Source organism: Panicum virgatum, chromosome 7K, assembly GCF_016808335.1.
Source record: "Panicum virgatum strain AP13 chromosome 7K, P.virgatum_v5, whole genome shotgun sequence".
Taxonomy (NCBI): domain Eukaryota; kingdom Viridiplantae; phylum Streptophyta; class Magnoliopsida; order Poales; family Poaceae; genus Panicum; species Panicum virgatum.
In genome coordinates this window covers 33,664,868-33,734,669 of record NC_053142.1, presented here as the reverse complement: position 1 = coordinate 33,734,669, position 69,802 = coordinate 33,664,868, and the positions used below count along the sequence as shown (strand labels likewise).

General features: G+C 46.6%; 6 protein-coding genes and 2 pseudogenes across 10 annotated transcripts; 6 read left to right on the top strand and 2 right to left on the bottom strand.

Moving 5' to 3' along the window:
* Positions 1-560: 560 nt before the first annotated feature.
* On the bottom strand, positions 561-1,871 carry LOC120641104 (zinc finger protein 6-like). The gene has a single exon (XM_039917079.1). The coding sequence runs from the start codon at positions 1,445-1,447 to the stop codon at positions 950-952; it is 498 nt and encodes a 165-aa protein (XP_039773013.1). The 5' UTR covers positions 1,448-1,871; the 3' UTR covers positions 561-949.
* Positions 1,872-14,867: 12,996 nt separating this feature from the next.
* On the bottom strand, positions 14,868-15,996 carry LOC120643043 (E3 ubiquitin-protein ligase EL5-like). Its single transcript, XM_039919578.1, has one exon. The coding sequence runs from the start codon at positions 15,948-15,950 to the stop codon at positions 15,048-15,050; it is 903 nt and encodes a 300-aa protein (XP_039775512.1). The 5' UTR covers positions 15,951-15,996; the 3' UTR covers positions 14,868-15,047.
* A 5,041-nt stretch (positions 15,997-21,037) lies between these two features.
* Positions 21,038-25,455, top strand: LOC120641102 (chaperonin 60 subunit beta 4, chloroplastic-like). Its single transcript, XM_039917076.1, has 13 exons — positions 21,038-22,062; positions 22,427-22,564; positions 22,710-22,805; positions 22,939-23,181; positions 23,255-23,489; positions 23,558-23,727; positions 23,836-23,913; positions 24,016-24,087; positions 24,173-24,280; positions 24,472-24,564; positions 24,734-24,826; positions 24,908-25,058; positions 25,143-25,455. Exons 1-13 carry the CDS (start codon positions 21,793-21,795, stop codon positions 25,160-25,162), a joined length of 1,767 nt encoding a protein of 588 aa, XP_039773010.1. The 5' UTR covers positions 21,038-21,792; the 3' UTR covers positions 25,163-25,455.
* Positions 25,456-28,840: 3,385 nt separating this feature from the next.
* LOC120641103 (protein BEARSKIN1-like) lies at positions 28,841-30,677 on the top strand. Its single transcript, XM_039917077.1, has 3 exons — positions 28,841-29,063; positions 29,488-29,765; positions 29,863-30,677. The coding sequence occupies exons 1-3, from the start codon at positions 28,895-28,897 to the stop codon at positions 30,418-30,420; spliced, it is 1,005 nt and encodes a 334-aa protein (XP_039773011.1). The 5' UTR covers positions 28,841-28,894; the 3' UTR covers positions 30,421-30,677.
* Positions 30,678-33,250: 2,573 nt separating this feature from the next.
* Positions 33,251-39,429, top strand: LOC120641100 (putative 12-oxophytodienoate reductase 13). 5 transcript variants are annotated; one of them, XM_039917073.1, is made up of 9 exons: positions 33,251-33,403; positions 33,839-33,907; positions 34,015-34,118; positions 34,250-35,223; positions 36,180-36,240; positions 36,343-36,551; positions 37,322-37,602; positions 37,960-38,109; positions 38,384-39,429. In XM_039917073.1, the coding sequence occupies exons 6-9, from the start codon at positions 36,493-36,495 to the stop codon at positions 39,025-39,027; spliced, it is 1,134 nt and encodes a 377-aa protein (XP_039773007.1). In that variant the 5' UTR covers positions 33,251-33,403; positions 33,839-33,907; positions 34,015-34,118; positions 34,250-35,223; positions 36,180-36,240; positions 36,343-36,492; the 3' UTR covers positions 39,028-39,429. The 5 variants fall into 5 exon arrangements, with proteins under 5 accessions (XP_039773007.1, XP_039773005.1, XP_039773006.1 ...); XM_039917071.1 differs by having other exon boundaries at positions 35,455-36,551; XM_039917072.1 differs by having other exon boundaries at positions 34,250-36,240.
* Positions 39,430-39,575: 146 nt separating this feature from the next.
* On the top strand, positions 39,576-45,485 carry LOC120641101 (putative 12-oxophytodienoate reductase 11). Its single transcript, XM_039917075.1, has 6 exons — positions 39,576-39,982; positions 40,215-40,355; positions 40,465-40,595; positions 40,873-41,049; positions 41,341-41,652; positions 45,037-45,485. Exons 1-6 carry the CDS (start codon positions 39,957-39,959, stop codon positions 45,327-45,329), a joined length of 1,080 nt encoding a protein of 359 aa, XP_039773009.1. The 5' UTR covers positions 39,576-39,956; the 3' UTR covers positions 45,330-45,485.
* A 1,241-nt stretch (positions 45,486-46,726) lies between these two features.
* LOC120641098 lies at positions 46,727-48,105 on the top strand (annotated as a pseudogene).
* Positions 48,106-58,908: 10,803 nt separating this feature from the next.
* On the top strand, positions 58,909-59,627 carry LOC120640156 (annotated as a pseudogene).
* Positions 59,628-69,802: the final 10,175 nt, after the last annotated feature.

Below are 69,802 nucleotides of genomic sequence, written 5' to 3'. Positions count from 1 at the left end.
GTGTTCTTCCATAGTGGTTCTGTCGGCTTCGCTGCTCTCCGATCCCTAGCTAGCTGGCTGCGGTAATCTATGTGCATAGTCAATAAAGAGATGGAGTGCAAGTTTTTTCACCTGAAGGTGTTGCACTTCATTCAGATTTGGTCGTCAGGGCTCAGGAGTCGCAGACACATGCATAAATGTATTTGGGCGTCTGGCTGTGGCTACAACTGATATACCTGCTGCTACTGCGGTGTGTCCAATAATAAAAAATGAACTGGATTATTCACTAATAAAGAAAATATATATTGGACTCAAAGGGTACATCATGAAGCAAGAGCCCACACATTCCTAATAATTTTTTTATTGGGAATCAAAGTACATCTACTAAATAGTGTTTTCCCAGAATACCTTTCAGGTAATCATAATCCGAAATAAAAGCATGAAAGAATTGGGGGGGGGGGGGTTATCTCAACACGACGGCATCAGGCATAAGTTACTTGAGGTTTGTGACACAAATTGACTACTACAGAAGGACAAGCAGGGAGAGATAGCCATGCATGGAAGAATCGAGAATCCCTAAATAAAGCAGCAAGCTAAGGTAGCAGTTATCGATCTGAGACCTCTAGAAAGCTGAGCTCAAAGCAATTGTAGCAGGACAGAATATTATTTACAAAGAGATCAGCACTAGCACTCTAGCAGTACAAGGAATTCAAGAAGAAGGTTCTGATGAGTGCTCCTAACTATTACTCAAGTTAATCCCTGCGTGATCCCTGAACTGAACATCACAATCGCTCAATGAGAATGGGTAGTCCATATTCCATAAGCTGAGACGACAAAGGAATAGCACGTACGACAGATCAAACAAGAAATAATGACGTGACGAAGGAAAGAAGCTAAGCAAACTAATTGAGGAGAAGAGGAGGAGGAGCTGCGCTGGCGCTGCTGGTGCCTAGCTCACGCATGCATGAGTTCATAGCTTCAGGGACAGGTCAATAACCTCCTCGGCATCACCTCCGCCGCCCCGTGCGCCGGACGAGGCTTCCGCGCCGCCTGTCTGCAGGCCCTGGTGAAGATGATGCTGGCGACGATGCCTCCCCTCCCCCCACGCATCGGCGCCCGGTTCCGCCCTGGAGCGCGGCGCCGGCGCGCTCAAGCTGCCGGACGCCCTGCTGTTATTACCTTGGTCGGCTACCGCCGCCGGCGGCGGCGGCGCGGAGGCGGCCTCCCGGCCGCGCCTGGCCAGGTTGCGCTGCAGCTTGTGCGCGTTCTGGTGGCCGCCGAGCGCCTGCGAGCTGCGGAACTTCCTGGGGCAGTAGCAGCAGGCGAAGACCGCCTGGAACCTCGGCGGCGACGACGGCGGCGACCACGGCGACGGGTGCAGCGACAGGCTGAGCTCCAGCCCCTCCTCGTCCCTGTCCGCCGCCGCCGCCTCCATGCCCGGTATACAGGAGCCGAAGACCCTGTCCATTGGCGGGTTTCTACTACCTAATCAACCCCTGCCGCTACCGAGCTCAGGCCTCAGGCCAGGCGGCTTGCCGGCTTCACAGGAAGAGTGTTGTGGCAGCTCCGATCCCCACTGGAGGAGGGAGTCCCGGGCGCGCCATGATATGGTATCATGCGGGGAAGGGAGCGAGGGCAGATGGCCAATGGCCTTGCCTGCCTGCCGCATGGTGGGGCTCCGCCTCGGCCTGTCCCTGTCGGGGAACTGGACGCCGGATGGACACAACAGTTTACGATGCCCCAGAAAACGCTTGCAGTAAAATCATCATATCGGCGAGCCAGGCCGGCCGGCAGGGGAATCGAATCGGCCGATCGATCGAGCAGAGGCCGGCCTAGGATGGTTAGCTCGCGGCGCGCCTTTCTTTCCACCTCTGGTGGATCGCCGGACACCACCACCACCACCGGGGCGGCAGAGAGCAGCAGGCTGGGGTAGGCCAGGCCTGGGGCGCTGCTGGCGCTAGCTAGGTTACTCTCACCTCGATCGACTCGTGCCGTCTGTCTGCTGCGTGCTTTCATTCACCCTCTCGACTGTGGACGCGTATGTGCATGGCACTGTGGCGCCCTCGCTCATCAGCTCGCACGGGGCGACCGGCCGGGGAGGACCACGCCCACTGGGCTGGCGCGGGCTAGGGTTCGCGGCGTAGGCCGGCCACGCCGGAGGAGGACATGGGCGATGCTCCATCATTAAGGAAGGCGCTGGAACGAAGCCGAGATCCCGTAGTCATCCGCGCTCGACCCGACCGTACCGGCGCGTACACCGATTATTAAGTCCACTCCATGGTCTCCTTCTCTGACCCCCTGTCTCCGTCCTCCCCTTTGTAGTACTACTACATGTGCTATTGATATATATCCATCGACCAATCTCCTTATTATCCTCTACAACTACTAGCTATGAGCCACAACCTGACTAATGATCGATCGAGGGGGCTTCACTCTGCAGAACAGCGACAGTTGAACCGCCTGTGATCATCTCGCTCATGCATCACCCGTAGCGCGCTAGCTTCGCGGATCCCTCCACGCCTTCTTCGCCATCGAATTGATCGGTGCATTATGATATTTTTCATCCCGGTAACTCTAAATTGTTGCATATATAGCTATATAATAAGTACCGTAAACTAGCTATATAAGAAGTACCATAAAAAGTGAGTTTGCTACTGATCCTACGTAGGGGGTGGTAAAGGATCTTAAAATTTAAGAAAAAGTCCTTTTACAACCTTCGACTATTGCGTTCATCCATTTTTCAACCTTGATGTACAAAACCAGAAATCTTTCAACCTTCAAAGTATCAAAACCGTTTGTTTTTCGATCTTGTCCAGTTTCCAGGGCAGTTTACGCTGACGTGGCGCCTAGTCACCCGCCCAGCACCCACCATGTGCTTCTCTCACGGTCTCGCCTCTTCTCTCTTTCTTCTCCCTTTGGCTCGCCGCCGAGCTATGGAGGCCTTGCCACCGGCCGCCGTTTCGCCCATCCGCCTGTCCCCTGCGCTGTGCGGCCCCCGCGATCTCCCATTGTTGCTCCTGCTTGCCACGCTGCACGGGCCTCACTGCCGGAAATTTGGACAAATACACCTATTTAGGATGGCGGCTACTCTCTGTGGTCGTGCTCTTCCACGGCTCGCCCGATTTGCCGTCCCTAGATGCAGCCGGTCAAAGCCACGAGCACCATGAGCTGCGCGTTGCCGACCTGCACCCGTTCCACCCGTCCTCGTCGCCATTACATCGCCGTAGCGCCACCGCTGCGAGGAGCCGAGTACCGTCGCTTCCCTTTGCACCGATTCATCGTGCCCACTGCATGCCGGCGAGGACTGACGCCACCACGTGCACCTCCTCGCCAAGACGCATACAATCGTTGGGTCCTCGTCGCCCATTAACCATCATAGCGCTGTCACCGCTTGGACCTCTTGTGCGTCGCCCGCCTCCTCCGATTCCAACTGCCACGTCCATCCCCAGCCTTTAGTAAGCACTCAACAGAGCTCACCACATCCTCCTGTTTCCATTCCCCAGCTCGGCCGCGCGCCTAGATCACCAGAACACCAGGGGGCTCTGTGGCCAAGGCCGCCAGTCCCGCCATGGCTGAAAGCTTCAAGATTTTTGTGATTAGGCCCTCCGTGAATCCTATAACTAATAATGGTGTACTGGCTAAGTCTTGACTGTTTTACCCAAAACCCTCTACAAACATTAGATGCCACGGTTCTAGTCCAACCACATGGTGGGTGCTAACTGGGCTAGTTACTAGGCGCCATGTCGGCGTAAACTGCCCTGAAAACTGGAGAAGGTTGAAAAACAAACAGTTTTGATACTTGAAGGTTGAAAAATTTCTGATTTTGTACATCAAGATTGAAAAACAGACGATCACAATAGTTGAAGGTTGTAAAAAGGACTTTTTTCCTAAAATTTAACTTAGATAATCTAAAAGCTGGGATTTAAAAGGACATGACTCTAATCTTATACAATTTTAAGCTAAAAATATATAAGAATCAAGCTGGTTCGTAAAGAAACCATTTGAGCCATGATCTGTTACCTCTAAATTCCTATGCATTTCAGATATGCAATTGAAAGTAACAAATTAATCGAAGCATATATTACTCGCAGATGGATGCATGGATGTACTGCTAGCTCCAGTGAAGTAGGGGAGATTAAACCTCAGCTCTCTGGAGAGCTAGCTAGCGAGCTTCGAGCCCATCCGGGTAGAGGATCGGAGGCGACTGATCGATCATGCCGCAAGAGGGGCTGGGGCGGAATCCGGAGAGGACAGTTCAGAGGCCTGTCGGTACGTGCGTGGTGGGCGCGCAGTAGCTAGGGCAGGGGAGCGAGTGTACTATGAGGAAGTTAAGGTTACCAGGCCTCGGGGGCCGGGTGGTCCAGCGAGTTGCCTGAACGAATCAGAGTCGACGCACTGTTCCATGAACAGGACGCTTCACCACCACCCACCTGCTGGGGGAATCCATCGACGGCCTAATTATGGGGATGAACATGGGCTGGTCTCTCCCTCGAGCTCTCCCTTCGCACGCATGCATGCTGCTAGGCCTAGGCCGATGGATAGCTAGGCGCATCGGCCGGCGACGAGCTCAGCTTGTTGATGCATGAGAGGGTAGAGCCATCCAGCAGAGGAGGCTGCAGCCCAGCTGCAGTACATGGTGACCAGGCATGAGCTTTTCTAGGGCCTAGGTTAGTAATAGATAGCTAGGCTACACTGTAGTACATATACGTCTGACGTCTCTCTCACACACACCCACACACACATGGCTGCCTGTAGTATGTGGCTGTATCGGAGATTCAGAATCCTGAAAAGTGTACAAATTTGTCTGCTCCCAAGGACACACATGCATGCATACGGACAGCTAGCCCTGCAGGTAGCTATCTACACGAGATCGACGGATCGTCGATCGATCGACAGCGGCGTAGACGACAGCTAGAGCTAGGCGGCTGATCTGACGATCCACCACCATCTCCCAACGAAACAGCTTCTCTCAGTAACAACAGAGTTTACTCGAATCGCCATGTACCCACGCCCCGGCCTGTCGCTGCAGCATCTGTACGACGTACGCATGCGTCCGTCCATGGGTGGTTATCCTTTCACATGCCTGCGCGGCCAGCAGCAGCCGGCCGGCCGGCGCCACACGGCCGTACGGGCGCCGGCCGGCCGGCCGGGCACACACACCCAGCTGCTGATCATGAGCTGCGTGCCGGCCGGCTCGCTCGTTCAGTCCCGTCACCGCTCACAGTAGCCGCGCGCTGTGCAGCTACAATGCTAGCAGCTCCGATCCATGCCCGCTGCGCTGCGTGCTCGCTCTCGGATCGCCGTCGTCGCAGAGCTCTCTCGCTGCGCTGCTCCTGGCGGAGAGAGACGACGACGAGAGAGATCAGATCGAACGCGGCGGCAGCTAGCGTCACACGGCCATGTCGGAGGCCCGGCCGGCGGAGCTCGCGATGAATAGGCCCGGCCCGGCCTACGCTCTTGCCAATAAAGAGTAGGATCCAGGATTGGGCGTAGGGCGCCAGGCGAAAGTCGATCGGCGGCATGGTCACTTGCGGCCGGGGCGCCCTATATGACTGTTCACCGCCGCAGTGGCCGGTGTTCCGGCAGGCCCGCCACAAGAGTTAACTGCTGCTGCTAGCTGCGTGCGCCCCCAAGCGCTGCAGATATGGGGGCCTCATCAGCTCCAGCGAGCTCACATCACTAGCTACTTGAAAGTTGAAAGAAAAAAGAGAAAAAGAAGCTCTGTGTACTTGGTTTGAACTCGCGCTTAGCGGATAGCGCGATATGGCTAGCTACTAGTTGGCAGCATGTACTGGGAGCACCTCGTCCGTCCGTTCCAGGATTTTTCACGTGGCAGTGTGCCGTGAAAACTTTTTTGCTTCGTAGTACGTTCCAGCCTGTCAGTTGTCACTAGTGTACTGTGTATGTGCTACTCATCAGTTTCCTTTGAAGATAGATAGATAGATAGATATAGCTTTATTTTGTGCTCTGTCACGTGCACCCTCCACAAGACACTGTTGAAGAACGATAGAGAGCATGCAGAGAGGGATTGGCCTAATGTGAGGGCACAGTTGAAAAGGTTGGAATGAGTAGAGGTAATGTGGAATTAAGCATGGGATCATAATACTAACAATTCCTATGGAACACTGTCATGCTATGTCGTTATTAGTCAGGCCGGCCCGGTATAGTACTCTAACATCCCTTCATCAGTGGTAGCGTCGTGGGCAGCAAGAAGAGCATCGGGGTAGTCGGACTAGATTATATTCATATATAGGGAGCCGAATGTAAGCAGGAAACTATTGGACTGACATCGTTCACGGCACTGCTATTCTGCACGTTAGGTATATATAGAATATTATTCTACACCAAGCTTTTATTACTAGCAAAAATAATTGTCAAAATACCAAACTAAATTCACCAAGTTACTAAACAATGTTCAGTAATAACTCGCCGGCTACTGAATTATACTGAAAGTTTGGTCAGTAATTTGCTATTATAGCTATTAGTGTAGAATAAATTATTATTATACCTAATGTGTAGAATAGCACATAACTTTGGCCGCGCTAGTGGGAGGGTTGGAGACAACTCTGGCGTCACGAATGCAATGATTATTGCAGATGAAAATTATTACTGACGGGTAACGTTATTACTCATGGCAAAGTGATACACACCTTATGTTGCTGATGTAGCTGAAGAGAGGAAGCTAGGAGCCGTGGATGTGGTCGTGGAAACAAGGTGCATATGCTTGCCGACCGAAAGATCGAACTAACACGAGTACACTCGCGCGTGCCTGAAATCGACATGATCTGCCCAAGTAGGCAATGCAAATACCCCTCAACGGCGGTGGCTTTGGAGCGAGGCTGCGGAAAAAGTCGCTGATTGGAAGTGATAGCTACATACCTTGACGGAGACAATGTAATAGGAGCTGCTTTAATCCTTGACGGAGAGTATTGAGTTATACGGCTTATATTATCAAAAGCCTCCTACATATGCCTGTTTGGAAGAGGAGATGTTGGCTCAAGAAATTTTAGGATTTTAATTCGAGTTACTTTACACTAAATTCTAAGAATTTAGATGCAAAAGCTTCTTGCTTCCTAGGAATGTTTTCATCTCCAATTTTTTTATTTGGTCCAACTTCTATCATCGACAAGTGGGCTCCTTGTCCATCCCGTCTGTTTCCCTTGCTTTGGTCTGTCATCATGTATTAGGGTTGGACCTAATACGTACACGGCAAAAAGAGGCTAAGACACTCCAAATATAATAATTATACTTATATATGTGTTGCAACCCACGAGCATATTTATCTCGTAATGGCGGAGGCAACGGTTGGTCGGGGGGGGGGGGGGGGGGGGGGGCTTGAGCCTCCCCTACTCCCACTAGAGCCATGGAGCCCCCCTGAGCCCCTCTATGGATGTTTTGTGCCAGATAGAAGAGGTAGGGGAGGCTGGAGGTGGAAGACGACCCTGTTCAGAGTTGCTTACGAGTTGGGCTGATAATAGATTATGGCAGCCCACTTAAAGAAACTCCCAGTCACTCAAGTCTGTAACAGCCCAAAAATTCACTAAATTAAATCACGCGCTAAAAATAATTTCCAAAACTTTTTCGTCGTTGAGCTCGAATCGAACTCCAAATTTTTCGTAAACCTTCCCGGCGATTTTTCGCCGTCCCGACACCAACCAGGCGCGCGTGCAGCCGCGGTCGCCGCCGCGATCCCCGCCATCTCTCTCTCTCTCTTCCCCTTTTTTTCTTTTTTTCTCCATTTTCTTTTCTTTTTCTTTTTTCCATTTTCCCTTTTTCCCTCCCTCTCTCTCTATATATCTCTCTTCTTCCTTCCTTCTCCTCTGCTCCCTCCCGCACGCTGCAGAGCAGCTCGCCGCCGCGCCGTCCCGTCCACACACGCGCGCGCCTGCTCCCGACCGACCCACGCGCTCCACGCGGCCGCGACGCCCGCTGCGCCGCTCGCCGCTGCCGTCCCGTCGTGCTGAGCTCGCCGCGCCGCCCGGCACAACACCGCTACCTCGCCGTCCGAGCCGCACTGCTCGCGAGCAGTACTCGGCGCCAAGCACAGCGGCCGGTCCCTCCTCCACGTGCACGCCGACGCCCTCGACGCTCGTACACTCGCCCCGCCGCTCCACGACACCCCGAAAGCTCCAAAACGGCATTAATGGCCACCGAGATGCCCGCCGGCAGGCCGGCCACCGTGCTCACTCCCTCCACCGCCTTACTCCGCCCTTAAATAGGCTCCCCGCGCAGCTCATCCTCCCCACGACCTCCACCACCGCCCCAGCCCTCCACCTCAGACCTCTAGCGCCGCCGCCCGAGCAAGCTCTGCCTACCGCCGCCGGCCCCCATGGCTAGCACGCTCCGCTGCACCCCAGTCCATGGTGAGTGAGGGAAAAGAATCCCATCGCCGCCCTCTTTCTTTTCCCCCTAGCCTCGGCCGCCGCCAGGCCCTGCAGCGCCGCCGCCGCACCGACCAGGGCCGACCGCCGCCTGCCGCCGTGGCTCCCCTCCCTGCGGGGCCCCTCCTCCGAAATTGAGGAGGGGAATCCATTCCCCGTGCGCCCCTCCTTCTCGGCCGCCGCCGTGCCTCGGACGGCCGGCAAGGGCCGCCGCCGCCCCCTCACGCGCCCTCCCCTGTTTCCCGGTCGGGAGGAGGAAGAAGAAAGGCAAAATTGCCTTGAGCCTCCTCCCTTTTTCCTAATTCCATTAAGGGCCCCACCCCTTATAACCCTTTTTCCAAAAGAGACCCCTCCCATTTTCCTTTTTGCAAACTAACCCTTCCATTAAATGAAAATAATTCTAAATAGATCCCTGCTTTTTCCAAGAGTGGCCCTGACATTTCTAAATATTATAAACAAGCCCCTGTCATCCCAAAACTATTTACAAATAGGCCCCTGAACCCCGGTTTAACCCTAAACCCCTCTCTGACCTATCATTTCATGCGCCAAACAATCTCTGATCGACCTGAAACTTTACCACGCCAATCCTAACATAGTTTTGGCCATGCCATTAGGAAACCGCCCAAAAATATTACTCCTATCTCCATATCTTAATTGTTTCTGATTTGAGCTCATCGATAAAGCTTTTATTTCTTTTTCTTAATTGTGTGCCTGTTTGTGTGCGTCGTAGATCACGGTGTGAATGAGGGAGAGCCCGTCGACGAGCAGCAAGTGAACGAGGACCAGTTCCGCGACCTCGATCCCGAAGGACAGTACATCGATCAGGACTTCCCGGAAGGATTTGAGAACGGCAAGTTCAATCCCGCCCTTTGATGCATATTTTGTCCTAGTTTTTATAAACACAACCTATTGGCCTGTTTATAAAATTGCATATATTTTGCCTGCTGAAAACATGGTTGGATAGCCACCCCTTGATTTGTTATAACCATTCCTTGACCACCTAGATTAATGTCTGAATGTGATTTGTTTGGACGTTAATCGCTGCTAGAACGCTTAGGACCTTATACACTGTACAACTTGTTTTATAAAGAAAATGCGTGAGTGTGTGTGGGAAGGGAAAATGTGGAATTTTTCGAAAGATAAGTTTAGACAGGATGGATGGCACTTCTGTGTGAATTGCCAAATTGTGTGCTCGTGCCTGTGTGGTTGAGCAAGGAAGGGAGATATCCATCTTGTCACAATTAAGGACTGAGTTGGTGTGTCATCTCATCTAACTCCACTATCGTGCAAACCACTTGACCGTTGTATGGGCAACGGCTTAGCATAAACCCCACTAGTTAGTCTGATAGCCATCAGGAGAGCTGAGAGCAACAGGTGACCAAGAAGAAGGGATAAGCTCTGTGTGACTTAGGCCCCGGTTAAACCTAGCAGATAGGTCGATGACCCCTTGGTGGATCCCGTGGTGGCTAGTCAGGTCTAGCTAAGGTGGGTAATGGCTTTGTTGGGATCTGCACCGACACTACGGTGATCGTGCTGCGGTACCCCGCTTGTGGGTAAAGTTGCACACATTTGCAGAGTTAAAATCTATTCGAATAGCTGTGCCCACGGTACTGGGCGAGTTACTGTTTGGTCACACAGCTAGTGTTTCTTCTGGGAATGGATGTGTTGGCGTGAGTTGTTTTGGAAAAGTGTCTGGCAGCTGTGCCGTGTGCTACGGCGGATGAGGAGTCTGGTAGCAACTTAAAACTGGGATCCTGTGTGGATCAACCCTACGTGTTACTCAGTGCAAGATAATTGCTTTTGAAAACCCCTTTCTTTCAAATAAACCCCTGCATAAGAATTAGCTTTCCGCAAACTAAACCCTAGCCTTATTCTTGATTTACCCTGTGCATTATATTCTGTTTATACCCCCTCCGTGGATGTGGTTGGGCTTGCTGAGTACGTTTGTACTCACCCCCATTCTTAATTTTTAACGAGGAAGATCCGGACTTCATTCCCGAAGATGTTGAGTAGAGGTTCCGTCCTGCACCCAACCTTGCCTATGGATAGGGTCACCCGTAGGAAGTTCCGTATGGCGCAAGACTCTGATGATCCCCTCTTCGTAGTTAATATCGTTGTGTGGGTGTTAGTTGTTATCCTCGCGATAGTGGCGCTACACTGCCCACTTCCGCGTAGAGTTGTATGGTGATGTACCATCTGATGTAATAAAAGTTTTATCAGCCTCCTGGGACTGATATTGTATCATTTTTAAGTCTTCTCTTATGAGGGGACGCTTCAAAGTCCAACCAAAGCCCAACCAAGGCCCAACCTGCAAACCGCACCAGAGCAGATGGAAAGATCAAGACATAGTTGAAGCAATGCATTTGATAATGGATGTGAAAGATGGCTTGCAGGATATGAGGGGAAATGGATGGGAGCCATTAGAAAACTTTTTGTGAGAGGAATGAGATTGAAGTGCCAAATATGGATGAGGAAATAAATGTTAGAGGGACATTTAGACGTAGAAAGCAAAAGGTAACAAACATGCATTACGATCATGTCGAGATTTTTCTCATCGCCATTGATGCCATCTTGACTGAGCTGAATCATTGGTTTGGTGAAACTAGTTCAGAGCTATTAGTATGTATGGCTTGTTTTAACCCAAGGAAGTCCTCTAATTTCGATGTGGATAAACTTGTGAGACTTGCTGAAATTTATGCTGAGGATTTTGATATTGGTACTGTTTTGCCAACTGAACTTAAATCCTTCGTCAATTGTGCTAGAAGAACTCCAGATTTCCTTGGATGTACTGAACTTGGAAAAGTTGCTGAAATTATGGTCAAGACTAATATGAACACATCTTATCGATTGGTCTATCGTCTCATTATGCTAACTTTGATACTACCGGTGACAACAACTTCAGTTGAGAGGATATTTTCAGCCATGTCCATTCTAAGGACAGATTTGCGTAGTAAAATAGGTGATGAATGACTCAATGACTTGATGATATGCTATAACGAGAAGGAGATATTTAGAAAGATTGATAATGAAAAGATCAAAAAGAGGTTTGAAGAGATGAAGAAACATCGTATGTTATTGCCTAAAAAATTAATGGTAAGCTTTGTTCTATTCTAAATTCATAATTTGGAGGTCCATATATGTTTGACTAATCAATTATGTCTATTTTTGTAAATTGCTTCTTCGGATTACTAATGGGTGTCACTGTCGCGACCTCTATTAGTTTCGTAATTTGGCTTTTCGGTATGTATAAACTGCATCCTTTAATTTTCATGATGTATTTTGTGATTTTTATTGTCCATCGATGTTTTAGTATAAGACTACTTCAAACTGTTATATTTGTCTTTTGTGAGGTGTCGAAGTGGTGCCACGTCGTTGTAGCATTTTTTTTAGCCCCTCCTAAATTTTTTCCTAGCTTCGCCTCTGATCTCGTAGTATTAAAGAACATGTATCACAATCCTACCGTTCCTATCAAATTTCCAATAATTAATATTAAAAAAACTATCAAATTACAATAGTAATCCACAGTATATTCTAGTATCATTCCCTTCAAGCGCAGAGGGCAACGACACTAGCAACGGCAGACGGCGGAGCTCGGGCTTGTGTTGTCTCAGCAGGCCGTGACGACGGCGGGTGCCGCCGCGTCAGATAGCCGTAGGCCCTCGTGTACTAACTGCGTTGCAACTTCGTCTTACAGGCTAGCGGAAGGAAAAACTGAGGCACTGTTTTTTCCCATCCTATAAACCCTATAAACACAAAAAAAAATATCACATCAAATATTTCGATACATGCATAGAGTACTAAATGAAGTTTATTAAAAAACTTTTTACATGGATGGGTTGTAAATCGCGAGACGAATCTAATAAGTCTACTTAATCCATGATTTGTTACAGTAACAATCCACTAATTATTGATTAATCATGGATTAATTAGCATTATTAGATTCGTCTCGCGATTTACAACCCATCTGTGCAAAAAAATTTACTATAAATAGACTTCATTTAGTACTTCAAATTAGTAAGATTTCATAAAAAAATTTTGCGTTCGAATTAACCACGGCCTGAAGGTGATGGAATTCCTTGAAAGTGGAAACTAGTAACTGTGCCAACTGCCAACGAATTGTGAAAAAAAAAGAAAGCTAGAACCCGTCCAGTGGCTTAAGTGGGCCAAAGGTTGAAAAAAACGCACCGCCGGGCCGAGACTCTATTGTCCAAACGTCCAATGCATCGAGGACCTGACTGACACACAGGCTTGTCCCGAGCAGAATAGCGGCCGAAAAGACGAGTGAGCATCTTTTCAAAAAAAAAAAACGAGTGAGCCTCACACAAAGAATCAACTTTTTTAAAAATAATAATAATAATCAGGCTTTTCATACTTCACCCTAATGCCATATAAGACTGTCTCCAACAGAGACAACCCAAATCCAAAACCTATTCGTTGTTATAGGTCGCGTACAGTAAATGTGTACTTACCCAAAACTCGCCCTTCTCCAACAGAGCCCAAGCTACCAAGCCCCAAATTCCACCGCACGCACACATGAAGCCTAGCGCCGCCGCCCTGCTCCTCCCCAGTCCCCACCCCCGACACGTCCTGTAGAGGCGCGCGGCGAGCGCCGATGCCGCGCACCATCTCCCCACCGCGGGTCCGGACGCGTCCTCCTCCACCGCCTCCGCCTAGTGTGCGCGCGTTCGACGGCGAGAGCCGGCTGGAGGCCACGAGATTCGAGCGGCGGCGGCCAAGCTGCGGGCGTGAACGCCGCCGTGCTGTCCCTGCAGGCCGCAGACCTCCAGTGCTTCGCCGCGATGGACCTGCCTCGCCCCGCTCCCCGCTGCGCCGGCGGCTCCCCGCCTCGCCGTCGTCGTCGTCGGCTGCGCCCCGTCTTGCCGCTGCTCCCCACCTCGGCGTCGTCGGCCGCGCCCCCGCCTCGGCTCGCCTCGCCGCCGCTCCTGCCTGCGCTGGTGGCTCCCCGATGCGCCCCGCCTTGCCGTCGTCGGCTGAGCCCCGCCGCGGGCCCACTTGGCCGCGGCAGCGGCTCCGTGCCGCGGGCCCGCCTCCCGCGCGGCTTCAATTTGGGTCGAGGAGAGAGACGCATAATTGCCTCTCCTCCCACCCGCGACGCAAAATGGGTAGTTTGTTTGGGTGCCCTGTTGGAGAGCGATTTTGATACCCCAAACTACTATTCAGGACCCAAATTTGGGTTTGGGTCACGTTGTTGGAGATAGTCTAATACTAGTGCACTATAGTGACAAAATCACAACCACGAGTTTATGTCATCGCAAAGCTAAGAAACTCGTTTTTTCGATCATTCGTGTCAACAACCTCGATTCTCTTGTTCAGTTCATCCAGATTGAGCTTCAAGCTCCCATAATGGAGGCCGGGTCCACCTCTAACAATGGAGCCTCTGGCAAAATCGAGCTTGCTGCGTGCTGTGCTGCTGATCAGCTTGTCAACGAGCAGCCATTGATATTAGCTCACTTCTCAATCACATCAATCTAGCTACAACTACTCCCTCCGCACCAAATTGTAGGTCGTTTGTTTTTTTACTTTAAGTTTGACCACTTGTCTTATTCAAAAAATTTCTGAAAATCACTTTTTTTTTGCGGCTTGCTTTATCAATATAAGTTCTTGAAGAATAACTTAAATTTAACTATATTTGTACAAATTTTTTAAATAAAACAAGTGGTTAAAGTTTGGATAAAAAAGTTAAACATAACCTATAATTTGAAACGACTTGGATCACTCATCGCCATGTACTAGCGGTGCCATTATTCCTTATACTTGGATCACTCATCACCATGTTAATTTTATCCTGAGCGAGAGCAGAGAAGCACAAATAAAAGATGACTTACAGACTAGTAATGGTGATGAGTGAACAAACTAAAAAGAGCTTGTTTGGCTCAAAGGATCGTAGGAATTCTGAAGGTTTCCATTTCTTTGTAAAGGAATTGTGTAACTGCATTTGGAACATAGGATTGCAGATTTCCATTCTAGAGCTTGTTTGGCTCAAAGGATCGTAGGAATTCTGAAGGTTTCCATTTCTTTGTAAAGGAATTGTGTAACTGCATTTGGAACATAGGATTGCAGATTTCCATTCTAGAGGAAAGAGACACACATTTCATAGGGAAAAAAAAAGTTTTCCACTTACTGAAGACATGCCCTGTGGTTCATTTCTGCTTTCTCTCAAGGCCGTAAACATTTTTTTTTCCTTTTGGAAGATAGCAGATTGAGTGTCCCTCTGCACTAGATTTTAGCATCGAAACTCATGTCCAAGACAAGATTGAGAAGAAAAATGAAGAATGAAGGATCCGGGGTTGTTCTGATTGGATCTACGCATTAAGATTTTTGTTATTACAAAAGGCTGCCAGAATTGATTTTTTTTTATCCGAATGCCATGTTGGAAAGGTTTCTATTGTAGCGATGCTAGCATAACTGTTATTACAACTCGCTGAAGGGGATATTGTGGTTCTTTTGTTTGACAGGATATCTAAAAGATTTAAATTTTTCCTGCGATCCAAACACCCAAATTTTTCTATTCATATGTTTTGGAATCCTGATTTCTATTCTTCGCTCCACCCAATTCCCTTTTTTTTCATTCCTCTAGTTTGCAATCCTGTGTCAAAAACAGCCAAACACGTTTCATCATGTAACACACTCGACTAGTCGACGGTGATCCAAGTGCTCATCCATCTCCTACGTAAGATTCCAAATATCCAACGGCGGTGCCGGAGCTTGCGCGGTGCCATCACCTGCAGTGGCTTGGCGGCACGAACTGGAGCTCGCCGCCGCCGCATCATGCCTCCCTCTGTTCCACAGCCTCCTGAGCGAGCTCAGCCTCGCCAGGCCCTGCGCCTTACTCGCCGCCTCACCTTCTCGCGGCGTCGCCGCCACAGCCGGTGCTGCCTCCCGGTCCCGGACCTCGATGACCACCGCCGCCGGTGGTCTGCGGGAAGAGTTCGGGCCGCCGCCGCTGGCGGTCGTCACCGTGTCCTGGGACCCCCAGAACAGGACGTTCGTCGGAAGATTTGTGGGGTAGTTCGCGGGCTCCGGCAGCGCCGGCGGGAGGGCCAGGGACGATGGCGCCGGCGGCAGCTTGTCGACGTCGACGCGGCAGAGCGGGCAGGTGGAGTGGCCGCGCAGCCACAGGTCGACGCACTCGGCGTGGAAGCCGTGCCCGCACCTGGGCAGGAACCTGGCCGCCTCGCCGTCGGCGAGCTCGGCGAGGCACACGGCGCACTCCAGCGCCTCGCCGCCCCGGTCCTTCACCCTGTACACCGTCAACGGCAACGCCCGGAGCAGGGCCGTGTCGACGCCGCCTCGGCTTCGTCCAGCGGCGTCGCCTCCTATGAACGTGCCGCGCCGCTGGGCGCCCGAAGACACCCCGATCGTGACGCCGCCGCCGTCCCGCGCGCCGCCGCGGCGACTGACCGTGAAGTAGTGGTATACGACGAACGCGAAGGCGACGGCGAGGAAGAGGAGGACGGCGGCGGAGAGCACGACGTCGCCGCCCACCGGAGAGGCCGCGCTCCACCACGCGACGGGCGGGTCGCCGCCGCCGCTCGCGTCGACGTCGTCCTCGGGAAACGCCGAAGACATGATGGCCCCTCGCGCCCTGCTGCCGGATCGCCTTCGGTGTGAGCCGCTTCTTGTGGTGTCACGTGGCTGGCTGGCCGCGACCTATTTATGGCGAGTTCGTTGGCGTTCTTGGGGAGGTTTTGGTGAGCTTCGGAGTTGGAGCGGCCGGTTGGAGTTGGTGTGATGGCGTGGGTGGGGGGATCGGTGTGAATTTGAGTTGAGCAGCTTGAGCTCATGGTTTAGCATTTCCGCGACCCCGATCAACGTCGATGACGCATGGAACGGGCTAGAGAGATACGGGAAGAGCATCGACTCAGCAACGCCTAGAAGGTTGGGCACTGGGCTTCTAGTAGTTTCCAAACCAGAGGCAAATGATGAGGCCAAGGGCCTAGAACTAGAAGGTGCTTGGATGGGCCAGAATGGAGCTGAGTGGACAAAGTCATAATAGTATTTCTTTTCCAGCTCGTATTATTATTGTTGATTCGTTCATGAAAATAGCAATGAAACATGGCCCAAATGACAAATTGTTGAACTTGACCATTTGGATTGCGAGTTCAGATCCAATGACAATGGCCCGGCTGCTTCTGCTGGCTGTTTTTTCCAGCCAACCAATAGCATTTTTCTCTCACACCAAATCAGAACTAGCCGCCAGCCAGTCAGCAGTAATTTTCTCTTACAACAAACCAGTCCCAGCCACTAGCCGCAACCAGAAGAACAGAGGCATGAGCCTCGGATTGGTTCTACCAAACATGCCCGTAGAAAAAGTTCATTTTACCTCTCTGAAGTTTGGGCTGAGTCTACATTTCCTTCTAGATAATGAAACAGTCTATTTGGACTTCTCGATCTCACGTTACCAGACATGTGACCTTTTCAGTGTTTTTTTTCCTTTTCTCTTATGTTTATTTTGGTTAAATCTTTGAAAAAAAATCACAAAATAGAAAATTCAATTTTGTTGTACTCCACATAAGTAGATATATGCATTGAAGATATGATATTATATAATGTAGTAAAAAATTATTGTATTTTTAGATATATACTTTTCTATAATTAATTCGTAACTACAGTTTTTATGGTCTAATTGTGGCGAAATTTTTATCCTAAGCTAATCTTTATATGCTTGAGCTATAGTAAAAACTTCATGCTCATTGGATCATGTAGTAAAAATCGAAGGACTCTGGAAGGGTGAGCAGTGAAGGATTTTTTGCTCAAGTACGGGAATGCGGTTGGAATTGTTGTTCCTGGTGTGATTTAACTGAAAATGCAATGATTTAGCCTTCAAGAAGGTTGTAATCCTCTTGCTGTTTTTCTAAATAGCTGAGCTATAACGAATACATGGAATCAACCTTCGAGAACCTTATTGTCTTATAATAATAATTACCCATACCGAATACATGGAATCAACCTTCTTCTTCAAATAACAACCCAAACCGAATAGACGAAAGAGCCATTTTTGCGCGGCAACGCCTCGCACTGTTCTAGTTTTGTACTAGCAGCAACAAAAAGAACTGAGGCATTTAATTTGTTTCATGTACGTGAAAAGAATTAGATGTGCATACATTAATTTCAAAGTATGTATGCACATTTTCTAAGGGCAGAGGCGGAGAGCTCAGATTACACGGGGTGCTCTGCTCACTAAAGGCATGTACATGTGCATACGTTTGAAACAGTGGATTCTAGAATCGATTTTGGAGCTCAAAACTCTATTTCCAAGGCCATTTGTAATGCAGGCCGCGCTCTCAAAGGGGATGCAAATTCAACGTTAAAACTTGAATAGTTGCAATGTCAGCGCTCGAATTCCAGAAACAAGTGTGAGTGTGCTATATCTTTTTTAAGAAAAAAAAAAACAAGGACAAGCAGACAAATGTAAAATTAAACCAGGCGCAGCAGATTTGGGGCCAATTTCGGCGTGCGCCACCAAAATAGTTGGGCCATTTCGAGCCCACTTAGCATCCTCTTTTCCGCGAGCCCACTTAGCATCCTCTTTTCCGTTTCCGGTGGGCCCAAGAAAGCCCTCCGCCCCGCGCTACGGCCGGGCGCTGCGGCAAATATTAGGAGATGCTCGGGCTACTGGCAGTCAAACCATCGTATAAAACCCAATAACTACATTTTGTTCCAAAACAAAATATTTTTGTTTCCGAATAAATTTTTTATATTGCTAGAATAATTAAAAAATTGTTCCGAAACAAAATAAATTTGTTCTAGAACCAATTGGATTATGAGCCAGTTTGTTGGGTCAGTTTAGACCCAACAACATAAACACTCTATTCGCTGTGCTATGGCTGGTGGCTGGTATTGATTTGTTGTGTGAGAAAAATACTACTGACTGGCTGGTGGCTGCTGGCTGGTGCTGGTTTGATGTGAGAGAAAAACACTGCTAGTTGGATGCAGCGAACAGAGGGAAAATATGTAGTGGGTGACAAGTCTGTTGGGATCATCCGTGTGACCCCCAGTAGCCCCCGGCGTTGCCGGGGTTCACCTGTGGGACCCCCAACAGCAGTGGCGTACCTAGGAATTCAGAAAAAATATGCCACGCCAATTTTTCCACTTGCAATTCGGTATAATTTATATATAATTCAGTAAAAAAGTAAATAAATATCACCAAGAAATTCAGTTATCAAGAATAAAAATTACATTTCAAATGTTAAATTCAATAGTTAAATACCGATGTTGCATAATTATAGTACAAATAGTTCAAATATACTAGTTCGAATGAATAACATAAGCTATTTCTTGTCTGGTCTACGGTTTTTAATGTCCACACACATTCATGAATACATAATTTCTACACGCTACAGAACTATAGTTTGGGTTTCACTTCCACAAATATCATACTAGAAATCCAGAATGTGCGTGGAGGCAGTGGAGCTGCCAAGTGGAGGGCCGAGGCACTGAGGTCTCGCTCCCGGGTCACGGCTGCAGAAGGGCGGAAGCGGGGCATGCAGCAGCACAACAGGCAGCAACAACGTCGATGTCGAGAGGCTTACGCGGACGATGCGGCGCAGGGGCGAATCTTTTTCTTTTTTTTTTGGGAACAGCGCAGGGGCGAATCGGCGTCCGTTGGCCGGCGGTGGCGCGTCGCCATCGCCGAGTCCCGCTCGGCTCGCAGCAGTGCGTGGAGCCACGAGACGTCGAGAGGCACGAGCACCGCCAGAGGTCCCGTGCGGGGCCGACCATGCGTCCTTCCTGTCTTCCATTCGTGACCGTGAGAGGCTGAGCGCCCTAAGCACTATTTTTTTTTTGAGAAAACCGGGTTATATATTCAAAGAAAAGTCTGACAGTTTACATCATTTAGCTTACAAAGACACCCTTCAAAGAAAAGGGAATTACAAACAAGTCCTTGTAAGGAGCACCCGGTTGCTCTCGTCGCCGGTGGCCGTCGCCGGCGGCCGGGGAAGATGCCTTGGAGCCGACCACCCTCCCGACGAAGAAGCTGCAGAGTTTATAAATGACACCAAGAGAAACATATCGGGAAAACCAACATGCCGTATAGACGATGAATGCACAGGCCAAGCAAGATGGCCATCGGCCATCACCTCGCCGGCGAAGAAGGGGCAGACGCCATCGACCGCATCCACCCCACCACGCCGGAGAAGAGAACACCCAGAAGGGGATGTAAACCACCAGATAAGGTGGGATCTAAACACCAACCCGGTCTCCCAAGTTGGTAAACATACCTCCAGCGGCCTTCGCCATAAACGCCATCGCCGGCGCCGACCAAGACGAAGAGGGAACAGAAGAAAAGGCCGATAGAAACTGGAACCCGAAGTCCAGATCCGCCGAGCTCTTCCATTATTCTCCATGGAGCTTCGCCGGAGGAGGAAGCAGCAGATTCGTCGACACCGCCGCCAAATCTACCACCCCAGGAACAGCCAACGGCACCCAGGAGCACAAAAGCAGTAGTAGCCATTGAAGGCGCCACCAAAACCTTAACCCTACTATATATGTAGCTCTATACTAGGGGACTCAATCCGCCGCCAATTCAGCCGGTCGCCCTCCGACGCCGACGAGGGCGCCAGAAGCGAGGACGACGGTGAATCGACGGAGGAATCGGGAAATCGCCCTCCGCTCGCCGCTCTCTACTGTTGAGGTCGAGAGAGGTCGAGAGAGAAGAAAGAGGCGTGTGTTGAGCGCCCTAAGCACTAAGCAGGCTGAGTTATGCTGCTGGGCCTTGGACTGGCTAACATTTCTTTTTACTGGGTGGACTGGAATTTTAGGTATGCCGTGGCATACGTGGCCCACCCACTAGGTCCGCCCCTGCCCAACAGACATGTCACACTGGCCCCTTCCATCTCTGATTTTATATTTTGAGAAACTAGTCCAACAAATCGGTCTACATGTGTAATCCAGTCAAATTTGTTCCGAAACAATTTTTTATTTCAGAACAATACAAAAATTTTGTTCGGGAACAAAAAAATATTTCAGAACAAAAAATAGGTATTGGGCCTTGTGTGATAGTTTGACTGCCAATCGCCCGAGCGACTTCTAATATTTGCGCTACGGCCTATCTCCGCTGCAAGCCTGCAACGCCTGCTACTTCGGCGTCCGATAGACGATCATCGTCACCGCGGGAAGGCGAAGGACCGAACAACGACCAAAGAAAAGGTGAATGAGAGTCTCAAATCCGATTTTGAAAAAAATAAAGAGAAAAAATTCCTAAAGCACCCACACACCTCAAATAATGAGTATAATGAGTATCAGGACCGCATAGTTCAGGACGACTATCGGCACTAGGAATACTCACGCGCAGAAGCCAGAACACACACGCGGAAGCAAAACGGTAGAACTCGAACAAAACTCAGACGCACAAACTTACAAGCAAAAAGGAAAGTAATACCGTCCGAAAACCAAACAACTCACAAGATGTTAGTGCACAGGTACAAACAAGAACTAGAAAAGTTGGAATTAAATCTAGCTAACACATGCACAACTTATTTTTATTTTATTTTTTCATGTTTTAATTAAGCAGAAAAATAAAGAAACTTAGAGTATGAAAATAAATCTGGTGTCAGAACTAGAGAGCAACACTAGAACAAGACAAGCTACTCAACTAGAGCCTCAAACAAATCTAGAAAAAATAACAGAAAAAGACAAGCCTAGTGAAGCATTCTGTCGAACACTTTGTGAGCGCAATTTTGTTGATGAAGAGCAAGCTCGATCGGGCCAGAATTTTGCACACACACACTCAATCAATCTTCCTGCACAAAAGAACAACAAACAAACACCAGGTTTGATGACTTGCTGCTGCCGGCCTGCTGGATCCCGCGCTGCGCCGTGGCTCGCGCGCGTGGAAGATCAGGGACGCCTGGCCTGCTCCAGCCCAAGTGACCTGGTGGCCTGGCTGGCGCTCAGCAGCTGCTGCTGCTAGCCGCCGCCGCTGCTGGCGGGTTCGCCTGCGGAGCTGCTCGCCGCCCGCTGCGCTGGGCCTGGTGCCCTGCACGCCCAGGCAAGCGTGCCGCTGGCCACGCACGACGACGGCTGCCGCTGAGGAAATGGAACTCGCGAGATATTTTCAGCAAAAATCCAAATTTCTCATTTTCAGGGCCGCAACGGCTTATCTACATTCCTTTCTTGCCTTCCTCCGCGCTGTCGGCTCCTCTCGCGCTCCCAGCGCTCCAGCAGCAGCTGGCCGCCTTATCCACTCCACTCTGCCCAGTCCAGGTTCCAACTCAAGCTGCTCGTCTCAAATCTCAAGCACCACAGCTACGACTCGAGCTCGAGCAGAGGCCGCGCCTCTGCTCGTCCTTTGCTGTGGCAAGGGTGGAACGGCGGAATCGATCTCTGCATCGCGGAAGAGCTCGCAGCCTTATCCATTCCACTCTGTCCAGTGACCGCCGCCGCCGCCTCCTAGCTGGGTGGAAGAAGCATGTCGAGAATGGCGCCTCCGTCCTCTCCCCTGTCCATGAAGCCCCCGACGCTGCCCTTCTCGCCTCCCAAGAAACCGGCGCCGATGCCGGTGTACAAGGACCTGCACTTCAACCGCGACCTCGCCGCTACCAAGAAGCTCCAGGCCGGGGTGGACCTGGTGGCGCGGTTGGTGGGGGTCACCATGGGCCCCAAGGGGAGGAACGTGGTGCTTGGCAACAAGTATGGCCCTCCCAAGATTGTCAATGATGGGGAGACCGTCCTCAAGGAGGTAAAACCATTCTTCCCGACATGGAGTTTTTCTGCAGTATGCTGCTATTCAGTGTCAACTTCAGGGAGACTGAACCTGGATTGAGTGCATTCGTATGAAGCCATAAAACGTTAAACGTGTTGCTCACTCCAGTGGTTGCTGTTCAGTTCTTGATCGTTCTTGTTATCTTATTTTACCACAGTAGTAGACCCTTTTTTTACTGTGTTCACTGTTCTGCAGTAAGCTAGTAACATAAGTGGAAAAATGCAATTTGCTACTGTTGTCGGTTTCTGGCACTAATGGATGAGCTTGCTTGTCGTTCTTCCCTGATCATGTCACACAACTTTCAATTGCTCAACATTTCAATCTAATTATGTTCTTGAAGATCGAATTGGAGGATCCATTAGAAAATCTTGGAGTGAAGCTGGTCAGACAGGCTGGTGCAAGGACCAATGATATTGCAGGAGATGGCTGCACCACTTCCATAATACTTGCTCGAGGCCTGATTGCTGAAGGAATGAAGGTATGCCCATCTCTTTCCTGGTTCTAGTTTTCTACAATGTGAAGTCTGGTAAAAGGGAATAACTTGGGTGCTATGATGAATTCGCTGATACTAAAATTCTGAATCATGAACCTACATTGCTTCTTATGATTGTTTCGTAAAGTAGGTTCTTGCAGCTGGAATCAACCCAGTTCAGGTTGCACGTGGTATTGAGAAGACTGCTTCCGCTTTGGTATCTGAACTCAGAGTAATGTCACGGGAGGTACGTTTTTTATGTTTATCTTTCTTCTGCATTTCCCTTGTAAAGATATCTTAGAATTGCGTGACATGTTTTTTGAAATTTAATTGTGTGACATGTTTTTTGAAACTTAATTGTGTGACATGTTGTCATGTAGATTGAAGACCATGAACTTGCACATGTGGCTGCAGTTAGCGCAGGAAATGATTATGATGTTGGAAATATGATTTCTGATGCTTTTCAAAGAGTAGGTAGGAAAGGAATGGTGAGAATTGAAAATGGAAGAGGCACCGAAAACAGTTTGGATGTTGTTGAAGGAATGCAATTTGAACGTGGTTACCTCTCGCCCTACTTTGTTACTGATCGTGCAAATATGACAGTGGAGTTCACAGACTGTAAGGTAAGGGCAAGTTACCAGTTATACACTATTGGTCTGCAGAATGACTGGAATAGTTTTTTCTTTTCTTTTGTAGATTCTATTGGTTGACAAGAAAATTACTGATGCTAGTGAGATTATAAGGATACTGGACAGTGCTGTCAAGGAAAATTATCCATTGTTAATAGTTGCTGAGGATGTGGAAGAAGCAGCAATGGCTGATTTGATAAAAAACAAGCTGAATGGGACAATTAAGGTTGCAGCAGTTAAGGCCTTCTCTTTTGGGGAGCAAAAGACTCAATGCTTGGATGATGTTGCAGTCATGACGGGAGGTATGGAACTCAGTCACCAGTCTAACCAATGCAATTCCAGTCATGAACTTGTTCTTGTTGGTTTTCAGGTACAGTAGTGAGGGACGACATGGGATATTCATTGGAAAAGGCAGGAAAAGAGGTTCTGGGTTCTGCTTCTAAGGTGGTTATCAGGAAAGATTCAACACTAATTGTTACTGATGGAAGCACTCGTCATGCAATTGAGAAAAGAGTAGCTATGATAAAAGGACAAATTGAGGTATAGTTATTAAAGTCGAAACATGCAAAAGTGCCCACGTGACTTTCTGTCCTCTGTATGCTTCGCTTTTTCTGGATAAAATTATACCTTTTAATTGTTAACTCTTAGAACTCAAAGGAAAGGTACAAGAAGAAAATATTGGGTGAGAGGATAGCAAGGTTATGTGGTGCAATTGCAATCATCCAGGTACCACATATTGTTTTAGTTCACTGCTCAAAACATTTCAGGGGTATCAATTTTGCCATGGGAATGCCAGAATTTGAAATTTCGGCACGAAGCTAATTGCAGGTTGGTGCTCAGACAGTCATTGAGATGAAAGATAAGAAGCTGAGAATTGAAGATGCTCTTAATGCAACTAAGGTACCTTGATTGATCCAATCTACATGTGTATCATGTGTGGTTCGGTAACTACAATTTTGAACAATTCTTTTTTTTCATAATTCAGGCAGCTATTGAGGAAGGTGTTGTAGTTGGTGGTGGATGTAGCCTACTAAGATTATCGAAGAAGATTGACGCAATCAAGGAATCATCATTGGATAATATAGAGCAAAAGGTCGTACTTTATTACTTGTATTTGAATAAAAGGGTATTTAATGAAATATTTGGTAAGTTGAGGTATTAGCAGTACGTCGACCTACTTGTGTAACTCTGTTTTGTAGCAGTGATTGTCAAGGTATATTGTTCCGTTGCTTGTTCCATTGCGATGGTTATGTCTTGACTCTGATTTGTATTATCCTTGTTTAGATTGGTGCTGACATCTTCAAGCAAGCCCTGAGTTACCCTACCTCACTGATAGCAAACAATGCGGGGATGAATGGAAATTTTGTCGTTGAAAAGGTTTGTTAGCTGCACCAGTAGCTCTATCAGATACAGTACATGTTATTCATAATTTTGTGTCCAAAAGTATGCAGATGACACCATGCAAGTGCACCATATAACCGCGCACGCAAATTTTTCTGAACTCATCATTTGGATCTAACTTGTGTTTGATTGTTGCTCTTAAAAGGTGTTATTGAATGACAACACAAATTATGGTTACAATGCTGCCAAGAACCGCTATGAGGACTTGATGGCTGCCGGAATACTGGATCCATCAAAGGTTGTAGAAAAATAGTCATAGACATCTTAAATCATCTCTGTCACATGGAGTATATCTTCTCACACTCCCAAATATCACCAGGTTGTGAGATGTTGCATTGAGCATGCTGCTGTGGTTGCAAAGTCTTTTCTCACTTCTGATGTGGTGGTTGTTGAGGCAAAAGAAAGCAAACCAGTTCGAGTAAGACCCCCAATGCCACCTAGGAGCTTGATCCCCCCAATACCTGCCTCAGGTAATTCTTGAATCTTCATATGGCGAAGGTACATTTTCATCTGAATGTCAAACTTATTGGCTTTGTTTACTGCTATGTTTTCAGTTTCAGGTATTCGAGTGTAGCAAGCTTCGTTTCCACAGATCGACCTCAATATGACAAAAAGTACATGGACGAAATTCTTTTGCAAAAAATGCAAATCTAACAAAGCGGAGAAAGGTTTCACATTAACAATTGCTTTACACTACAGGTTCGGGTGGGGGGTAGATTGTTCACAGTATCACATAAGTTGCTTGTACGACCAGAGTTGCTACTCATTTTGTAAATATTTCTAGCAATCCTCAAATACTTGTGTACATTTTTTATAAAATGAGTAGAAAATTCACATAATTAAGCTACACAGTTTGGTTGACAATCACATATGAATTACTTGAGTTGTAGTAAATTCTAGTTCTGTGTTAGATTTTTTTTTTGGGTATTTGTTAAGGGAATTAGTGCACTACACAGTCACGTAACATACACGCAGGTAAGCGCGTAAAACGGGCGGCGCATGCATGGCTGAAGATAGTAAACGCTTCTCTACCATCTACAGTTCGCATGATTGACTTTGTGGGGATTAACTATTAAACATCTTTGATCATCTTCAACGAATCCACTTTAGGACACTTTGAAAGAAAGCAAAACTTCTTGTGTAGTATCTAATGCTAATATCTTATTAGCCGAGTTGAGCTGTCTGTCTTACTCTTAGAATAGAGGAAATTTGATAGTAAACTAATGAAGCCTCTTAGAAAATTTCCCCCTATTTTCTGACTTGGTTTGGAATCAAAGCACAATGAGGTTTTCTTTATTGTCATATGCATACCAATGTTTTCTTAAACTAAGTATACCCAATGGTTTGATGCCTGTTTCTGATCATGCTAATTACAGGGAAATTCAGAATTAAGATTTACTACACTGGCATTCCTCTTAAGCATTGCCCTCACCCTTTGAGAGTTCGATGGTGATAGGGGACTGGTGTATTTTTTAGAACGGTGTAACACCAACTCACCTTATTATATAAGTAAAAACAGGTGCGCAGTTTATATTATTGGCATCTGAAATGGAAAAAAAAGAAGCAACTATACTGAGAAATATATGAGATTTGCTCAAATGTGAACATGGAAAAAACGATTTATTTTATTTTCCCTGTGGCGTGTTCCTGAAACATTTTTCTTGATCACTTATTTTCCACTTTTTTCTCTTCTTCCTTTCTTTTCCTTTTCCTAGTAAGGTTCAGTAATTCTCGAGTAAAAGTATTGAGCTGTGTTCTATGGACCTCGTGATACACCAAAATTTGCACTACTGCTGTCTTCTAATTCTGCCATAGGTACCTAATCTTCTACAGGGCCGGGGGAACAACTAGAAACAGTAGCTAACACGTCCTACTGCACTATGGTTTCTTACATCACCAGCACACAAAAAAAAAACACTCAGATCCTCTTGTCCTTTCACCCCTGTGGTTGGAAGCTTGCCGCCTCGACTAACAGAGCTCGCACCTGAAAGCATACATCCATTGACACGGCAGTTCGAATTGGCAAGTTTAAAACTGAGCCTGGTGGCACAAGTACGTTTCACCCCCGCCACAAACAAAGATTACCAGGGGCAGCAAGCAAATGGCACAGGAAGCAAAGCTGAGACCAGCATACATACAGGTTGTCAGGTTCCTATCCTAGGTGGTAACAATCTCAGAGTCAGAGCCGCCTCCCCTGATGAGGTTGGTTGCGGTAAACTCCCGGCTGCTATAGGGCTCCCCCTAATCATTTGCCGCAAGCTCGCGTTAATTAGCTTCTCTCAGCTCTCACTCAAAGCGCGCGCGAATGGCGGGCGGCCGGGGCCCTGACCACCGGGGCGAGGTTTCTTCTGCCGATCGATCGCGTGCTGCGCGTGCAAACCGAGCGAGCGCGCGGCCCGCGCACGCACGAGCTAGCTAGCCCCGGCGGCCTCGCGGCTGGTGGCATCGGGAGCCTCGCCGCGGGCGGGCGGGGCGGGGCGGAGGCGCGTCAGGGTGACGGCGGAGCAGTAGGCCTCACTCAAGGTGCACGGGGGCTAGCCGTGTCCGCACAGTGCGTGGACGACGACGACGACCCCCACGAGCCGTGGCTCGATCGATCGGGGGCCTGCCCCTCACATGGAGTGGCTCTTAACTACTCGTGCATGCTTTGAGAAATCATGCTAGTTCTGTTTCTTTTTTCTGGCTAATTAATTTCTGCGATATTTCAGTTGACAGGTACATTATGGATTCAAGCTAGTCCAATCTATCTATACGCATGAATAAATTCTAAGACGATGGTTGGTGAACGCGAAACATTGTGCTTATATATGAACAATTGGATCGGAACTCACAGAGCCAACTTTCAGATTAGATTCTGAATACTCTGTAAGGCTGAACTTCAGTGATTTATTTAAAATTTAGCTGTTTGATCGATCAATTGGGTGAAGCAGAATTCATCATCAGTAGTACTAAGTACTAATTTAGTGGGCGGAGGGTGGATGTCAACTGATCCTTCAGCTGCAGTTAAGCTCAGTCAGTTAAGGTTTAGTGGAAACTGTGCCTGCCTGCATGTGTGTGCATGGTGCTCGATCCCTAGGGAGACTGGTTGGTTTAGGTTGCAGTACCAAGCTAAGTGTTCGTTGGACTGCGTAATACATCGTCTAGTTTAGTTTGGCCATAACCACCCTTTGCCTCCTCCAATGTGCAAGTAATAAACCCCAACCAACCACAAGCTTTGCATCAAATCCATGCATAGCAAAAAGAGCAACTACAACAGAAATCTCACTGTTCTACAATGAACTCGACCCCCGCGTGCAATGAAGCAGACCTCGGTGGCGCTCTCAGCTGGCTTCGCCCCTGCCAACAAGGATGACTAATCACGATTACTTATTGATAACCAATTTATACTATGGAGTAGTTCCTAACTTCAGTTGATCATATTTCGTCTGAAATAATTGCTCATCCTGAATTGTATCTAAAATTGCGGCTACATGTATACCGCAGCGATGCCTGGATGCATGCCACGTAGACAGCTACAAGAATGGGTTAAATTAGCTAGGTCAGAATCCAAATCATTTATGATGCGTATTGGATCTTGCCCTATCTGCTTGTTTCCTAGCTAGTCCTCAAATCCTGTGCGTGAGCATGTTCATGATCAGAAGGACGCATCGCCAATCACTCATCACTCACATTAGCTAGTACTACTATTTATCTTAGATCTAGCAATCTCAACTTTTAATCCTTGATTCACACAAGTAAATATAATACAAACAGACCATGCATGCAACCATCATAGTTGAGTATCAAAGGAAGATATATATACATCCAATATTCTGATTAATCTTCATCAGTTGTGCCCATCATCAGATGTGAAATTACAGACGAAGTAGCAAATAAGGATTATACTAGTAGTGGATAGCTAGCAGCTCTCCCAAAGCCAGCATGCAATTGCTTTGAGAGCAATCAACCGATCCCTAAACAACGAGCCTCGGGATCGTTAACGGGCGTAGAATAATGCAGCTGACCGCTAGGCGATCTGGCTCCTGCCTAGCTTCCTTCCTACGCGACCAACTTTATCCCCGTCCAGCGCCGTGGCGGCCGGCGTCAACTCTCCGCACCACCCTACAGCAGGTTGCTAGCCAGCTGCCTGTGCGCGGCAGTGCTAGCTGACGATGCACCTGCCTGCTGCTGTGCCCATGGAGCTAGCGAGGTCGGCCACGCGTGTATATATACGCGCTACAGGCCTCTCCCGCGTCAAAAATGAAGGCTTGACCACCGTACCGGCCACCGGGGGATCGATCGAGCTGATCGATTGATTGGATCGCGCATGGCGGCCTTCTCCTCCAGCAACGGCGTGCCGCCGGGGTTCCGGTTCCACCCGACCGACGAGGAGCTGCTGCTCTACTACCTCAAGAAGAAGGTCGGCTTCGAGAAGTTCGACCTCGAGGTCATCAGGGAGGTCGACCTCAACAAGATCGAGCCATGGGAGCTGCAAGGTAAACTGTGTAGCTAGACATGCAATTCAATTTTGATCATGCATACATACCATCAGTCTAATTAATACTCCCTCCGTTCGGAAATGATCTACATATTTTGACTAGAGAAAGTCATTCGAAGTAAAGTTTGACTTATTAATCACTCTTAGAATATAATGTCAATTACGAATAACTCAATGTCATCTCAAAACCTCTTTGAATACATATGTATTGACATAAATTTTATAAACTAATTATACATATAATTTAACTAATTATTAGTCAAAGTTTATAAAGTTTGACTTTCTCTAGTCAAAATATGTAGATCATTTCCGAACGGAGGGAGTAATTCTCCAGAATGGTTTAATTTAGAATTTTAGACTGTTCTTGTTGATTCATATAATCAACTGATGTCGATCATCATGAATGATTTGCATGAATTTAGAGAGGTGCCGGATCGGGTCGGCGCCGCAGAACGAGTGGTACTTCTTCAGCCACAAGGACCGCAAGTACCCGACGGGGTCGAGGACGAACCGGGCCACCACGGCCGGCTTCTGGAAGGCCACGGGGCGGGACAAGTGCATCCGCACCAGCTACCGCAAGATCGGCATGCGCAAGACGCTCGTCTTCTACCGCGGCCGCGCCCCGCACGGCCAGAAGACCGACTGGATCATGCACGAGTACCGCCTCGAGGACGCCGACGACGCCCAGGGCGGCACCAGCGTAAGGGGATCTCAGCTCCCTGTCCCTGCTTAGGGCTTCGATCACTTAATTAGCTAGCTAGCTCTTTGTTGATGGCTGAATTGTTGCATGCATGCAGGAGGACGGATGGGTGGTGTGCCGCGTGTTCAAGAAGAAGTGCTTCTTCAAGATCGGCGGCGGCGAAGGGAGCACCAGCAGCCAGGGCGCGGACGCCGGCGGCCACCTGGCCGTGTCCCCGCCGCTGGGCGGCCACCACGACCAGGCCAGGGCCGCCGCCCTGGCGTCCCACTACATGCACCCGCACCAGTACTACCACCCCTCCTACTACTCGCAGATGCCGCCGCCGGCGCCGCACGCCGCCTACTCGCACCACGTGCAGGTCCAGGACCTCCTCACCAACCACCGCCCCGGCGACGACGCTGCCGGCGCCGGCTACGACTTCTCCGTCCTGCCGGTCGAGCATCATCACCCCGGTGGCGGCCTGGACGTCGGCAGCAGCGACGGCGGCGTCGCCGCGGACGCTGCCCAGCAGCTGGGCGAAGGGAGGGACCAGGCGAGCGGCGAGCAGTGGCAGGCGATGGACGGGTTCAGCAACGGCGGCGGGAGCGCCGCCGTGCAGCAGATGGCCGGCGCCCAACGAGGCGGGGAGATGGATTTATGGGGTTACGGCAGGTAATTAAAAGCTTAATTAGCCTGAGGATGACCATATCTGATCGATCGGAGACACATGAATCGAAGAACAAGTGCAGCTCATGCATGCGTACATGAGATGGTGCAAACATGACGCGGCTTTCTTGCATTGGGATCTTATACATATAGTATAACCTGATTTGTTTGGCTTAATTAGTTTTGGTGTTGAACAAGATGCATGTGTGTACATGTTGTATTATTTGTTGTTGGTATATGGTGTAATAAGAGCCAAGGATACATATATGGGAACATATTTACTGCAAACCACAACCTCCGTGAAAACTCGTGCAAACCACAGCAAAAAAACCGTCTAAATTCACCAAAAAAATCACACATGTAGATGATATGATGATACACAACCTTATAAAATATCTTATCCAAACTCGACTTCGTCTGTGAGATATAAAAATAACAAATTTCAAAAAATTTATTATTTTTATATCTCACAGACGAAGTCGAGTTTGGACAAGATATTTTACAAAATTGTGCATCATCATATCATCTACATGTGTGATTTTTTGGTGAATTTAGACAATTTTTTACCATAGTTTGCACGAATTTTCACAAAGTTGTGATTTCCACCAGATATGTTCCCTTACATATATACATATATGGCGTGTAATGTAATTGGTGATTAAATTGTGTGTGAGCATGCTGACCAAGCACAAGAATTCAACTTTATTTGGGGGTTGGTTTTCTTGTATGTCCAGCTGCATGCATGGGGTACAAACACAGATGTAGAGTGTGTGTATTTTATTTCGACCTGCAGCATGGAGTAGGCGGCAGTATTTGTTCTGCATGTATGCCACTCCTACTCGTTTTGTGATGAATGAACTATGATAACACAATAACAAGTTGATTGCTGTATTGTAACTTCTTTTATGTGCAATATTTCCTCCTCCAAATATACTATATATATGCATCGTCAAGGTCGTCAATATTTATGGACATTATAGACAATAAAGTTGTCATAGTGATAGACAAACCCAACCGGCTGTAGTAGACAAAATATAGCTGTTATAGTGATAGTTATTTTCTACGGTTATTTTTCTTGCTACTTTTATTTGTTTTACCTTGGCCATGGAGTTATACTGTACTATTGGTTTCGACTTTCATCTATGTTTTAATACAATGAGCAAATGTTCGTTACAAAAAAACAAAAATACAAAAGTGGATCATCATGAGAGGAGCTTGGAGCCAAGGAAAAGAAATTGTGTGACATGATGGGGTGAAACAAAATTGGATACATGGCACAGCGAAGGTTAGAACTCAGTATTGAGAATGATTACTAATATATAATCAAGCAATTTTCTAAGATGAGGAAGGAGAGGGTGATGGGCAGTGAAGTAGGGCAAAGATAGAAGGACAACAAACAAAGAGGTGTGGAGGTAGTTCTTGATGGAACAACGGAAGAATTTCCCGTTGATTCCTGTGAGAGAATGTGAAAAGAACGAGTCCCCCGCGTCGTCCCTCCTCGGGGTGGCTCGGGGGGAACCCCAGTCCCCCGGCGCCACTGGCCCTCCAGCGTTGCTTCCTCCCCTGGCCGTCACCTGAGCGGCCTTCGGAAGCTCGCGAGGCCGCAAGGAAGGTGGCGGCGTGGCTCCACTACCCTCCTCATCTTTTCTCCCCCCTCGGGCTCTCTTAGAGGTGACCTCTGACCATGGTGGCGGCGGAGAGCACGAAGGCGAACGTTCTTGAATTGAGTTGGCGTGGTACGGTGCAGGTTGATATCCCAATCCAATCGGCCGGTGTTGCTAGTTGTAGGTTTGTAGTGGTAGCTGTAGTTTGTACGATTTTCGGAATTCGGTTTACCTATAAACAGGGTCAATTTTCTTTTTCTTATTAATGTATGTCGAACCACAAGGTTCAGGATCTTAAAAAAAAAGAAATTCTTGTGAGAAGTAGGGAGGAATTAACATGAAAGGATGAGAGGGTTACAGGGAAAACGTCTTAATATATGTGATAGTTAAAGGATCGACATTTGAACATAGATACGAAGGTTACAATTTTCAACGATTTAGTCACCACAACCATAATTTCAATTGAGGTAGTCCAGTCCATCAAGTATAGCTGCAAGATTTGATATTGTCATCCAGTTAATTTTTTTGTTCTCTAGGTAATATATTTGTTATTTGCATATGTAGTTAAATGTTTTCTTTTTATTTTTTACAGATCACACGTATTTTTATGTATTTTTTTGACACGCCACATGTATTTTTATGAGTATCATACAGGGCACGGAGTGGCAAGCTGAAAATATCAGGCAGGACCTCAAGAAGTGATTGAGAGGGCCACGACTGGCAGATTGAGACGGACAGTACGAGTGATTTGGTGGAATGTTTTGATTGGAGTTTTAAAAATTTAAATATATTTTTTCTATCATTCAGACATCCTTTTTTGAATTGATTGAAGCAAGATGATGCTCATAATTAATTTAAACGTAAGACCCAATATGTTTTTTTATTTTTTAAATCAATGGTTTGAAACAACTAATTCTTGTAAAATGTTAAACCATGTGTTTTAGAATGTGGACCTAGCTAATAAATATTTATAAGTGTAAGGTTAATTAAATTTTAAATTGTATCATTTCAAAATTTGGATTTACAATGTCCGCATTTTGGCACTATAATTTAACATTTTGAACATAAAATGATGAACATGTTTTACAATTGTATAAGTGTTCTTCACAAAATTTTGAATTAATCACTTATTTTTTGATAGGTACATATTTTGAAATAATGAATTTTGGAAAGTACTAAGAAAGGGGCCCGGATGGAATGAAATGGAAGAAACTTGAGCTAAACTGGGCCTTCTGCTTCTGGGCTCCTGCTCTCTCTCGGCGTGGGCGGTGGGCCTGTTCGACGTGGAAAAAAACATCCAGCGGCTCTCTCTTCCGGCGACGACAGGGCGAGGGGAGGTGGAGCCGCCCTTTACCGGATCTTCGTCGGGTGCTTCGCCGGCCGACAAGGGTATGTCCGCCCATTCTCTTCCCTTGCTTTCCTGCTGTGCGAAATCGAACACCTGAACCCCTAACGTATACTATTGTATTGGGGATCTGACCAGGGTTTCATATTGTACCTACGAACTTCGATTTTTCGGCCACCAAGGGTTTTTGTATTGTACCTACTAACTGCGATTTTTTCTTTTGCAAAATTTATTGGCTCCGCCCCTGCCTGCTTGGATGCACATTCTGTGAATGGGCTGTGTGCCACATGATCTTTTGTTTCCTGCGAGCAATCAAATCCGGTCATCCTTGCCGGGATGGATAATCCAAATCGATCAAGTTTATTGCAAATTCGCTTGCTGTGTCATTGTGTGAAGGGCTAGTAATTACTTAATTTTCCAAATATTGAGAGTTCAACTAAGCTCCCATTCCTTCAGTAACATGGTTAGCCATCATGCAGGTTCACGCTTAGCTATCCCTGGAGATGCATCCTCCGCTAACCTTGCACAGGCATCCTATGTGTGCTGAGGTACCTCTCTGCTTATATCTGGCTCTGTTTAAAGCTCTGGGCCTCTGGCATGTGAACTGTACAATCTGTGCATTCTTTCATGAAGCTAATGTCCATTTGTCATCCAGATCATTGAAGCATTCCAGAAGTGCCATGTGGATCACCCTGTCAAGAAGTTCTTTGGCGAATGCACAGATCTTAAGATTAAGCTAGACCGGTGCTTCGGCAGGAGGTGCTTAATTCTTTTTCTCTTTTTCCTGCATTGGAATTCATACAAACATTTATTTATCTGTTCCCATGTGAGAATCTATGATGCTAGTTCTTTGCTTCCCTAAATGTCATTTTGTTCTTTGTGAAATTCAGAAAGCTTTGAAGAGGAAGGCAAATTTTGAGGACAGCAAGAAATTTAAAGAACAGCTGCAGGCATATAAAAGGGAAATGGCTGAGGAAAACAAGGAATCATAACTTGGAATATAGGGCGAGGATCTGCATTTGAATGTTCTTTTTATCACAATGCAACAGCCTCAGCTGTATACTTCACAAATTTTTAATGTTTTAAAAAGCTACTGCTAGTGGTGAACTTAGAGTTCTGAACTCTTTCAAGTGGTTGTGCTACTGATGTTTGGTCAAATCTCAAGGAAGGAAACAACCTTACGTTTAATCTGTAACACAAGATGCTCTTGTTAGCAGAGTAACAGAACATAGATAACTAAATTTGCACCATGTTGTACTAAAATAACTTAAGTTCGAATTAAAGGTGATCCTTGCCTTCTTATATGTCTACTCCGAGAAACATTCTATGTCAACATAATTATCAGCTGAATTGAAATTTTGCTTGAATGCCAGTGGAAACTGTTTTGTTCTCTGGAATCCTACCAGCTACTGACATACTGACATGGTGATGGCTCGTGGATCATTGCCTGGTCGGGGCTTTGGCATTTAATCATTAGAATTTTACATTTTCAATATTTGTTATAATATTTCTTTAAGATTCTTTTCTTTATGTTTGTTTCAAAGCCATCTAAGGCCTGTTAGCCTTTTTTTTTTTTTCTTTTGACTTTTGTTGATGTGCCATCATCCTTACCAGCACCGTTTATTAGGGATGGGGATGGCTGTGACACTTAAAGGGAGAAATCAGGACAACTATGTAACGATGAGCGATGCGCTAAACCTTTCATTTTGGGTAGCAAGGTGCTGGGCATTGTATTGCAAGACAATCAAGTTCCTTTCAGAGATGAACAGCAATAGACTAATAGCAAAGGGTCAAGAGAGGGAGAAAAGAAAAGATATGAATCCCATTCTTGAGTTAAAATGGGAATTTTCATGTTTTCTCACAGGTTAGTTGTAATGACTCATGAGCAACCTCTCTGCCTTTAGAATTTCAGTAAACATTGATGGTTTCATTTGCAAGCTTGTATATTTTTGTGCTGTTTTTTTTAACCTTTTTTGCGTCAATATTGTTTTGTTGACCTGCAAAGTTATCACATATGTTCATGTAATAATTTGAAGTTTTCATGTTCTGCTTACTAAATATAACTTTGGACCTCAACATGTATTCGGCTGCACAGCAATGCACTGGAAAAGAAAAAGCATGAAATGGTAATCATGCTTAATATTTGCATACCTTGTATGAACTGGTATCTGTATCATGATTAATTTTCTGCTCTGTTTCCTTTTACAGGTCAGTTCAATGCTGTTTGATTCTCATTATATATATTTCTTTTTTTTCCTGAAGTGCAGCCATTTTTAAACATTACAATCATTATTACTAAAGCATGGGTATTTAAAATAAAAGGATATCATGTAATCATAGCTTGATTCGACATTTACCTAATAATCTCAATGTTTGGTTTACACAAAATATATTCAGAACTTCTGGTGACTAAATGTTAGATACAAAAGAACATAAACTTTTAACAGGTCAACTTATTGTATTGCATTTTGCATTTCAACATGGTAACTTGCATATTGTAGAACAACCTGGTAGGCTAAGTTATTTACTTAGCACATGCTGATCAAGATAGAGATCATAATGCAATCTTGCACAGCTAGGAAATGGCTGACAGTGAGAGATGATTACATAAGCCACCGGTCTGTTGTCTGAATCTTAAGGCATAACTGCAGCTTGAAATAAGTAGAGGCCTGGAAGCTAGTGGAGGATGTTGTGCTTGTGAAGGGTGGGGATTGAGATATTCTTCCACCAGATTTGACATTGCTAAGATTCCTTTATATATTCCTAAGTTTATAAAGAAAGATTGATCAACTTATATTTGCTTCCTCTTGATTTGTTCAGAACAAAACAAGAACATATCAGTGCCTTTTTCCAAGTATAGTGGGGGCTCGAACCTATGATGGTATGACCTCCCTCAACCACCAGTCTTGTCCAGTTGTGCTTTGGAATTAATAAACCGGAGACTTGTTTATATTCGACCTGCCCACCTACCTTTCCCCACCAGCAACCTTTTAGATGACAAGGATGAGTTGGGTATTCCCATCAAATCACCCCCGAAGTGCCATCCTATCAGGAGATGTTGTGATAGACACTAAAAGCAAGCCACTCCTGTTTCCTCTTGGAGAGTGGTTGCTGAAGAACAAGGAGAGGACTCATGGAGTCTATACCTCTTCTTAGTCCTTGTGAAACTGGAAGGTTCAGGTTTTTGCACAGGTCAGTGGAAGACCTATTCTACTAGAGTTCAGTAGACTCGGATGACTTTGTATGTCAATTTCTTTTTCTTCTTCTCTTCAAAATTTCTCATGTATCAGTTGTGTTATTGACCTGCGAATTACTCAGTTCTGCTATGGAGATTGATTCTCTTCAGTTTATAAAATAGTTTCTTTCAACCTACTTGTCACTTTCATTGAAATTCACTGGGAGAAATACATAAATATGATGTATGCCTGTGCAGGTTTTTCTTGTATGAATAGAATCTATGTTCTGAATCATAATTTTTATTCTTCCTTTCTTCTGCTTGTTCTCTGACTTTGAGGTAACAATGTTTGGTCTAAATGTCTAATGGTATTGGTAAATTTTGTGGAACTATGATCGTATTAAACAAGCAGGATATTGCTTCAAAATGGTACGAAGATTGATGCAACTATGGGAATTTTAAAATGATTGAATTTACATACATAATGTTTTGGAATGGGTAATAAATGTACAACAACTTGTGTTAACTAAATGCTGGTGCGAAATCTTGTTTTCTTAGAGCAATAATTCAGTCTATGTCAAGTATAAACAACCATGTTCTCAACACACTGATCCTTTAGGATTACGAAAACTCTGACAAGGCCCTATTACAAGCCTTATACCTGAAATATTATGCGACATAACTCGAAAACTCTGACAAGGCCCTATTACAAGCCTTATACCTGAAATATTATGCGACATAACTCTGACATCTTCTTTATGTTTTACTTTCTTCAATATTGACACAGAATTGTGCTGGCACCTTTAACAAGAAACAGATCATATGGCAATCTTCCACAATCACATGCCATACTGTACTACTCACAGAGGGCTACAAGGGGAGGTCTTCTGATTGCTGAAGCCACAGGGGTGTCATCTGATGCTCAAGGGATGAGTTTATGTCCGCACACCCCAGGGATATGGACCAAGGAACAAGTTGAGGCCTGGAAGCCTGTTGTGAATGCGGTGCATGCTAAGGGTGGAATATTCTTCTGCCAGATTTGGCATGTAGGAAGAGCATCTGATATGGGTATATATATTTCTTACATGATTCCTTGCGTTTGTTTTCCTAACCACCATTATGAATGTAATGGTGTTTGGAGAATGCTGTGCTCTTGTCACACTTGACACTAGCCTGCACCTGCTGCATTTGCTTCAAACCAATTTGAGTGTATGTGGTTGCATCTTCTGCTGCCTGCAAGGAATGTTCTTTTTAGGTTTGGTGCAAGCACAGGAACTTGACCTACTCTCTTCCTGTTCCAAAGCTGAACTGAAAAAAATATTGTTTCATTAACGACTCCACTCTAGTTATTCGACTAAATAAGTTCTGAATATTTGGAATCAACAACTCTTGAGAGGTGGTTATTTTTCTATTTCCATTTGCCAGAGAAAGAGCCCATCTCAAGCACAGATAAGCCAGTGGAAAAGAATGAAGATGACCACATGGACTTCCCCATTCCAAGATGCTTAGCTGTAGAGGAGATCCCTGATGTTATCAATCACTTCAGAGTTGCTGCAAGAAATGCTATGGATGCTGGTAAGTTGATCATTGACAAAAGAGAAATTATGCAAATAATAATAAAAGAAGACGAACTATTACTATCTTCAGTTGTTCACAATACCTTCATGGCTAAAAACATAACTGGCTTCTGTAGAAAATAAGGTGATTCAAGTTGTAGTTGATCTCTCTAAGATAGATTCTTGATTTGCTCGCTCATAAACATAGATATTATATGACTATGCTGTACCCTCTGAAACATGTACAAGAACCTGAAATAATCAATATCATAACCTGTATGCATCAAATGCAGGTTTTGATGGGGTTGAAATCCATGGTGCCCATGGCTTCCTCCTTGAGCAATTTATGAAAGATAGTGTTAATGGTCGTACTGACAAGTATGGAGGAAGCCTGCAGAACCGCTGTCGATTTGCCCTTGAGGTAGTTGAGGCCGTGGTGGCTGAGGTCGGGTCTGACCGTGTAGGGATCCGCATCTCTCCTTATGCCAACTACCTTGGCTGCCATGACTCGAACCCAGATGCATTGGGTGTCTACATGGCTCAGGAACTGAACAAGCACAGCATCCTGTACTGCAGTGCAGTGGAACCTGAGATGGTCATGGTGGATGGCAAGATGCAAATTCCACATAGGCTGCACGAAATGAGGAAGGCCTTCAATGGAATGTTTATGGTTGGTGGAGGGTACGACAGGGAGGAGGGGAACAAAGTTGTGGCTGATGGATATGCTGACATGGTTGTATATGGTCGCTTGTTCTTGGCAAATCCTGACCTGCCGAGGCGATTCAATCTGGATGCTCCTCTGAATAAGTACGACCGATCAACATTCTATACCAATGATCCTGTTGTCGGCTACACAGATTACCCGTTTCTTGAGGACTGTGAGCCAGTGAGCTCCACATGTGGGGAGAATGACATTAAGCAGAAGAGAGGCAACTAACAAAAAGCTGAATTGCCTTTATGTAACTTTTGCCCCTGGAATCAGAGCAGGCTTGATACATCAATGGAAAGCAACAGTTGGATGATTCTCATTTCGTGAGGTTGTTTCACATTTGTGGCTTGAATGAAGAACTTTTACAGATTTGAACAAATTAAGGTATTTCAACATATGAATTGCTGATTTGGTCACATCTGTATTGAATGGTAATATATTGCAGAAGGTGCACACGGTTCTGTGTATTATTGCACTTTGTCGGGTCCTGAAACTTGAAAAATCTCATATTACATCAAACCAAAAGAACACATTGAGTTGGCGTACTTTTGGATTTTAAGTGATGCGAAATTAAACTCTGTACATCACACTTATGTCCAGCTTGTGATTGTAATAGTTTCTGCCATCATATATCTGTCACCTATATTCTCATGGCTTCGGTCTGAGCTTTGCTTTTTCTTAAAAAAAAAGATCCGGAACATTCCAGCTTATATTAATAAGAGAATAGAGTTTTTACATGCACAAACCTGCGCACAATCACTGAATCGAGCAGGCCGCTCAGATGGGAAAAAGAAAACTCTTCCTAGGCCAGCACAGGGAGTTTATGCGTGTACAGTGAGTTGGCACCCTTGTTCGGCTGTTGACCTGTCACTGGTTGGGGTCCAATCACTATTGTGCTGCGCTAAACACGGATCAAGTCATAAAGTACTGGAACTCCTTGTAGTGGAGCGGAGTCCACCTGTTTAAAATTTGAGGGAATCTGATCGGACTCAATGGCCTCTCAAATACACTTGGGGGCGCCCGGCCCCCCAGCTCGGCCTCATGTTCTTTTTTCCCCAGATACAACTCTCTCCATGAATCGAGCTAGAGAAAAGTAGCAAGAGAAGAAAATGAGCTAGACCTCTGATCGTACAATTCCTCTGCTCACCCCGTACAAGATGGGAAAATTTGATCTTTCACACAGGTATCCCTCTCCTCCCCTTCCTCTCCTTCTCTATCTTCTCAAACCCCAAATCCCAAATGCTCGGGAATGATCAGCTTTATCGAAAACAATTTTCGTCAAAAATTATTTTGCATTGATGCTAAACAATAGTAGATGAAAAAAAATCACTGATTAGCTTACTGTATGCAAAACAAAGCAACTAGTTTTGCATAATTGTCCATTTGCATCTGACAGCACTTGTTCTACTTTTTAGGGTGGTTCATGCACCATTGACAAGGCAGAAATCCTTCGGTGGTATCGCCCAGCCGCACGCCATACTGTATTATGAACAAAGAACAACCAAAGGAGGTCTTTTGATTGCTGAAGCTACTGCAATTTCAGATACAGCTCCAGGGTGTGTGCGTGGTATCCTTTTTGGCTTCCTGCAACCAAAATACACAATGTTCCATTTCATTATCATAGCTATCTCTAAACGAGACGATGTTTCCTGTATGCATTGCAAGGTACAACAATATTCCTTGTATTTGGACAAAGGAACAGGTGGAAGCATGGAAACCAATTGTAGATGCAGTTCATGCGAAAGGAGGCATATTTTTCTGCCAGATTTGGCATGCAGGAAGAGTCTCTAGTTGCAGTACGTTCTCTATCTCTAATGTAAATTTGTTCTGGAGACAAATGTGTATTGGAAACACAGTTGTGTCAGTATGAAAACCCCAAAATGGCATCAGAGTCATCTTTCATATGAACAGTGGAACACTCTTGACAGACAATTGGAATTTACTCACGATAATAATGCCATATTTGTTGCATCCAAATCTGTAAAAGCTCAGTCCTACTTTAAATTGTACAGAAGTTTTCTAAAAAATTCAAAGTATATAACAGCAAAATATATGTTTAATTCCCTGGTGCAGGTTTTCAACCTAATGGGCAAGCTCCAATATCCAGCACTGATAAGTTATTAAGACCTCATGTGCGATCTAATGGCATAGATATTGCAACTTTCTCAACTCCTAGACGACTAGAGACTCATGAGATCCCTTTAGTTATCAATGATTTCAAAGTGGCAGCTAGAAATGTAGTTGAAGCTGGTAAGTGCCTGTCCACCACATTAAGCGTTATAAATGTAAAGGAACAGAAGTGCAAAATTAGTTTTTTTTTGCTTTTTGTATGAATCACATGAGTTTATTCTTTTTTTTTTAAAAAAAATGCATAATTTATTCTTGCTTGTACTAAATAAGGATCAGAATGAAACTAGTGCAGATAAGTTCCTAGTTTGATGTTGTACAGACACCTAAGCGAGCTATTCTATAGAAAATCATTAATTCCTGATTTACCGAGGAAAATATCATTCTAACCTTAATTCTTTAAATGGTGTATAGGATTTGATGGTGTTGAAATCCATGGAGCTCATGGTTATTTGATTGACCAGTTTCTGAAAGACCAAGTCAATGATCACACCGACAAGTATGGTGGGAGCCTAGAGAACCGTTGCCGATTTGCACTAGAAGTAGTCCAAGCTGTAGCCAATGAAATTGGAGCTGATAAGGTTGGGGTAAGGCTCTCACCCTTTGCAAAGTACTATGAGGCATCAGACTCAAATCCAGAAGCTCTAGGTCTGTACATGGCAAAGGCACTGAATAAATTTGGAATTCTCTATCTTCACATGGTTGAGCCCCGGATGATCACAGTTGGTGATGAGGGACCGAAAAGGCGACCAGAGGAGGGGTGAATGGGAGCCGATCAAAATTACTTGCAATCGAAAGCTTGGTTTGAGATCCCAAAGTTCACCCCAACCCTAGAGTCCTAGGTGAAGTGTAGAGTAGCTATAACGGAGCTACACTAACACTAAACAACTCTAGGAACAAACGAGAACAGTTGCGGAAGCAAACACGAAGAACTGCACGTAAAACAGCGTGGAACAGGCACGATATATGAACACAGGTTGAACCGACGTGTGAAGAAAACCTTCACCGGTTCAACCGACGTCACAGAGCCGGCAGCAAAGGAGACAGCACACACCGGTTAAACCGACGCCTCGGTTTAAACTGCGTCGGTTCAACCGGTGATAGAGCACCAGATGATCCGACAAAATCGATCGAGCGCCGGTGTAGTTGTCCAGAGAGTCCACAAAACAACCTTTGACTACGCCGGTTAAACCGACGTTAAGGAAAATCTTCACGTCGGTTGAACGGGCAAAACAGCAAGCACCTCAGTAACGTCGGTTAATCCGATGCATGCAGTTTCTAATACACCGGTGCAACCAAAAACCAAAGTTGAAAACCCTAACACAGAACAACCTACTCACCGGTTGAACCAACGCACCATGTTCAAAGCGTCGGTTTAACCGGTGATAGGTAAAATCTCAGCCCGACGCAAAACTCTGTTTTTCAGCCCGCGCCTCGTCAAAAAATAGATGTTTGAGGGATCAAATCAAGTCCAAATCTTACCAAATTTTGAGGGCATGGTCACAAAGGACTTGTGAACACATCCACGAAAAGAATCAATGAATCACTCCATGGTTTGAGAGGAATCGAAGAAAAACCGAGCTAGAATGAGGTTTTCTCAAGAACATGAAAACTTCAAGAACTTCGATCCTAAAAAGCTCGTGATTCCCAGAGGTTTTGCACTAGGCAGGAGGGATTAGAATCACATCAAAGAGCTCAAAGAACCATACAAATCTCATGCTTTACGATCAAACAAACGAAATAAAAAATCGTCACAAACCATGGCACGAAACGTATGAGATTTGTAAGGATCACCGGGGTGTCCGACCCTAGAGGGGGAAGGGGTGAATAGGGTCGCTATTCGCTTTTTAACCTAGGGCTCAAACTACTTGCATAAGATAAACCTAACACGTCCTATACATGCTAGTTATGACTAAGGTTTATCTTTGCTATTCTCTACTTACCCCAAAATACTTGCAACCTATAGCCAATCCTAAACAAACTAACTAGGAAAATAAAGGCACGCAAGATAAAGTAAATGCGGAAACGTAATATGGTAAGTAAAGAGGTAAGTGCAAGAGGGATGCAAACTCCCGAGTAGACACGGTCATGTAACGTGGTTCGGCACAAACGCCTACGTCCATGGGACACCGAGGCTCTTCCGATCACCGTCTTGCACTACGCCACCAAGGCGATGCCGGCAAGCAAAGACAAGTGCCCACAAGACACCGAGTCTCGTGCACCGCCACCATCTCTCTCGGTCACCCAGCCGAAATCCACTACAGAGCTTCTTCACCAAGGAGGGGGTCTCCTCTTCCCCCGCACAAAGTGTCGTTGCCACTCCACACCAAGTCGGAGGGTCACACGACGGATCACAAGAATTGCTTGCCACAGCAAGACTTCTCTCAAGGGAGCTCTCGCAAGAACTAATCCCTATTACAAGCACTAAGCACTAAGCACTCTCACAAGTGTGCTTAAGCCTATATGATGTACAATGAAGCTCTATGGTGGTTGGAAGTGTTCTTCAAGTGTAGTATGCTTCCTTAGTCTCCAGCACCCTCAAATGAGCTGTGGGGTGGCATATATATAGCCCACACACCCCAAACTAGCCGTTGAAAAAAAGGCTGACAAAAAAACGCTATCACCGGTTAAACTGATGCTCCCATTTTTGTCATCACCGGTTTAACCGGTGAGTGCATTTTCCAACTAGCCGTTATACTTCAACGGCTACCTCAATCGACCGACGTAATCAGCCGATGCAACGTCGGTTTAACCGGTGAGTGTAGTTGCTGAAAAACTAACTCTCTGGACAACTGCACCGACGTTCACCAATATCTAGCGTCGGTTCATCCGGTGTATAGATTTTGCCTCAGCTGCTGAGTTCATTGCACCGACGTATTCAACTTTCCTGGCGTCGGTTCAACCGGTGTTACCAAAACTCCTAGACGTGCTCCAAGTCAATGCACCGACGTATGTAATTTTCTTAGCGTCGGTTCAACCGGTGATATTAAAATATCTCTGTCTTGATTGTTTTGACTTGGTTTCTTCACGGTCTCTTCAATCTTCGAATCCTTCGGGTCTAGCTACGCCTATCTTCTCTTTGTCATCACTTGAACCTAAAAGTCTTAGAATGATCATCTTAACAATCATATTAGTCCAAGTGTTGTGTTGTCTATATCAATCACCAAAACATTATATTGAAATATGGCATGAGAGGCCATTTTCGCTATAAGATTGAATTCAATTTCAAAGCCCGGAGGGCACAAGGAGGATTGGGCCTCCTTTCCCACACAATCTCAATACAAAGTCTTCAAGAATCCATCCCTAAAATATTAAGCCTAGAGAGGAAGGAGGGAGAAGACAGGAAGAAGGAGGGCGCCAGGAGGAGGGCGGCGTGCGTGCTCTGTCCAGGGAAAAGAGAGAGAGAGAGCGAGGGAGAGAGGGGGTGAGGGGTTTTTTTAACCCCAACAACTCTCAACCCCAAAAGACTAAACTACCCCTAGACTCAAATAAACACTAGAAAGCCCGTAGGGGCAGAACCGGAAAAAGATACACGATCTCATCCGACGGTCGAGGTTCTTTCTTCGAGTCGAAGTCTTCTCCGCGATACCGCCGTGCCGATGAAGATCCGGTTCGCGGTTTTTGGGGGTCCGCGAAACCCGGGTAGGTGGCCGGTTTTGAGAAAACCGCCAAAAACTCCACGCGCGGGAAGATTCCCACCTCCAAGCCGTGGCCCTAGACGCCGTTCCCGCCTCGGCCTTCTGACGGCCCTAGACGCCGCCCGACGCCCGTCACCTCCTCGCCCGCAGCGAGGCCCTAGACGCCGTCGATGCCCGTCGCCTCCGTCAGTCCCGAGACCGACGCCCGTGCCTCCACGACTTGGTGTCTTCAACCGCCGTCCGCCTGCTTGGTTTTGTGGCGCAAACTAAGAAACCCGCCTTCCGTCGCCGCTTGCGACCTCGATCCAGGAGTGGACACCACAACTGTCGTCCGGCCCGAGCTCCTACACGGCACCTCTCCGTCGACGCTCGACGCCCGTGTACCTGCAATCCAAAGACCAAGCGCACAATCACACCGCACGGTTGACAATTCACTCATCACAAGCAGGATAGAGTACTCAACATTCCTCAGGTGAAAAAGTTGAAACTCCACATTGTCTTCGCCACATGAGGGATGCTTTTGAGGGAACATTCATCGCAGCTGGCGGTTATGATAGGGAGGATGGGAATGAAGCAATTTCCACTGGCTATGCTGATTTAATTGCATATGGGCGTTGGTTTTTGTCCAACCCTGACCTTCCACAGAGATTTGGATTAGATGCGCCTCTCAACAAGTACAACAGAAGTACTTTCTACACCCCTGATCCAGTTATCGGATACACTGACTACCCATTTCTTCAGTCAGGGGATAAACAAGCCAAGTGAGGAGAGAATTTCACTCTTCAGAGTATCTAGTTGTATTGGCAACTTGAGACGAATAAGTTCATTTGCTTCAATCTCTTCTGTGAGGATCAATATGGACCTTATATTTTATAAAGACTGTGTGAATTAATATTTTATCAAATGGTATGGCTGTTGCAATTTAGAGACACTGATGATCTGCAAATAATAAGAACCAAAAAAGGAAGTAAGAAGTTAATCAGAAGCTATTGGCAACCCAGGCTTGCTGCAAAAGAAATTTAAATTCATCGTTTGCAACTGCTGAGATTCTATGATCTATAATAATTTTTGGGATTTTTCATCGCCATCACATCCTAATTCTACTACCGGATTAAAAAAATACTATCCGAATCCATATTCATATCCGATCCTCTTCTATCTTTATTCACAATACTACCTCCATTCTTAAATATGTCGTCGAATTTTGCTCGAACTTTGACTAAAAATATTTATTTAATAAAATATGTAAATAAAGTAAAATAAGTATCACTACGTCTAATCGTCTATCATCAAAAATACTTTAGATTTAAGCTCGTGCTGCCCAAGCTTATTATCCGGAACTGGGCCAGTTCCCGCCCAAATCTGTTCCAAATTGTGCGGGAGACGCCACGGCCTGATCGAGGAACGCAGAAGGACAGGCCGCGTGCACTATCTCTTCGGCTCTTCCACACAAGGACGGTCACTTCACTCTTCAAAAAAAAAAAAACAGACAGTCACTTCACAGCACAAGCGCATCGCATTGAGTTGGCGGTGAGCGCGAATTGCAGCTTTGAAGTTGGCCGGCCGGCCGGTGAACTACCACGAAAACAGACAGTCACTTCACAGCACAAGCGCATCGCATTGAGTTGGCGGTGAGCGCGAATTGCAGCTTTGAAGTTGGCCGGCCGGCCGGTGAACTACCACGATCGATCGATGTGCGGTCGACCTTCGAGAGCTCGGCCGTTATTAGCAAGGATGGATCTAGACATCCGAATTCTTAAAACAAATTTGATATTTTAAAATAGATATGTTTAAAATTTTATGCTAATTTTTTTTATATTATCAAGCATATTATTACACATAAGAATAAAATTTTGTATAGATTTTTTATGTATTATTTACTCCCTACAATTAAAAAAATGAAAAAAGATTCGAATCTGTATCCGATCCGTATTCGAATTTTTATATCTATTATTTAAGAATATATATGATAAATTTGAGGTTTAGTTTTTATGAATCTTTACAAGATCAATATTAAATACAAGGCTATGAATTTACATAGTAAATTCTATATCTTATTTGTCCATAATCGAAGAAAAATGACAAAAAATCTGACATTCGAATAAACATCCGAATCCAACCTACTTCTTGCACGCTGCTTGACTTTGCATGGCTGCAAGTTCCTGCGCCACAAAGAGGCCGAGCGGCCCCGCTCCGGCCACGTCGATCATCGGAGCAGCCAGTACACAGATACATACAGAAGAAGGCTTTGCTTGTCCACTTTGTCCAAGAATTCGACCTGCTGATGATCGAGTGCGATCGAGAACGAAGAAGAACAGGAGGTCGGTCATCATCGGAGCAGCAAGAAGATGGGAGACGACAATGGCGAAGCAGACAATGACGCCGTGATCCCTTTCCTCACTCCCTACAAGATGGGCCGCTTCCAGCTCTCCCACAGGTGATCAGTAGCTTCCATGCCTTCCCAGTTTCACGGCACGCACATCGTCCCAGATTCAGTAGGGGATGATCACCCCTCCTGAAAAAAAAAAGATTCACAGCAGCACACACATCGTCCCAGATTCACAGCTGAATTGCTGATCGAGTGCGTGGTAGTTGTGTGTGTGTCCGTCAGAGTTCCAGCCGAACGGGCAGGCCCCCGTTTCCAGCACCGACAGGCCCCCGTTTCCAGCACCGACAGGCCCATCGCGCCGGCGAAGAGCGAGGACGGCCTGTCGGTGACAACCTACCCCGTGCCGAGGCGGCTGGCGGCTGAAGAGATCCCTGCCGTCGTCGGCGACTTCAGGATCGCCGCCCGGAACGCCATTGAAGCCGGTGAGCGATCGAACCGTGGCCAAAATCACCCACAGGGATCGCACGCCGTCGGTCCAAGAACGTACTCTGAACAAATAAACGACGTCGTGACGGCGCTGCCTGAACTTCTGATGTATGTATACTCCGCAGGGTTCGACGGCGTGGAGATCCACGGGGCGCACGGCTACCTCTGATTGACCAGTTCCTCAAGGACGCCGTCAACGACCGCGCCGGCGCGTACGGCGGCGCCCTGGCCGGCCGCTGCCGCTTCGCGCTCGAGGTCACTGTGGTGGCGGCCGTGGCGCGCGTGGTCGGCGCGGGCCGCGTCGGCGTCCGGCTGATCTCGCCCTACACCGAGCACGTGGGCACGCGGCGGACTCGGACCCGGACGCGCTCGTTCGGGCTGCACATGGCGCGCGCGCTCGGCGCCATGGGCGTGCTCTACCTCCACGCCGCGGAGCCGCGCGCGCGTGGTGCGCGCCCCTCTGAGCGCGGGGAGACGCGGCGCAGCCTGCGGCCGATGCAGCCGGGACGCATTCCGGGGCACGATCGTCGTCGCGGGCGCGTACGCGAGGGGGGACGGCGGCCGCGCGGTCGCCGACGGGTACGCCGACCTGGTGGCGTGCGTACGGGCGGCTGTTCCTGGCGAACCCGGACCTGCCCCGGCGGTTCGAGCTGGACGCGCCGCTCAACGAGTATGACAGGAAAGACGTTCTACACGTCGGACCCGGTGATCGGGTACACGGACTAGCCGTTTCCTTGATGATTTTCCCAAGTGAAATTGTAGATGAGTTATCAGTTATGCTATACAAGACCCTGTTTGGTTCACAAGACTTTTGTATGGACTTATGGGGCTAAAGAACCAAACATGAGAGATTTTTTGGAGCTAAAAGTAGGTTAGGGACTAAAGAATGAGAAGTCCCTCTTGAGAAGTTTTTTTGGGACTTTTAGCCTACAATTCCACCCTACTCCCATGGTCCCCCCTCTAGCTCCACCATGGCTGGTTGCATGCATGCAGAATAGGGGTAGTAGGGTAGCAAAGACTTTTTGGGACTTTGTTCACTTCATTTAATGACCTTTAGTCCATCTAATCCATGGAACTAAATAGATAGGGACTAAACGTTTTAGCCCAGGGACTAAAAGTAGCCTAGAAACTTTTTTAACCAAATAGGGCCTAAGTTGTCTAGTATATATACCGTTTTAAAAGTCTACGTAGGGTAGCAAAGAGCCTCAAATTTTAGCCTAAACAATTTTGGAGTCAGGTTCTTATCGTATACAATGTTGAGCTAAAGATATATTGAAGCTAAATTGGATTGTGAATAGAACACCCCTAGATATGCACGTTATACTATATAATGATTTGACGTTCAATACCTGGAATGAATCCATGGGTTATACGCTTATGTGTTCTTTTTCTTGTTTTTTTCCGTATATAACTGCTGCTGCCGACAAAAACATCACATTTGTCAGTAGCTATTCTTTTTTACTTAAAAAATATTGTCACACATATTCAATTTATATTTTTACATATATGAATACTAATAAATCTCTACTCAAAATGTATTCACTACTAATATGGGATGTTAGACCTATTATTTTAAAACCTCCGTCTAGAATATAGTTACGAATAGATTTTCTTAAAAATCAAGTTTTTAAAAGTCAAACATTTTTAAATTTAACTACATATTTCAAAATAATTGTAGAGGCTAATAATATAAAAATTATGTTAGTATCTTTATTGTGGAACCAACTATGATAATATATAAACTTTTCTATTCTAAATAATTTATTGAGGGACCGAAACTGGCGACCAGATGGGGGTGGATGGGAGCCGATCAAAATTTCTCTTGAAATCGATCTGTCGGCCTATATCCCAAAACCACCACGAGCCCAATAAAATTCTAGGTGAAATTTGGAATAGCTATGGAAGAGTTAAACCAACACACAACACCCCTAGAACGCGCGAATGAAAACACGGAAGCGAACGAGAAAATCTGCAGACTCGGACCGGTCAGACCCCTCTCTCCAACCGGTCAGACCGGTCAGGCTGGAGTTCAAAAACCCAGACCGGTCAGACCGGTTTCAGAGACCGGTCAGACCGGTGGCACCCAGACAGATCGCAAACAATGCTTCAAATGCAAATATCGAGCAAACGAAGTCCAAATCCAACCAAACTTGGAGGATAGCTTCGCATCTACCCCGTGAACAAATCCCCAAAAGATCTTTCCCAAAAGATTAACAGATTATGAGAAATGAAGGGAAGATCAAAGAGAATTGGGGTTTTCTCAAGAACCCCAAAATCCCAATTCGCGAGAACTCGCGATTCCAGCGGGTTTGGCACTAGACTAGATAGATTAGAATTGTCACAACGAGTTCATCAAACCACGAATCGAAGAACTTGACTCCTCCAAACACGAAACACATCAAAAGTGGAGAAATCGAGTCCAAAACGCAAAGAGAAGGGGAGGACAAAAAGCTCAGCACACTTGGGGGAATCTCAAAACAATTTCATTCATAAATCACGGAGGAATTCACCTGTACAAAGGCTAGAGCCGACCACACCATCATCCACCCTCTAGATTGAAGAGATTAGCTATAATCTAACCCTCCTTTGCGTTGGAGACCTTGGCCCTAACCTAGAGCACGAGGAAGGAGAAGGAGTAAACAGAAAAGGACTCAAGAGGCTCGACCCCCATGAACAGGTGAGGGGGACTTAAATACCCAGCTGCTGCGGCTAGACCGGTCAGACCGGTCCAAGGGACCGGTCAGACCGGTCGGGTCTGCAGCAGCCCTGTACATGTCCTCAATCAACAGTGGAGTTTCTTTCTTCGACCCGAAGTCTTCCCTGCGATGCCTCCACGTTGACGAAGATCCGGTCCGCGGTTTTGGAGGGTCCGCGAAACCCGGGTAGGTGGCCGGTTTTGAGAAAACCGCCAAAACACCTCGCGCGGGAAGATTCTCGCCTCCACGCCATGGCCCTAGACGCCGTTCCCGCCTCGGCCTTCTAACAGCCCTAGACGTCGTCGACGCCCGTCGCCTCCATCAGTCCCGAGACTGACGCCCGTGCCTCCACGACTTGGCGTCTTCAACCGCCGTCCGCCTCCTTGGTTTTGTGGTGCAAACCAAGAAACCCGCCTTCAGTCGCCGCTTACGCCCTCGATCCAGGAATGGACGCCACAGCTGCCGCTCGGCCTGAGCTCCTCCACGGCAACTCTCCGTCGACACTCGACGCCCGTGTACCTGCAATCCAAAGACCAAGCGCACGATCACACCGCATGGTTGACAATTCACTCATCGCAGGCAGGATAGAGTACTCTCGTTCCTCAATCTGCCCCTTGATGAGTGCATTGTCAACACACAACCTGAAACCAGAGAAGTGATAAAAAGAGAAACAAGAAAGTGAAGAACTCAAACAAGTGACAAAAAGCTCAGAAAGGCAAGACCAGTCACTTCCTCAAGCACAGATCGATCCCCTAAGACAAGGGCAACGGCTCGACGCAATCGATCAAAAGCCAAAACATGACTCCTCAAAGACAGAGGTAACACTCGACGCAATCATGCTAGAAGTGGAAGGAAAACGAAGAAAACCAGGAGCCAGAAACAAAGCAGACACTCTCAAACCAAAGTTTTTCCCTCTCGCAAGTGCAACTCTCCCAAAATGATGCACTCTCAAAGACCTGTGCACAATAAGTTTTTCAAAAATCAAACAAGTCTCCCCTTGTTCGTTCACTTCTCCCAAAAATCTCCCTCTTGTTGGCACATGCACACATCAAACATAAAAAGACCTAAAGCTCCCCCTGAAGCTGAAACCCCCCCCCCCCGAACAGATGCTATGCAATGAATGCAATGTAGGAGGTGTAAGTGAAAGCATTTAGGGATACAATGATATGAGCAACATGTAGTCACAAGCACGTGTGCATCCATAAACAAGACCTGCATCTAGCTCAACAGGGTATATCAAATCAGTCTAGAGCTAGGCAAGTTCAGTTTAGGAGAAATAAAAGCATCACCCAAGATCTAGCACTAACAAGTAGGGAATGGAAAGCAGTGCTAATCATACTCATACAGGTGAGCCAAACCAGCCAAAAGCATATTGCAAACATTCATTTTTCGATCAAATTTATATCAAGCAATTCTTAATGCCAGGGGTTGAAAGCTTGTCATGCTTTACTTAGCAATGAGGCCAAGCCTATGCCAAAGACAATCAGAAGCTTTTGGCACTCGTTTCAGTCGTGCATAGCCTTGCCCGGGTTCTCACAAGTGCAAAGTGAGCCGTCCCGAAAGCTCGATCAGTGCGACAAGCAATCCCACCTGGAGCTTTTCAATTCATTTCAAGAACAGTTCAAGCAATTTTATCAAATTTATATCATTTCAAGTATGAATTGCTGAACGAAAGGCTACACTAGCATGAATAAGATAGCAAAGCATATCAACAAGCCTAACATGCTAGTAGCCAAGACATGGTGATCATGTTTTCAGATTTTCAAATCAAAATAGCTTAACTCAGATGATGTCATATACACAACGGAGCAAGCTATACATGATCAAGTTTATCAACTCACACTAGCAGGCACTAGAAGATCATAGCAATGTATACAAGAATGCTAGTGCAAGTGAGACAATGTAAAATGCAAACATGTACAATGCATATGCACAATGCAACTACCAAACCTAGAAAATGAAAAGAAGAGCAAACAAGACCTACAAAGCTAACCAAAGAAAAGTTAGCGATCAAAAGGGGTAACAAACCCCAAGCTCCCCTCGCAAGCGAGCAAAGGTGTCCTGCTCAAGAGGTTTGGTTAGGATATCTGCGGTTTGCCTCTCTGAAGGGACATGGTTCAAGTCTATGTGGCCTCTCTCATGATTATCTCGCAGGAAATGGAACCGGATATCAATGTGTTTGGTTCTGGAGTGTAGGACAGGATTCTTTGCAATGCTAATGGCTGACAAGTTGTCTACAAAGATGGGAACCCTACCGAAACTCAAACCATAATCCTGCAAGGTTTGCTTCATCCAAAGGATCTTTGAGCAACAGCTAGCAGCGGCAACATACTCAGCCTCTGTGGAGGAAAGCGCTACGCTAGCCTGGTTGCGAGAGGACCAAGACACCAAAGATGTACCGAGAAATTGACAAGTGCCGGATGTCGACTTGCGATCCAACCGACATCCACCGAAATCGGCATCAGAAAAGCCCACCAAAACCAGAGAAGAATCCGTAGAGTACCAAAGACCAAATTCAGGGGTGAATTTCAGATACCTGAAGATGTGTTTCACCACCTGCTTGTGGGAGGTGCGCGGAGAAGCTTGGTACCGCGCACAGAGGCCGACCCCGAACTGAATGTCCGGCCGGGTCGCCGTCAGGTATAGAAGCGAGCCGATCATGCTCCTATATTCCTTCTGGTCCACCGCCTCGCCGTCCAAGTCCTCATCAAGTGCCGTCGAAGTGCTGATCGGAGTTGGCTGAGGTGACAAGTCACTCATGTCGAACTTCCGCAGCAAGTCCCTGGTGTACTTGGCTTGATGGACGAACGTGCCCTGAGGAGTTTGCTTGATTTGCAGCCCGAGGAAGAACTGCAGCTCACCCATCATGCTCATCTCGAACTCCTTGGACATCTGCTCAGAAAACTTGGATACAAGGGCGTGAGAAGAGCCACCAAAGATAATATCATCCACGTATATCTGAACTAACAGAAAATCAGTGCCAGACCGCATGAGGAACAAAGTTTTATCCACACATCCCATTTTAAAGCCCTGAGCCAGCAAAAAGATTTTCAATCTATCATACCAAGCTCTTGGTGCCTGTTTCAAACCGTAAAGAGCTTTTTGAAGTTTATAAACATGGTTTGGAAACTTGGGATTTTTGAAACCAGGGGGTTGCTTCGCATAAACCTCTTCTTCGATAAAACCATTCAAGAAGGTAGATTTAACGTCCATTTGGAAAACTTTAAAACCCTTGGAAGCAGCAAATGCAAGAAAGATTCGAATAGCTTCCAAACGAGCAACAGGGGCAAAGGTCTCGTCAAAATCAATACCCTCTTTTTGGCAAAACCCCTGGGCGACAAGCCGAGCTTTGTTCTGAACAACCAACCCATCCTCACCCTGCTTGTTTTTGAAAACCCACTTCGTTCCGATGGGATTACAAGCAGGTGGAGGCTCGACTAAAACCCAAACTTGGTTTCTTTCAAAATTTTCAAGTTCCTCATGCATGGCATTGACCCAATTAGAATCAGAAAGAGCGTGTCCAATATCTTTGAGCTCAAAAGAGGCAACAAACGCTGAATGAGCAAAGCCAGCGATACTTGTTACCTTGGACCTGGTAACTCGCTCGTTGAGATCACTTAGCATCTGTTGAGGTGGATGACGACGCTAAATGTGTCGAGGTGCTTCCCGCGTCGAAGTCGCCTCCTCCTCAACCAAGTCTGGTGTCTCCTCAGGTGTAGCTGGTGAAGCCTGAGTCACCTCCTCGATCGGCCCCCGTGAAGTAGACATAGTCGGATCGGGCCGGTCATCATCGTCCGAACTCGTGGCGGAGGCAACTGGGTCCACAGCACGCGTGGTAGCCTCAGCCTCGCCCTCCGCAGCTTCTTCCTTCTCATCTTCAAAGATGGAGGTGCTGAGCTCATCATCTCCTGCAACTTCAAAGACAGAAGAATTGCACGGTGCAGTCTCGTCGAAAGTGACCTCACAAGTCTATCTGACGATGTTAGTATCAATAATCAGCACACGGTAAGCTCTGGAGTGAGAAGCATAACCAAGAAAAATGCCATCAGACGAGCGAGACTCAAACTTATCAAGATTTCCATCTTTCAGCACAAAACACCGGCAACTGAAAACTCTGAGATTGTCAACACGGGGTTGGCGTCCAAACCGCAACTCATAAGAAGTCCTGTGCATGAAAGCACGCAAGAAAATGCGGTTGGACACGTAACAAGCGGTGTTAACCGCCTCAGCCCAGTATTTGCGAGGAGTCCTATGCACTTCGAGCATCGTCCTCGCCATCTCAACCAGCGTCCGATTCTTCCGCTCTACAACTCCATTCTGCTGTGGAGTGTAAGGAGAAGAATACTGGTGTTCAAGCCCTTGATCACTGCAAAAAGTGTCAAAACGAGCGTTTTTGAATTATGTGCCATTACCACTGCGAATCGCTCGCATGGCCTGGTGTAGCTCGTTTTTCAACCTCAAGATCAAGTCTCGAACAAACTCGAAAGCCTCATCCTTGGTTCTTATGAAAAAGACCTAAGAGTAGCGAGAAAAGTCGTCCACGATCACAAGAACGTACCACTTCCCACCAACAGACATCATCCTAGACGGACCAACTGTGTCCATGTGTAGCAACTCTCCAGGGTGAGCGGTCATCACCTGATTAACAGGTGGGTGTCAAGTAGCAATCATCTTCCCGTGGTGACACGGAAGACAAACAAGGTCCTTTTCAAACTTCAATTTGGGCAATCCTCGGATCAGGCCAAGTGAGCTTAGTCTCGACAACAAATCGAAGCTCAAATATCCAAGTCTTCTATGCCACTTCCATAAATCAGAAGAAGGACCGGCCAACAAGTAACGAGAAGGGCCAAGAGGAGTTCTAGAGAAGTCAACCAAGAAAACCCGATCGCGAGGTGTAATCCGTCAAACCAAATCTCCTCTGGAATCTAAAACACGCGAACAACCCTCCTTGAAGCGAACCTCAAACCCCTCATCAAGAAGTTGCGAAACAGAAAGCAAATTGAACCCAAGGTTCGAAACCAAAGCAATCTCTCTCAGGGTAAAGCGATCAGAAACTCGAACAGCGCCAAGTCCACGTACCTTTCCTCTTCCATTATCCCCGAACACAATGTACTCCTTTGAGCGCATCGGGGTGAGGCTGGAGAACCATTTGTCATTTCCGGTCATGTGGCGCGAACAACCGGAGTCCATGATCCACCTGTTCTCCAAGCCTCCAACCTGCACATCAGTAGTGAGACAAAGGGTGAGCAAATGTCTCAACACTGGGGTTAGCAAAGTGAGAAGCAAACTAGTGTCGAGCCATTTGCTCTACAGAAGGGTTAGCAAAATTAGGCAAAGCATATCCCCCGTCCCGTCTACCACGTGACTGACGAACACCACCGCGAGGAAAGCGTGGTGCCTCGAAACCTCTTCCAAAACCTCGGTCCCGTGGTCCATAGCCGTACTGAAAACGACCAGGAGCACGACCGGCAAAGCGACCACCCGCTGGAGAACGGTAACCACCACCGTCTCCCTGACCTCCACCTACACGGCGCGCCCTAGCATCTTGCCTACCAGCACGCCGAGAAGGACCATGCACCCGAGCAGAGTACATGTCCGCGTTCCATCTCTCCTGCTCTCGCCTCACAGCCCGCTTCCTCCTGAAGCAAAACTCCTCCAGGTGACCTTCCCTGTCACAGAACTCGCAGTGGTACCTCACCTCACGCTTGGGAGGTGGAGGCCTAGCCTACGGACGGGGAGGAGCAGCCCCCTTCTTCTGGGCAACCTGGGCTGCGGCAGCAGGGAGCGTGTCGAGGGGATTCCTCAGCTCATTGGGTTTTGGAACCCAAACCTGCTTCTGCGGAGGTGTTTTCGGTGGTTCTTTAAGCACACCATCCGCGGGGTCAACAAGCGTAGGCTGCGAGCTCGTGCTAGCAGTGTTTCCAGCAGCCTTCCCAAACTTACCATACATCCTGTCAAAGTCTGACTTCGTGTATGTGTAACCGACCCCAAACCCATCACCACGCTTGAACTGCTTAATCATCATGCCCAGCTGCGGCTTACTGCTAGAAACCCAACTCAGAATCGCCCTAAGATAGATATTCTCATTCTCTAAGTTGGCTTTCTCTACCGCAAGACTATCTAGATCAGCAATCAAACCAGGACAAACAGAGCAGTCAATAGATGAGCTAGACTCTACGACCTTACTCTTCCCAAAAGACTTGATCAAAGCGTTCTTCTCATCTAGCTCCGACCTAAGCGTGGGACAAAGCTTACAAGCACCAAGCAAAACTGGCCTGGACTTCATCTCCTCTAGCTCGCACACAACAGTAGCAAACTTGGACTGCAACGAAACTAGATCGGACTTAAAGATAGGACACTCATCACATTCAAGCACATCGCTAACAATAGGAGCGTCCTTAACCAGTTCTAGTTCATGCTTGGTCTTAGCGAGCTCATGAGACACGTCAGAAAGCGAAGTATTAGCAACATCTAAGTTCGCGACGTTCTCATCATGCTTGGCACGGAGAGCAACAAGATCGTTGTTGTGAGATATGCAGCCAGCGCACTCATCCTCACTAGATTTCTCCCTAGCACAAGCCAGCTCAGCCCTAAGCTTTCTACACTCTCTAGCTGCTTCCTTAAGCAGCCTTTTCTGGTTGTCGAGAGCGGAGTACAACTCCCTAACCTCTGTATCTAGCAGGTCAATCGTGGAGTTTACCTCTGAATCACTCTCGGATCCAGGAGAAGAGTCGGCGTGCGTCGGTGTAGCATGTTCACCTGAAGACGCACGAGCACCATCGGCTTCGCCTGCCATGGTGCAGAAACTCTTGCGCCGACCGGCCGCCAAGCAAAGGCCGATGAAACCGGAGGCTTCCTTGTCCCGCTTCTTCTTCTTCTTGTCGTTATCGTCGGAGGTCGGTGAAGAAGAAAGGTCGGTGTCGGAGCTCTTGTCGAGGTCGCTGAGCTGCGCCAGAAAGGCTTTCTCCCGCATCTTGGCCTTGTACTGGAAGCGCTTCTTGAGTGACTCCTTATCGAAGCGTCCTCCCCGGTCACGACTGCGGTGCTTGTGTCGCCAACACTCCTTGTTGGAGCCTCCCTCATCGCGGTCGCGGTCGCGGTAGTAGTCGAAGTGGTTGTTCTGGCCACCGCCGGACTTCTTGGGGCAATCGGCGATGAAGTGCTTCAAATCGCCGCAGTTGTAGCACCCGGGGTTCTTCTTCCTCTGCCTGTTGTGGTAGACGCGCTGGAATTTGCTGATGAGGAGGCACAAGTCATCGTCGCCCAGTGTCTCCAGCTACTCATCTGTAACAGAAGGCAAAGAGGCAAGAGAAAAGCCAAGAGCAGAGTTAGCGTTAGAGTTCGATCCACCTGGGCCAGTCACAAGAGCGATGCTCTTGGAAGGAGGGGCACCATTGAGCTTAGCTCGTGTCTGGTTATCCACATCTGTAGCCTTGAGCTTACTGAAAAGCTCGTTCACTATCAGAGTCTCATAGCTAGCAGACTCAATGATGGTGTTCATCTTGAGATCTCACACAGAGCGGTCAAGTGCGTAGAGCAACTTGAGAGCCTTCTCGTGCTCTGTGTACTCAAGGGCATCAGCAGATCTGTTCGCATTGACTTTGTTCACAATCGACTGAAAACGACTGAACATCAAGTCAATGCTCTCACCCGGCTCCTGTGTGAAGTTCTCGTATTCACGCCGGTGCGTCTCGAACAGTCTAGCCTTCACTTGAGGTGTGCCCTCGTGGTAGTTATCCAGGCACGTCCAAATCTTGTGGGCTTTCTGAAAACTCTGGACGCGTGAGAACTCCGCACGAGAAACGCCAGCGAACAAGGAATTGACAGCCTTGGCGTTAGCCTCGTGCTCAATCACTTGAAGAGGAGTGACCCGAGCGGCAAGCATCATGTAAGCCTGGTTCTTGGTAATATCCCAGATGTCGGCTCCCATGCTCTGCAAGAAGGCTCTCATGCGAACCTTCCAGTAGGCAAAGTGCTCGCCGGAAAACACCGGGATCTTCCCAAGACTCGCCATGGTCGCCAAGTGGTTTTCGAACCGGTTAAGGTACCAAAAATCTAAATCAGGCTCTGATAATAATTGAGGGACCAAAACAGGCGACCAGAGGGGGGGGGTGAATGGGAGCCGATCAAAATTTCTCTTGAAATCGATCCGTCGGTCTATATCCCAAAACCACGAGCCCTCAAGAATTCTAGGTGAAGTTTGGAATAGCTATGGAAGAGTTAAACCAATACACAACACCCCTAGAACGCGCGAATGAAAACACGGAAGCGAACGAGAAAATCTGCAGACCTGGCAAACTCGGACCGGTCAGACCCCTCTCTCCAACTGGTCAGACCGGTCGGGCTGGAGTTCAAAAACCCAGACCGGTCAGACCGGTTTCAGAGACCGGTCAGACCGGTGGCACCCAGACAGATCGCAAACAATGCTTCAAATGCAAATATCGAGCAAACGAAATCCAAATCCAACCAAACTTGGAGGATAGCTTCGCATCTACCCCATGAATAAATCCCCAAAAGATCTTTCCCAAAAGGTTAACAGATCGTGAGAAATGAAGGGAAGATCAAAGAGAATTGGGGTTTTCTCAAGAACCCAAAAATCCCAATTCGTGAGAACTCGCGATTCCAGCGGCTTTGGCACTAGGCTAGATAAACTAGAATCGTCACAACAAGTTCATCAAACCACGAATCGAAGAACTTGACTCCTCCAAACACGAAACACATCAAAAGAGGAGAAATCGAGTCCAAAACGCAAAGAGAAGGGGAGGACGAAAAACTCAGCACACTTGAGTGAATCTCAAAACAATTTCATTCGACGGCGCTGCCTGAACTTCTGATGTATGTATACTCCGCAGGGTTCGACGGCGTGGAGATCCACGGGGCGCACGGCTACCTCTGATTGACCAGTTCCTCAAGGACGCCGTCAACGACCGTGCCGGCGCATACGGCGGCGCCCTGGCCGGCCGCTGCCGCTTCGCGCTCGAGGTCACTGTGGTGGCGGCCGTGGCGCGCGTGGTCGGCACGGGCCGCGCCGGCGTCCGGCTGATCTCGCCCTACACCGAGCACGTGGGCACGCGGCGGACTCGGACCTGGACGCGCGTGGTCGGCGCGGGCCGCGCCGGCGTCCGGCTGATCTCGCCCTACACCGAGCACGTGGGCACGCGGCGGACTCGGACCCGGACGCGCTCGTTCGGGCTGCACATGGCGCGCGCGCTCGGCGCCATGGGGGTGCTCTACCTCCACGCCGCGGAGCTGCGCGCGCGTGGTGTGCGCCCCTCCGAGCGCGGGGAGACGCGGCGCAGCCTGCGGCCGATGCAGCCGGGACGCATTCCGGGGCACGTTCGTCGTCGCGGGCGCGTACGCGAGGGGGGACGGCGGCCGCGCGGTCGCCGACGGGTACGCCGACCTGGTGGCGTGCGTACGGGCGGCTGTTCCTGGCGAACCCGGACCTGCCCCGGCGGTTCGAGCTGGACGCGCCGCTCAACGAGTATGACAGGAAAGACGTTCTACACGTCGGACCCGGTGATCGGGTACACGGACTAGCCGTTTCCTTGATGATTTTCCCAAGTGAAATTGTAGATGAGTTATCAGTTATGCTATATAAGAATCTGTTTGGTTCACCAGACTTTTGTATGGACTTATGGGGCTAAAGAACCAAACATGAGAGATTTTTTGGAGCTAAAAGTAGGTTAGGGACTAAAGAATGAGAAGTCCCTCTTGAGAAGTTTTTTTGGGATTTTTAGCCTACAATTCCACCCTACTCCCATGGTCCCCCCTCCTCTAGCTCCACCATGGCTGGCTGCATGCATGCAGAATAGGGGTAGTAGGGTAGCAAAGACTTTTTGGGATTTTGTTCACTTCATTTAATGACCTTTAGTCCATCTAATCCATGGAACCAAATAGATAGGGATTAAACGTTTTAGCCCAGGGACTAAAAGTAGCATAGAAACTTTTTTAACCAAATAGGGCCTAAGTTGTCTAGTATATATACCGTTTTAAAAGTCTACGTAGGGTAGCAAAGAGCCTCAAATTTTAGCCTAAACAATTTTGGAGTCAGGTTCTTATCGTATACAATGTTGAGCTAAAGATATATTGAAGCTAAATTGGATTGTGAATAGAACACCCCTAGATATGCACGTTATACTATATAATGATTTGACGTTCAATACCTGGAATGAATCCATGGGTTATACGCTTATGTGTTCTTTTTCTTGTTTTTTCCGTATATAACTGCTGCTGCCGACAAAAACATCACATTTGTCAGTAGCTATTCTTTTTTATTTAAAAAATATTGTCACACATATTCAATTTATATTTTTACATATATGAATACTAATAAATCTCTACTCAAAATGTATTCACTACTAATATGGGATGTTAGACCTATTATTTTAAAACCTCCGTCTAGAATATAGTTACGAATAGATTTTCTTAAAAATCAAGTTTTTAAAAGTCAAACATTTTTAAATTTAACTACATATTTCAAAATAATTGTAGAGGTTAATAATATAAAAATTATGTTAGTATCTTTATTGTGGAACCAACTATGATAACATATAAACTTTTCTATTCTAAATAATTTATTGAGGGACCGAAACTGGCGACCAGAGGGGGGGTGAATGGGAGCCGATCAAAATTTCTCTTGAAATCGATCCGTCGGCCTATATCCCAAAACCACACGAGCCCTCAAGAATTCTAGGTGAAGTTTGGAATAGCTATGGAAGAGCTAAAACAACACACAACACCCCTAGAACGCGCGAATGAAAACACGGAAGCGAACGAGAAAATCTGCAGACTCGGACCGGTCAGACCCCTCTCTCCAACCGGTCAGACCGGTCGGGCTGGAGTTCAAAAATCAAGACCGGTCAGACCGATTTCAGAGACCGGTCAGACCGGTGGCACCCAGACAAATCACAAACAATGCTTCAAATGCAAATATCGAGGAAACGAAGTCCAAATCCAACCAAACTTGGAGGATAGCTTCGCATCTACCCCGTGAACAAATCCCCAAAAGATCTTTCCCAAAAGTTTAATAGATCGTGAGAAATGAAGGGAAGATCAAAGAGAATTGGGGTTTTCTCAAGAACCCAAAAATCCCAATTCATGAGAACTCGCGATTCCAGCGGGTTTGGCACTAGGCTAGATAGATTAGAATCGTCACAACGAGTTCATCAAACCACGAATTGAAGAACTTGACTCCTCCAAACACGAAACACATCAAAAGAGGAGAAACCGAGTCCAAAACACAAAGAGAAGGGGAGGACGAAAAGCTCAGCACACTTGGGTGAATCTCAAAACAATTTCATTCATAAATCACGGAGGAATTCACCTATACAAAGGCTAGAACCGACCACACCATCATCCACCCTCTAGATTGAAGAGATTAGCTATAATCTAACCCTCCTTTGCGTTGGAGACCTTGGCCCTAACCTAGAGCACGAGGAAGGAGAAGGAGTAAACAGAAAAGGACTCAAGAGGCTCGACCCCCACGAACAGGTGAGGGGGACTTAAATACCCAGCTGCTGTGGCTAGACCGGTCAGACCGGTCGGGTCTGCAGCAGCCCTGTGCATGTCCTCAATCAACGGTGGAGTTTTTTTTCTTCGACCCGAAGTCTTCCCTGCGATGCCTCCACGTTGACGAAGATCTGGTCCACGGTTTTGGAGGGTCCGCGAAACCCGGGTAGGTGGCCGGTTTTGAGAAAACTGCCAAAACACCTCGCGCGGGAAGATTCCCGCCTCCACGCCGTGGCCCTAGACGCCGTTCCCGCCTCAGCCTTCTGACGGCCCTAGACGCCGCCCGACGCCCGTCACCTCCTCACCCGCAGCGAGGCCCTAGACGCCGTCGACGCCCGTCGCCTCCGTCAGTCCCGAGATCGACGCCCGTGCCTCCATAACTTGGCGTCTTCGACCGCCGTCCGCCTCCTTGGTTTTGTGGCGCAAACCAAGAAACCCGCCTTCAGTCGCCGCTTGCACCCTCGATCCAGGAATGGACGCCACAGCTGCCGCCCGGCCTGAGCTCCTCCACGGCAACTCTCCGTCGACACTCGACGCCCGTGTACCTGCAATCCAAAGACCAAGCGCACGATCACACCGCACGGTTGACAATTCACTCATCACAGGCAGGATAGAGTACTCTCGTTCCTCATTTATTTTTAGAGATATTGTTGGCCAAAGTTAAAATTTTGATTTTGAAAAGAAAATCTAAAGGTAGCTATATTCTGGGACAAAAGGTGTATTGTATGTCCCTATGTTCTTTCATACACACCAGCGGACTAACTTGAGAGCATATAAGAACATGTAGCAACACACAGATCTTTATGCTATATATTTTCCTAAAGCAAACAAGGATTTTTGGGTCCGTCAATTGGAATTCAAATCAGAACTCGATTAGATAAATCAATCGGAATCCTAATCAGAATCCGAACAAATTAATTGGAATCTAAATCAAAATACGAACAAGTCAATCCAAATCCCAATCGGAGCTCAGACAATTAATACCTTACGCGATCACAACACGGCTTGTACATGGAGTGAAGGAGAAAAAAAAGTGATCTCGTATAGGTTTGGGTAAATTTATATTACCCGTAGCAACGCACAAACACTATACTAGTTAGAGCTAAATTGGATTGTGAATAGAACACTTATTAGTTACCACCCCTAAATCTGCACGTTATACTATATAATGATTTGACGTGCAATACCTGGAATGAAACCATGGGTTATATGCGTATGTGTCTGTAGATGTGTCTTGCCAAAGAAAAAAGAATCTATCCAAGTTATATCGGCACACATGCTAGTAGCAAAAGGGCTTGTAGCCATGTAGTCAGTAGCCTAGTGGCGAGTCTCAATCTCGAATCTTGGGTTCGACTTCATGTGAGAGCGAATATTCTAGAATTTAATGTTTTGTGTTTTCAGTGATAGACGACGACGCTCCCGTCGATAGCGAGGCGTCTGTGATGACTTCATCAATCTCGAAAATTTACCGACTTAGTCTGCGAAGATGTTCATAGAGGTAGGGTGTTGGTGTATTGTTGTGATTAGTAATATTGTGAGAACTATTGTGCAAAGTGTAGGAACAAAGAGAAGAGAGGGGCTGTGGTGGAAGCTACCCAGGTAGAAAATTCCTCAAACAACAACATAGAGTTTACACAGTTGCGTTCATAGAAGATGAGTGTATGTATGTTGTAAGTGTCTATGTAATCTAGAAAAGCACACATAGTAGTATTTACGGCTAATTGTTCTTTACTTATTGAACCATCTCAAAATAAACACAATCTTGGAGGGGTTAGGGTGATGTGTACGTCATAGATTGTGTTTTTTTTTTGAGACGGTAAACAATATGAGTATGTTCGTTCATATACTAGATGGTTCATAATACAATAAGTACTACAACGTGGGCCCGCACGATATGAATCGCTCGATGGAAACGAGCGAAAACTGGATGGGAAAAGAGGCCGAGCCAGAGCATGGATGCTGGGGTTGAATCGTGAGAGAGAAATTCTTTCTTTGAAAAGAAAGGCAAGGGAAGTAGTAGAATCAGTGATGAATTTAAAGGAAGAAGAGAAAATTAAATGCTGTTATGCACTTTGGATGTGCTGGTATGAACGCAACAGGGTTCGTGAAGGGGAATTGAGGAGAGATGCTTGCTGGCTCTCCTTCAGTGTGCAAACACGGATAGAGGAATGGAAGAAAATGGCTGCGACGAGAGTGCTTTCAGCAAGGTAGGATCAAGGTTAATTGCAACGCTGCTTATACAGTGAAACGGGCAATGGCGGATGGGGTTGTATCATTCGAGATGATGAGGGTGATGTTGTCTCAGCAAGGCGTGGGAGAGTGGAGTCTCTGATGAGCGCTTTCCATGGTGAACTAATCGCCGCCATCCAGGGTGCTCAAGCTGCAGCGGATGAAGGTGTTGGTCACGTCATCATTGAGACTGATGCGGCTGAAGTTGTGCAGGCAGTGTATTCGCAGGCTTTTGACCTCAGCCCCATGACCTTTTTGGTGGATGAATTGCGTGGTGTTTTAGAAATGAATTTTATTTCCTGGAGCGTCCAGCAACGTCCTCGTTCTTGTAATAGAGTTGCACATGAGTTAGCTGTTGGTGATATGCCCAAGAGCCCATCATCACAATACGGTTTAAAGGCCCAAGTGGATATTGATCCAAGAGGGATTAGGGTTACTAATGGGCCTATGAGATAGAAGTCCATTAGTACGCCCTATATATATGAGGGAGGGGCTAAGGGGGGGCGATGACCTGAGCCGCGCCACCTCCCTAGCCACCGCCCCTCCCTCTCTCTCGGCCGCCGCCCTTGCCGTGCGTGCGGTGCTAGCACACCGACACCCGGCGTTTCATCCCCGTACGTGTGGACTCCGTGGAGGCGCTGCTGCGACTGCTGCGCTGATCGGCTGCTGGGATCAAGTACGAGGAGCTCGGTTCGTGGGACGTGATCGACTACTTCCTCTACATCGACGCGCGACTTCTTCCGCTGCGCTGCGCGTCTAGTGGTAACGATCTATGATCTTCTACTCGCAAGTATCTTGGGTTTATGCGGTAGTGATGCTAGCGTAGCCTACCCGTTTCCCTACAGTGGTATCAGAGCCATCTTGCGTAGTTTTTGGTCTGGATCTTTTGCATATAGGTGATATGTTGTTGTAGTAGATTGGATCTATTACTTTTGCACGGTTTGATTAGATCAATTGGTCATAAGGGGTTAAAACTGGAGCGAGTTGATTGCGCGGCATGTGACAAAAGATTAGTTTGTGTTCTTTCTCTGTTATGCATACGACATGTCCCTACCGGCTGGAATCACCATCGGGACTAACTGTGTGCATAGTCAGTAGATTGAACCAACAGATCAAGGTCATGTGTAGATGCAGTCTTCTCAAGTGCAAAGTTTGCACGGTCAAGTTGATTGACCTAGTGAAAATTGAGGCATTATGAATGGCTCGGATTTGAGGTGATGCGATCACTTTGATGAGATTTTCATAGAGATTTTCAGTAGATTGGCCGCCGTTGCTTTCTCGCTGTAGCGGCTTCCCAAGCGCTACTTTGGTAGAACACGTCGTACGCCTAACTTGTTTTTGCAGGGTGTGATGTGAATGGTATGGCCTCAATGTCATGTGATGATGTATGTGATGATTTGTGCGACCTGCGTGTCGCAAGTTAACACAACCGGGTTGAGGTTGCACCATTATTGTATAACGACCTGCGTGTCGACTTGTGATGTTTGAATCCTCATGTAATTATTTCACTAGCTATTAGATGTAGTAGCTTAGTATTTTTTCATGGAGGTTTCAATCATGATGGCGATGATGATCACCACAAGACAGGACGGATGGCAATGGAGGTCACCTTGGAGCCATGGCGATGGAGCCCATTGTGATGCAAGAGGCCATACTATTCACAATATAATATGATTATATGCCTGTGATGTTTATTTTCCTGTCATACTATTCTTTCATGCTTTTACATATGGTGGATGCTTTAATCATGATAGAATAGCTTCCCTCAGAAAAGTTTGAGTTTTTTATGCCTTTTACCAATAGCTGCACCTATAAATTTTGATCGTTGTGTGGTAGGTTTACCAAAGTAGAGTACCCTCAGCTATCACTTTTGTATAGGGTGGATGTCGGACATTCACAAGCATAGTATTGGTTTACTCAGCAAAGCTATCAAAACAGTTTTGGGCTTTAAGGCATAGGGTTGGGGCCGGGGCATTGGATGCCACCCAACAAACAAGAGTCGCATAGAGATGTGATTAGTAATTTGTTACTTACCTGTATCACTACTTTTCTAGCCGTGATGCTAAAGCTCACTAGAATTTTAGTGATTATGGATCTTGAACCACTATATGTCATTAGAGGGAAGATGACTTTGATATAGTAGGTTGTCTTTTGTTAAATCAGTTAATGAAAATCTTTACATAAACTTAGTGCTGAAATCTTGCTTTACTTTAATGTTGTAGATCATGTCTGCCAGTAACAATTCCGCTTTCAATTTGTGTTCTGTTCTTGAGAAAGAAAAGTTGAATGGAACAAACTTTATTGATTGGTACCGCAACCTGAGAATTGTTCTCAGGCAAGAGAAAAAGGAGTATGTTCTTGAGCAGCCATATCCTGATGATCTCCCTGACAATGCAACTGCTGCTGATCGCAGAGCTTATGAGAAGCACTGCAATGACTCACTTGATGTCAGCTGTCTGATGCTCGCCACCATGTCCCCTGATCTGCAGAAACAGTATGAGCATGCGGATGCTCATACCATGATCGAGGGGCTGCGTGGGATGTTTCAGAACCAAGCCAGGACTGAGAGGTTCAATATCTCAAAATCCTTGTTTGCGTGCAAGCTGGCAGAAGGTAGCCCAGTCAGTCCTCATGTGATCAAAATGATTGGTTACATTGAGACTTTGGATAGACTTGGTTCTGAACTTCACCAAGACTTGGCTACTGATGTTATTCTCCAGTCGCTCCCGGCGAGCTATGAGCCTTTTATCATGAACTTTCAGATGAATGGCTTGGATAAAACATTGAGTGAGTTGCATGGGATGCTAAAAACAGCAGAGGAGAGCATTAAGAAGAATCCCAATCATGTGATGATGATTCAGAAGGGGAACAAAAGAGGAAGCGTTGGACGCCTCCTAATCCCAAAGGTAAAGGCAAGGAAAAGAGTTCCGGTGGTGAGTCCTCAGGCTCTAAGCTAAAGCCAGCACCTAAGGCCAAATCTGGCCCTACTTCTGAAGATGAATGCTTCCACTGTCATGAAAAGGGACATTGGTCTAGGAACTGCAAGAAGTACTTGGAAGAAAAGAAGAAGAAGAAGGGAAGTGAGACTTCCACTTCAGGTATAAATGTTATAGAAATAAATATTGCATTATCTTCTAGTGAATCATGGGTATTTGATACTGGATCGATGATTCACACTTGCAAATCGTTGCAGGGTCTAAGTGAGACTAGAAGATTTGCAAGAGGCGAGTTGGACGTTCGGGTCGGCAATGGCGCAAAGGTTGCGGTGTTGGCGGTCGGCACCTACCACTTGTCTCTACTCTCCGGATTAGTTTTGGAATTAAATAATTGTTATTGCATTCCTGCTTTGAGCAAGAACATTATTTCTTCTTCATGTTTGGAAGAAGTTGGTGATTTTAAGATTGTAATTGAGAACAAACGTTGTTCTATCTTTTGCAATGGTATTTTTTATGCTCATTGTCCATTGGTGAATGGATTATATGTTCTTGATCTTGAGGATAAATCTGTCTGTAACATTAATACTAAGAGGCTTAGACCAAATGATTTGAATCCCACTTTTATTTGGCATTGTCGCTTAGGTCATATAAATGAGAAGCGCATTGAACAACTCCATAAAGATGGATTGTTAAGCTCATTTGATTTTGAATCATTTGACACATGTGAATCTTGTTTGCTTGGAAAGATGACCAAAGCGCCTTTCACTGGTCAGAGTGAGAGGGCGAGTGACTTGTTGGGACTTGTACATACCGATGTATGTGGACCAATGAGCTCAATAGCCAGAGGTGGTTTTCAGTACTTCATTACTTTCACTGATGACTTTAGTAGATATGGCTATATCTACTTAATAAGGCACAAGTCTGAATCGTTTGAAAAGTTCAAAGAATTTCAGAATGAAGTACAAAATCAATTAGGCAAGACAATTAAATTTCTACGATCTGATCGTGGAGGAGAATATTTGAGCCTTGAATTTGGTGATCATTTGAAGCAATGTGGAATTATTCCGCAGCTAACTCCGCCCGGAACGCCTCAATGGAATGGGGTATCCGAACGGAGGAACCGAATCTTGTTGGACATGGTTAAGTCCATGATGAGCCAAGCTGATCTTCCATTGTCATTTTGGGGTTATGCTCTTGAAACTGCTGCGTTCACACTGAATAGGGTTCCAAGTAAGTCTGTTGAGAAGACACCATTTGAGATATGGACTGGGAAGCGTCCCGGATTATCTTTTCTCAAAGTTTGGGGATGTGAGGCTTATGTCAAACGTTTGATGTCAGATAAGCTCACTCCAAAGTCAGACAAATGTTTCTTTGTGGGGTATCCTAGGGAAACCAAAGGATATTATTTTTACAATAAGGCGGAAGACAAAGTGTTTGTCGCTCGCAATGGTGTTTTCTTAGAAAATGAGTTTCTCTCAAAAGGATTTAGTGGGAGCAAGGTGCAACTTGAAGAAATTCAGGAAACACCTGAAACTGTTTCAGCACCCACTGAAGATCCACGGGATGTGCAAGATGTTGCACAACCCGTAGTTGAGGCACCAGCCCCACGAAGGTCTATAAGGGCACGTCGCGCTACTGACAAGCTCAACCTCCTTATTACGGAGGAGCGCCATGTATTATTGATGGAAAATGATGAGCCCTTGACCTACAAAGAAGCAATGCTGGGACCCGACTCCGACAAATGGCTTGAAGCCATGGAATCCGAGTTAAAATCCATGCATGATAATCAAGTTTGGAACTTGGTCGATCAGATTGACAGTGTAAGACCTGTTGACTGTAAGTGGATTTTTAAGAAAAAATTAGACATGGATGGAAATGTTCACATCTATAAGGCACGATTGGTGGCGAAAGGTTTCCGACAAATTCAAGGTGTTGACTATGAGGAAACCTTTTCGCCCGTCGCAATGCTAAAGTCTGTTCGGATTCTCCTAGCAATTGCCGCATATTATGACTATGAGATATGGCAAATGGATGTCAAAACCGCTTTTCTTAATGGACATCTAAGTGAGGATGTGTATATGACACAGCCTGAAGGTTTTGTCGATCCTAAAAATGCTGGGAAAATATGTAAGCTTCAGAGGTCCATCTATGGATTGAAGCAAGCATCTCGGAGTTGGAATATTCGTTTTGATGAAGTAGTCAAAGGGTTTGGCTTCATCAAGAATGAAGATGAGCCTTGTGTTTACAAAAAGGCTAGTGGGAGCGCACTTGTGTTTCTGGTCCTATATGTGGATGACATATTACTGATCGGAAATGATATTCCAATGCTTGAAGCCGTTAAAACCTCATTGAAAAAGAATTTTTCGATGAAGGATTTAGGAGAGGCGGCTTATATTCTGGGTATTAGGATTTATAGAGATAGATCAAAAAGGCTAATTGGATTGAGCCAAGACACGTACATTGACAAGATATTGAATCGGTTCAATATGCAAGATTCCAAGAAAGGTTTCTTGCCAATGTCACATGGCATTACTCTAAGCAAGAGTCAGTGTGCTACGACACCTGATGAGCAAAAGAGGATGAGTACGATTCCTTATGCTTCAGCCATAGGGTCGATCATGTATGTTATGCTTTGCACGCGCCCAGATGTTTCCTTTGCTCTAAGTGTTACGAGCAGGTATCAGTCAGATTTCGGTGAACTTCGCTGGACAATTGTAAAGAGTATCCTTAAGTACTTGAGAAGAACTAAGGATATGTTCCTAATATTTGGAGGCGAAGATGAGCTCCTTGTAAAGGGTTACACCGATGCTAGTTTTCAAACAGACAAAGATGACTCCAAATCGCAATCCGGTTTTGTTTTCTGCCTCAATGGTGGGGCAGTGAGCTGGAAGAGTTCCAAGCAAGATACGGTGGCTGATTCGACGACAGAGGCCGAGTATATTGCAGCTTCCGAAGCTGCAAAAGAAGCTGTTTGGATCAGAAAGTTTGTTTCTGACTTGGGTGTTGTTCCTAGTGCGTCCAGTCCAGTGGACCTCTATTGTGATAATAGTG

Excerpts from the sequence above, each read along its gene's own strand:
- LOC120641104 (XM_039917079.1), bottom strand. The coding sequence starts at position 1,447 with ATGGACAGGGTCTTCGGCTCCTGTATACCGGGCATGGAGGCGGCGGCG.
- LOC120643043 (XM_039919578.1), bottom strand. The coding sequence starts at position 15,950 with ATGTCTTCGGCGTTTCCCGAGGACGACGTCGACGCGAGCGGCGGCGGC.
- LOC120641102 (XM_039917076.1), top strand. The coding sequence starts at position 21,793 with ATGTCGAGAATGGCGCCTCCGTCCTCTCCCCTGTCCATGAAGCCCCCG. Across the intron at positions 24,281-24,471 it reads TGGATAATATAGAGCAAAAG|ATTGGTGCTGACATCTTCAA; the intron begins GTCGTACTTTAT and ends ATCCTTGTTTAG. Across the intron at positions 24,827-24,907 it reads GAATACTGGATCCATCAAAG|GTTGTGAGATGTTGCATTGA; the intron begins GTTGTAGAAAAA and ends AAATATCACCAG.
- LOC120641103 (XM_039917077.1), top strand. The coding sequence starts at position 28,895 with ATGGCGGCCTTCTCCTCCAGCAACGGCGTGCCGCCGGGGTTCCGGTTC. Across the intron at positions 29,064-29,487 it reads CGAGCCATGGGAGCTGCAAG|AGAGGTGCCGGATCGGGTCG; the intron begins GTAAACTGTGTA and ends GCATGAATTTAG. Across the intron at positions 29,766-29,862 it reads ACGCCCAGGGCGGCACCAGC|GAGGACGGATGGGTGGTGTG; the intron begins GTAAGGGGATCT and ends GCATGCATGCAG.
- LOC120641100 (XM_039917073.1), top strand. The coding sequence starts at position 36,493 with ATGGAGTCTATACCTCTTCTTAGTCCTTGTGAAACTGGAAGGTTCAGG. Across the intron at positions 37,603-37,959 it reads AGGAAGAGCATCTGATATGG|AGAAAGAGCCCATCTCAAGC; the intron begins GTATATATATTT and ends TCCATTTGCCAG. Across the intron at positions 38,110-38,383 it reads AAGAAATGCTATGGATGCTG|GTTTTGATGGGGTTGAAATC; the intron begins GTAAGTTGATCA and ends CATCAAATGCAG.
- LOC120641101 (XM_039917075.1), top strand. The coding sequence starts at position 39,957 with ATGGGAAAATTTGATCTTTCACACAG. Across the intron at positions 39,983-40,214 it reads AAATTTGATCTTTCACACAG|GGTGGTTCATGCACCATTGA; the intron begins GTATCCCTCTCC and ends TCTACTTTTTAG. Across the intron at positions 41,050-41,340 it reads TAGAAATGTAGTTGAAGCTG|GATTTGATGGTGTTGAAATC; the intron begins GTAAGTGCCTGT and ends AATGGTGTATAG.